Source organism: Pituophis catenifer, unplaced genomic scaffold (genome assembly GCF_029215685.1).
Source record: "Pituophis catenifer annectens isolate HBS135680 unplaced genomic scaffold, rPitCat1.0.hap2 SCAF_6, whole genome shotgun sequence".
NCBI lineage: Eukaryota > Metazoa > Chordata > Lepidosauria > Squamata > Colubridae > Pituophis > Pituophis catenifer.
In genome coordinates, this window is record NW_027256886.1 from 68,897,522 (window position 1) to 68,949,345 (window position 51,824).

Here is a 51,824-nt window from a genome sequence, read left to right on the forward strand (position 1 = left end):
TACAACAACTTGTCTATGGAGATTCTCAGTCATCCATGGTTGTCCCAAAGGTGCTTTTTTTAAGAGGCAACTGGACTTTCTGAGCTGAAGAAGCTTCTTGGATGAGAAGCAAAATGTCTTCAAAGAAAAACTAGAAAATCCAATTGCTACTTGAAAAAAATACCTTTGGGTCAATAACAACTTCTTACCTACTATATATCACCACTGTCATTATCTCTGATCCACCTAGGATTAAATATCTTCATTTGATTCTTAATAATAAAATTTTGTCTTATGATTTTGGCTAGGAACTTTCCCAATATGTGTATCATATTCCCCAGAGTCATAAACCTCTTTTGTTGATCTATCTTCCCAAGAAAGTCCAGTCCAAAATGTTTTCCAGTTAGATATAGTAGGTCCATTCCCAATCACCTTCAATCTTCTTTTTAAAAGTTCAGTTCATCCCTCATCAATTCTATTCACTCCAAATCTGTAGAAACCATGTTTCTTTCAGCCTTCTCCAATGAACCTGTAGTTTCCAAATGAAGGCCCTTCTCCTTTAAATCTGTTAGCAGCAATTTAGATTCCAATCCATCTAACTGAGAGTCTGGTTTGGCTGCAGTTGTTTGTATCTGGATATCCTCTTTGCGGATATTGAACTTTAATCTACAAATTCAAAGTTTTCAATTTGAACTCGTAGATTAAAAAACATTTAATCTACCTTCCAAACTTGGTTTAACTTCAAGACCCAGAAGCACTCAAGCAGTACCTCCTGAGGTAATGAGATTATGTTTAGCCAAGAATATTTAGCATGAAGCAGAATATTTAAGATAGTCTAAAATACAACCGCCACATAATCTCACTTACACATGGAACTGAAAATGAATCTATCAATTTTTATTTATTTTATTTATTTTGTCAAGCATATATAAGATAACAGATAAAGTATAAACATTATTGTGAATATGTGAGATGGTTATGAATAAAAGGGAACATTAGGAGCCACATGGAATGGTTTAAGAAAATATCGTTACATCACCTTTTTTTTTGATAAAATGTGTATAACTCAGTTTGATAATACCATGTGAATCAAGTTTCAAAACTATGTCAATTCAGTTGGAGCACTGTGCTTAATTTTGTGTCAGCCCCACCGGGTAGACCAAACCAGGAAATCAACTCTATAGGAAGGCTGAAACTAAGTTTATTGAGAATGGCCATAACTGAATCTTGAAAGTCTGATTATGCTGGACGTCCTTGATTTTTTTATAGTTGGGTTAAATAGTGAGATGTCTTTTATCAGGACATTCTGGTCTTTAAAAATGCTTTAGCCCCTTTTTCCTAGACAACAGCTTCTATATATCCATCAATGTCATCTTTCTAGATTTGGAAGACACATGTATTGGATTACATTATGTCACAGCTGCAATGATTATTGATTCTAAGAGATCAACTTACTATATTCATAAATGATTCAGGATTTATTTATTTTATTTATTTTATTTCGAATTTATATACCGCACCTTCTCCCGAGGGACTCAGGGAGAGAACAGCCAGCTAAAAACATACAATACAAACATTAAAAACAATTAAAAGAATATATATTAATTTGGCCCCAATTTAAAATGACAAACTAGTTAAAAATGTTTAAAAAATATGTTATGTCAAGCCAGCCCGGCTTGCTGGAAAAAGAAAGTTTTAAGGGCACGGCGGAAGGCACCGAGGTCTTGAATTCTCCTTATCTCTGGGGGAAGCTGATTCCAGAGGGTAGGTGCCCCCACAGAGAAGGCCCTCCCCCTGGGGGTCACCAGCCTACATTGTTTGGCTGATGGCACCCCGAGGAGGCCCTCTCTGTGGGAGCGCACAGGTCGGTGGGAGGTCATCAGTAGCGGTCATCAGGCGGTCTCGAAGATAACTGTGGTCCTATGCCATGGAGTGCTTTAAAGGTGGTGACCAACACCTTGAAGCGCACCCGGAAGACCACTGGGAGCCAGTGCAGCTCATGCAGGAGCGGTGTTATGTGGGAGCGCCCGGCAGCTCCCATAATTACCCGCGCAGCTGCATTCTGGACCAGTTGGAGCCTCCGGGTGCTCCTCAAGGGGAGCCCCATGTAGAGAGCGTTGCAGTAGTCCAGGCGCGAGGTGACGAGGGCATGAGTGACTGTGCACAGGGAATCCCGATCGAGAAAGGGCCGCAACTGGCAGATCAGGCGAACCTCACAAAAGGTCCCCCTGGCTACCACCGTCAGATGTTCCTCTAAAGACAGCTGCGTATCCAGGAGGACACCCAGGATTCATCAATGTTTAACTGTTCAGCTCTTCTGAACTCACAATTTCTTGTGTAGCTGTCAACATCCACATGGTGGAAGAGGTATAAAATAATGGAATAATTAGCTCTGGAGAAAAACTTAGATTATGGTGCCTGACCTAATACCAGGCATACTCAAGCAAAAGGACTAATATTCCAGAAAACTCCATTATTATATATCTTCTTAACTTCATTTTTTTCATCGCATGCAGATTTTCGTACAGCTGATCATTCTACTAAAGATATAAAATGTTTGTTTTTAATTATCCCAGCATTAGTTATTTCTGCTCCCTCAGTGATGGGATTCAGGTTGAGATTTATGTCAGCTTTTAATTCCCAATAATACATACACTAATAATCTTCCTAACTTCATTTTTTTCCACTTTTCTTCCGGTAGAAACTCAAGGTCAAACAATATTATACAATTATTTTTTTAAAAAAAGTAAAATTGAATCAATCCAATAATTATAAAAGAATAAAGCTACTGCCTCTAGTGAAGGAACAAAACAAAGCTTCAGGTAATTTAAGACTGGAGATGCCTGTTCTTTAAACATCAGTATACTTCTGCTTTCAATATGGCAAATGTACTGATGTGAATAGAGCATCAAGGAAAAGGCTTGGAATTACGTAATTAAATCTTCTCTTCCTTAGTTATGCCAGAGAATTGTGGATTCTTTTGAAAGTACTTCACATTGTATAAGCGATTACTTTGCAATGCTTATTTTGATGATACATGGTGGGATCCTTGGTGCTCTCTCCCTACATCAGGGGTATCAAACCCGTTTTCACTGAGGGCCACATCAGGGTTGTGCTTGACCTTGGGGGACCAGGGTGGGCGTGGCGAGGGTGGGTGTGGCCAGCTTGTCATCACTTGTGTCAAGGGTGCCTGTGGTGGCCTGAGCACTCTGCCAGCAAAAATGGGCTCCAAGCTCCATTTTCAGTTGTGAAGGCATCCTGCAAACCTCTGCCAATGAAAATGGAGCTCAGGAGGGTCACCCGTGGCTCACCCAAGCTCCGTTTTCACAGGCAGAGGCACTGCAGACCGCTCCTTCACTGTTTCTAGGGTGGCCACATCGGCCAGTTTTAAGCACCCCGTGGTCCGGATCTGGCCCGTGGGCCTTGAGTTTAACACCCCTGCTCTACATCCTCTTGACGAATATCTTCTGACTTAATCCAATAGCGAGACCTCCCTATCAAATGAATCCCTTTTATTATAGTAGTAACGAAATTTGAACATTAATCAGTTGAATAATGACAGTCAAGGTAATCTGATTCAATATAAAATATCAGCTCCCATTGTATCAGCTTTTAATTTTAGTCTAGTTTTCTGGGGAGCTTTTCATATGGATGCTTTCTTTATCCTTTGACAGTCTCCCAGTTTCCCATGGAAAGTTAGGAGATGCCTAACTCCTGTAAAGAAAATCTGCAGCATTATGGAGAGGCAAAAAATGAGGAATACAAAGAGAAGTTCCACTGGATAAGTAAATATGCCTTTACATCATTTGGGAGAGAGACCTAGCACGTATGGTATGGAATTACTATTGGAATCATCCTATATTATGGGAATCTTTCTATTAACTACTGACTAAGCCGATGAATGTAGCACACATTATGCCAGTGTTCAGATCAGATTTATTTATTTAAGAAAACTTGCAAACCCGCCTACAAGTTAAAAGCCTAGGAAGTTACATTGTTTATAACTTTAGGATCTACATTAAGTTAGCAGTAGGATCTAGACTTAATTCTTCAGTAGGAAAGAAACACACTATGGTTCATAAATAAAACGGAAAGATAAGCAAATTTGAACACAAATCAAATGAACAATAAAGACAGTCAACATAAACTCAGGAAACAAAAAACACTTGAGTGGGGTACAATGAGAACAGTGGAATTTTAATTCCAGGTGGCTTCATCGATATTTCTCCATCAGGCCAAGGATTACCTTGTATGCACGTTGGTGAGCATCAATGCCCCAAATAAAATTCCAGTGAGACCAATCAGGGAACTCCTTATAATAGACAACATTAGTTGTTCGAAAGCGTAATTGTGCAATTTCCATTGGCCTGCAAACCCAATCTTGTCCTCCAGTCCACATAGCAACTGGCACAGTGACGGCCTCTATCCTGTAGAATGGTGGAGTTGTCTGAGAAAAAGAAAACAGTGGAAGAAATTAGAAATTCTCCTAGAACAAAATTCAATACAAGGTCGGGAATTGAACTAAAGGACTTCTTCCGTACAAGAAGTATCCCAAGGAGCCCAAAGAAATTCTGAATCGGGGTAGTGAAGTGTCATAGATTCTTTCAGTGCATTCCTTGTTTTGCTATAGATTGTGCCAAAATGCAAAAACTCAGACAGGTGCTGAGTTGTAGCAGGTGCTCCTCAAGATATCAGGCATTCAGAGACATCCATTCCTTTTAGTAAGATGTCTTATAGAAAATGACTATGGACAAGCGTAATTAAAAGAAAAAGAAAAAAGAAAAAAAGAGCACAGGTACTATATATTTTCTGCGTCCCCATTTCTATTTAGTTCTCTGTGTTATATCGTCTCTGACTCAACCACTTTTTAAATTTTGTATTCTGTACTGTACTTACTGCAGGCTATATCCATATTGTACTTACATTTTAATAATGCTCAAAGCCCTGCAGAGAATATAGGAACGCTTCTTAATTTCCCTACACCTATCTCCACCCTCTGGGCACCCCATCTGTAGTGATCTCAGAAAAAAATGTGTGAGTTCTATGTCCTAGACAAAAGATCGGAAAAGCAACAGGCCCAGACAGAGTGACTCCTTCTTGACTGAAAGCCTGTGCTGAACAATTAGCCATCTGACATCTATAGTCATGAAGTCCTTTGAGAGGTTAGTGATGGCCCACTTTGAAAGTCATCATGGATCTGCTGTTAGACACACACACACACCCTTGCAGTTTGCCTACTGAGCAAATCGATCAACAGATGAGGCTGTCAATATGATCTTGAATCCCTGGGACCTGTGCATGGGTCCTTTTTGAGGACTTCAGTTCAATGCTAAATTCCATCATTCCAGAAATCATTCATTCTAAAGCAGAAGAAGCAGGTGTAATGTCCTCCCCATATCCTTCCACTTCTATCCCTACTACTTTCCTGAAAACACGTGTCTATTGCTTTCCAATAAACAGAAAATTTTTACTTATGGGGATTTTCCAAAACAATCGGAAGTTTTCAAATCAAAAATACTTTCAATTAATTAGATTTTATTTTTAGTTACCCAGGATAAAAGTATTTCACAGAATAATCTGGTAGCTTGGCAGAAAGCAATCATTATATTATGAGATTTAGGAATCAAATGTTCATTATTTGTCTTCCTTCCCATGAAAAAATGCAACAAACCCTACATTAAAGAAGTGTCAAAATCCAGCACCACCAACCTGGTTATAGATATCTATGTTCTTCAAGCCATAGTCAAAATATCTGAAAAGCCCACTTTTCATTAACTGGAATAAGAAAGAAAACACAACAGAGACATAAGGTACTATATTTTTCTATTATAAAAATAATAATGAAGTGTAAAGACAAAAATAACACAGAACATCCTCCAATCATGTTTCATTTAAGGGGAGTTAACTCCAATGAGAAGACATCGAGACAACTCACAGTTTTTATCATTTCCATGAAGTTGTTTATTGTCATACAGCCAGCAAAAAATAAAAAAACAAAACTAGTCAGAACTGGATGTTAAGATCTTGGACCTAACTACAGGTAGTCCTTGACTTACAACAGTTTGCTTAGTGACTGTTTGAAGTTACAACAGCACTGAAAAAAGTGACTTGTGACAGTTTTTCACACTTATGACCATTGCAGCTTCCCCATGGTCACATGATCTATATTCGGATGCTTGACAATTGATCATATTTATGACAGTTCCTGTGTCCTATGGTCATGGGATCCCCTTTTGCAACCTTCTGACAAAGCAAAGTCAATGGGGAAGCCAGATTTCACTTAACAGCCATGTTACTAACGGAACAACTGCAGTGATTCACTTAACAAATATAGCAAGAAAAGTCGTAAAATGGGACAAACCTCACTTAACAAATTTCTCACTTAGCAACATAAATGTTGGGCTCAACTGTGGTCGTAAATTGAGGACTACCGGTAGAACACCATGTGCCTTACCAAAGCCACTGTCAGCCATTTTGTTTATGTTAAAAATGGTGGATATTTTTTTTCATAAATCTTATATCTTACAACTCAACTCATAGGTTCTACTTTCCCAACTACAAAATGGCCAATGAAAAGTTCAGGTTTTCACTCCAAAGCATTCTGGAATGGTTGACCCATTACTTTATACACAGTTATTTACACCTAATATTTAGCCTTGATGTTTGCTATGTATTGGACATGCAGAGTATTATCTGCCTTAAAAGATGTTTCTAAAATTTTATTTAATAAAAAAACAAACATTTCCAAGTACCCTGTTTCCTCTAAAAGAAGACATCCCCAGATAATAGCCCAATCGGACTTTTGAGAGCATGCAATAAAATAAGCCCCACCTCCCCTTGAAATAAGCCCTCCCCAAAAATATTTAAATGCATGCACAGTCAGTCCCTGCCATTTCCTCTGGTTTCCTCCACGCGCCCCAAAATAATAAGACCTCTCCGAAAATAAGGCCAAGCGCTTATTTCGAAGTTCAGGAAAATATAAGACAGGGTCTTATTTTTGGCGAAACACGGTAGTTATCATGAACAAATCATATTTGTACAGGCTTTGGCATGTAAGCCATATGCATCCATGGACATCTCCAGATAGATGGGTGAGTCAAAAAGGTTAAACTCCTTCCCCTTTCCCCCTTTTTTTACATACATTAAGGCTTTGATCATGCATTCACCCCCTCCCCATCTATCTTTGATACTCAAGATAACTTAAAAATCAATGTGGCATCTAGGTATCTAAAGAAAACCCATTCACTTTTGGATTAGACAAAATGTGTTTATTGTTTAGCGTATGGCATATCATACATGCACTAGCAATATATATTAACATTTCACTTAGATTAGTAAAACACAATACAATATAAATGTCAAAAAGGTCTATTTTCAAGTATTTCTTTTCTTAATTAACAGCCTTTTAGAAGGACTGAAATGTGCAATATTTTTGAAAGACGTTTTCCATCATTAAGCAAATGCTGTCTTCAATTAAGAATTTGCTGAACTGATTTAACCAGCAGTTAAAGGTCTTTACTTACCTTGGTTTTGTCTTATTCTTATTGGAGTTCTCAACAGACTACTTTATGATTATTTTTACCTGACCATGGGGATTTTTTTTATTAAAAGATGACGTTTGTTGAATTCAATCATCAAAATGAGCCTTACCTGGCTCAAGTGGATTATGTGTTTTACCGAAGTATAATCTGGGAAATGTGAAATATACACATCAGAACGGCTCTAGAAACAGTAAAGAAAAGACTGCTTAGAAGAATTTTATACTGCAAAAGGCTTCTGTGAACTGTACTGCGTAAAAGATGAGAAGCATCTAGGCCAGTGATGGCTAACCTTTTTGCCGTCATGTGCCAAAAGTGGGGGGAGCGTGGGGGGGTCATGCACGCACGTGCCCACACCCATAATTCAATGCCCACCATGCCCTCCCGCCTATGCACGTGACCCCCCCCACACACTCCCCCCACTTTTGGCACGTGATGGCAAAAATGGACCTGGTAGGCCCATTTTTCGCCCTCCCCAGGCTCCAGAAGCTTTCTTGGAGCCTGGGGAGGGAGAAAATGGCCTCCCCACCCCAGGAGGCCCTCCAGAGGCCAGAAATGCCCTCCCAGAGCCTCCACGCGAGCCCTGTACTTAGCTGGCATCCAAAATGGGCAGCATGGAGACTCCTGGGAGGGGAGGGGCAGTGTTGGAAGCATGCATGCACACTGGAGCTGAGCTAGGGCAATGTTCACATGCCCACAGATATGCGTGCCATAGGTTCGCCATCACGGATCTAGGCTAATCTTGAGCTAATCACTGAATAATTTCATACAACAGGAAGGGAGGGAGGGAGGAATCGATATCCAGATGAAATATGAAGATTATGTTTTTATTTACCTTTCACTATTTAAATGCAATGTGTTTTAAAGTATGACACACCAAAGAACGATCAGCACCATTGGCATTATTTTTTAATTTTGTTTTCATCCAGAGACTCAGATCATAGAAATACTTGCAAATGTATATCTATATTGTTGAGAATCTGAATCAAAAGCTCCACACATTCACATACCCTTGCATACTTTCCCAAAGCAAATTGAGGTTCCAGGCTAGGATTAAATTAATAGAATCATAGAATGATGAAACTGAAAGACATCAAAAGGATGCCCTTTATTAAAGACTGAAGACACATCCCGTGTGGTGCTGGACAACACAGTTCTCAAACCTCCTGCAACATTTTTCCCAACGTCCCTCATTTAAGTCTTGTGGGAACTTTTTTTAGGAAATGTATTTTGTCTTGCAAACTCTTTATCTTGGACTATTTCACTCTTTAACTATATAAGTGTGGGGACATCCTTTAAAAAGCTTCATTTTCTTTAACATTTTGAAAAACTTCATTTAAATACCTTATTTAAATTATTCAGATTAAATCCAGCCATTAGAGAAAGTGCTTGTTTGCAGAGTTCATCAACCGGCTGCCGTCTACACTGTTGGGCCAGAGCTGTTCTCTGGCGTGGATTCAGCAGAACAAATTCCTTCTTCCCAAATATGAGCTGCAAAACCAAGGAATCCTTTTCCCTGTGAATCTTTCCAATGGATTTCTTAAACAAACTGGCAAATTAAGAATCTTAATATTCTAAATTCCTTAAATTAAGAAAACAGCTGCAGGCTATATAAATAAGTTTTGGAGATTCTTCCCATTTCAATTATTTTTCCAATTTTCAGATTTATAAAAGAATTTGGCCTTGTTCTTTAGTTTATTTTTTTAAAAAAAATATGAATTTGCTATAAAGTTCTATATATTAGAAATGATGGAAGAATAAACTCACCACCTGGGTGAAGGAAAAAGGAACAACTTAAAAAAGGCATGTCCAACCTTTTCGATTGCCTGGGCCACATTGAGTCAAAAGGGCCACATATATAATGTATAATATAGTTAATATATATAAATAGCACTTAAACTTATACACCACTTCACAGTCCTCTCTAAGTGGTTTACAGAGTCAGCATATTGCCCCTAACAATTCTCATTTTACCAACCTTGGAAGCATGGAAGGCTGAATCAACCTTCAACCGGTAAGAATCGAACTGCAGTCAGTCAGCAGAATTAGCCTGCAATACTGCATTATAACCGCTGCCCCACCATGGCTCTTTTGCACATAATAATGTTTAAAGTTTACAATTTTATGAGACTGCTTTATTAGCTGTCCAGGATCGTATGCGGCATGTGGGCCACGGCTTGAAACGGCTGCTTTAAAGAACTAAGAAACAGTTCTGATAAGAAAACTCAGTGCTACTAATATAGGAATGGGAACATAAAAATAGAAGATAGAAATAATAGATTAAATAAGAATAGTAATAGCTGTAAACGTATAGGCAGAAGAACAACACAGGGGTTTAATTTTGCATAAATAAAACAATTTTGTGTGGTCTTTATAATAAATAAACCTAACAGAAATAAAAGTTGCTCATGTTAAAAGCAAAATTCAAGAGGAGTATCATGTGCACAAGGTCAAAAATGGAATCAAGTAGATGAGACAATAAAACTGGACATTGAAGACAAACTTGAAATCCCTGATGCCTTCGGACCACTTCACAAGAACTAGTAGTAAAACCGGCGAGAGGCTCGCCCACAGCCCCCAGATGTCGTCATCAGCGATCTGCTCATGCATTGCGAACCGGTGGTAAAAGTAAGTAGAACCCACCCCTGCTTCAAATGATGCCGTACCTTAGAATAAACTAAGGGTATCTTTCTAAACACTGCAGAGAAGAATTTGCACTGCAAGGTTTGCAAATATTGCTGTCAGTGCCAAAATGAAGCAGCTCTGAAAGTTGTTCTTTCTTCTTTCATCCTTCTTATTAGTACAGGTAATAATTCTTCCTATTAGTACAGGTAACTAAAAATTGGTATTGGTCTATATATCAGACATGTCAAACTCAAAGCCCACGGGCCAGATCCAGCCCACAGGGTGTTTAGATGTGGCCCGTGGGGCTGCCCTGGAGACAGCGAGGGGGCGGCCCCTGCCACCTCCGCCCACCCCAGCTGCAACTGCATCTTAGACCAAGAAGAAGGAACAGAAGGCCGGTGGCTGGGCTGCCTTCTGGCCTGCTGGATTTGGGTTTTTCTTTTGGTTGCGGTGTATGGCTTGACTGTCGCCGAAATGCAAGAGAGTTTCTCTATCAGCGGGGATCGGGAGGCTAAGGCCTCTATCTTTGTGGCCATGCAGTTCTAAAATCGATGGGCTGCTTCTAGGGAGGGAAATCAAAATAGGGCAAAACAAGCATAGTCTACCATGGTTTATTGATTGCCAAGTTTTCCTCAGGTTTTCCTATTAAAATCACATTGCTAAGGTCTGTACTGAACATCTGGCTGCAAACTAGTCAGCAGGGGTGTCAAACTCGATTTCATTGAGGGCCACATCAGGGTTGTGTTTGACCTTGGGGGGCTGGCGTGGGCATAGCCTTCCTAACAGCAATAAAGGTGGTTTTTCCAGAAAATGTGTGAAGAGGTGCAATTAGTGATTTAACTATGTTTTCCTTTTGGCTGTCTTTTAATTTATATAATATATGTTTAATTGGCTTGGAGAGGCAGAAGTGACCAACATGGAGGCTGCACCTTGCTCTCCAGATATTTCTCCCCTGGAAATCTCTGGAGAGGAGAAGGAGGGGGTGGCAGAGCTGCGTGAGGGAGGGCTGCCCCAACAAGCCAGCATCCTTACCACACACAGTTGGAAACAGAGATTCCCTTTCTAGAAGGGCCAGCCTCCCTTGTGCAGGATTGGGGAGCGCTGTTCCCCTGCCTCCTCCTCTTGCTCTCTAGAGGTCTGTCAAGGCAGAAGTTGGACTCAGAGTAAACTGTATTAATATTTAAGACAGAATTAAAATACATTTGTAAAATAACCTAACTAGCATCTAAAACTGAGATCCAGGATAAAACATATCGTATTTTTTGGAGTATAAGACGCACCTTTTTACCCCCTAAAAGGAGGTGAAAATTTAGGTGCATCTTATATCTCAAATGTAGCCCTGCCCACCCACTGGCCCCCACCCTTTGGCCTCTGCCTCGCAGCAGTTACCTCTTTGCAAGCAAACAGCAAGAAAAAACAGCTCCTTTCAGCTTCAGCACAGCCTAATTAGCACAAGTCGATTGGATTGGCCTCCCAACTCTCAGCTGATTTGCTCTCAGCTGTTTTGCACAGGGCTCTGCTGCTTGCTGCAAAGATGTAAATTGCTGGGAGCAGATTTTTTTCCCCTTATGCTAATCAAGCTATGTTGAAAATGAAACTGAAATTAAAGCAGGCTGTTTGCTGTTTGCTGTTTGCTGCAATGAGGCAAAATTGCTCAGAGGCAGAGGGAGATTTCTTTTCCTTCTTTTCCTCACCAAAAAAGGTAGGTGCGTCTTATACTCCGGTGCATCTTATACTCCGAAAAAATTGGTATATGAAATTATAATGTAAAGGAGGGACTTCTGCTTGGTGATTCGTGGTGACATGGTGGTAGGAGAGTGATCTCTGCTCCCCAACCCCATTTTTTGACATGTTTTGGGGACCCCAAGGGGCTCAAAGCCCGTAGAGCTTTGTGAACGAGAGAGGGAGTCAGGCGAGCGGGAAAGCATAGAGCAAGCGCTCCCCGCTCGACCGGATGCCTCTGTTGATCCCAACACGAGTGCGTCTGTCATTTAATGGCAGACCTGAGGCCACGATATGCCAGCAAAGAGATGGGAAGCAAAGAAGAAGATCGGAGGAGACAGTGCTAGATGAGAAGATTTTTATCTTCCCTAATCACCGTAGAGACCAAATCGGAGAGGAAGTGAAGTTGATCGCGTCAGGCAAAAGGACTTGCAGAAGGGAACCGAGTGGCAACTGGAGGAAAGGAGAACCGACTGGAAAAGCGGAGAGAACTGACAGGTCGGCACAGAAGAATAAGAAGAGTGTCTTAACAGAGCTGTGGCGCAAGAGAAAGATTGGTGGGATGCTGTAAGTAACAATAAAGCGGGGGGGAGAACACCTAGCTGTCATGGAGAGATTTAATGGAGAGTTAGACTGACGGAGACCCAGGCGGAGATCGAGGAGGAAGGAGGCAGGAAACGTGGCCATTCTAAGGAACTGACGGCAGCAGCAACAGAAGAGTGACTAATAGACTAATAAAACGGAGAAGGGCATATCAAGAGTACAGCTAATTAACTTTGATAAATTGGAGAAACTGATTTTGAAAGAAATGACAAGCCTTGCTCCAACAGTATTAAAAACAGGAAAGAAGATGACCTTTAATCCCACAATCACTATGACCTCGCCTGCAACTCAAAGATCGATGGAAGGACTATCTAAAGCAGAAAAATACATGGTTATTCCAACAATGCAGGCTATGCAATCCACCTGACATTAATCCAAGAAACAATGATGAAAATGCAGGAGAAAATGTCCAGCAATCACGAGGAGTTGAAGATGGATATCCAAGCTCTAGACCAGCGGTTCTCAACCTGTGGGTCGCGACCCCTTTGGGGGTCAAACGACCTTTCACAGGGGTCGCCTAAGACCATCGGAAAACACCGATAGAGTCTAAAGGTTGAGCAACGCTGATGTAACCCAACCCTGCCTTGGACCTTTAACATACGTGTCTTCCATTCAGCTTGAAGCCGGGAAGGCCTTCTTTGCAGGCGTGGGGAGGCTACTGAAAGGCAGTGGGAAGATTCGTCTTCCCGGGAACGGATTCAGATGGAACTGCTGGGTTGGATCTGGGTGCAGGATATATATAAAAAGTAACCTTTCGGGAGAGGGAGGAGTTTGCCCGGGATAAGTTCTTAGTCCTTCCCCCCCACTTTGCTGAGTGGTAGAGTCCATTCTCCACCCCTTCTTTCTGTCTGGGCTTTCGGGGGGAGAGCTGCTGCTCCTGCTGTCGCCGCTGCAATTGGCCATCGTTTCCCTTCCACTTGGGACCGTTGGTGGGCGAATGAGTTTGGGGGCGATAGAGTGCAGGCTGAGGATCTCCAAATGTCGAAGGGAAGAACTGGGGTTGGGATCCTCTCTTGGGTTCCTCTGGTTTGCTTGAAACGGAGGGCAATGTAGAGACCAAATTTCTGGGTTCTTGCTTGCTTTAGAAGAGGAAGGGACCAGTTAGGATTAGGAAGTAGGGAAAAGTTGAGAGTTTTAGATCCTACGATAATGAGAGATTGCAAAAAAAGAAAAAAAAAAAGGCAAAATGGCATTGTATGGCATCCCAGGTTCTGGGCCTAGGAAATACTGAGGTTTCCTATTTGAAAAAGGTTCAGTTGCTGCCTTTCAGCCAGGTGATCGCTTGTCAGCTTTGGATGGATTATTTAAAAAGTTAAAAAAATAAAATAAAATTGTAGAATTTTAAAGAGAAGATGTTAGGTGGCTATAAAATCAGGGCATCCTGTTTCATTGGGAAAGAGTGGATGGGGTCCATGCTGGTTCCCTGGCATGATAGGTTTTTTAAAAAAGAAAAGAAAATGAAATCAATGTCTTTTATCCATAATATTGGCATAAACATCTCTTTTTGAACACTTCCGTTTTTCTTTCTTTCAAAAGTTTTGTGTTTCAGAATGAACTCTGAATGCCAGCCAGGCTGAGACCTTGCATTGCATTATGGGTGCTGGCACATGAGAGTGCATGAGTGCTCGCACACTCGGACTTTTGGCACGCAACGCCAAAAAGGTTCACCATCGCTGACATATACACACATAGCAACGAAAATAATTTTATGGCTGGGGGTCACCACAACATGAAGAACTGTATTAAAGGGTCATGGTATTAGGAAGGTTGAGAACCACTGCTCTAAACTATAAGATGAATGAGATACAAGAAACGATCCACGATAATGAACAAAAAATAAAGAAAGTGGAAACAAGGGTGGAACAAAATGAGAAAAAGCTCGAATCAGTTGACCAGAAATTGATGGTGCAAAATAGAGAATTAGAGGATTCGATTATTCAGTTAGAGATGGACCGGGCGGCTTTTTACTTGCGATTTCAAAATATCGCAGAAGGCAAAGAGGAAGATCTGGGGCAAGTGATGGCAGAACTGATTGCGGAAGCCCTACAACAAGATAAACAGCAAATAATAAATGAGTTGGATGAAGTCTACCAGGTGCAGACCAACTACGCTAGAAGGAATAAATTGCCAAGGGAGGTCCACATCAGGTTCACCAGGAAGAAAGTTAGAGATATACTGTACAATGTAACGAGGGAGGAGACAATGATATACAAGGGGAAGGAAGTGATAACGCTGAAGCAAGTCCCCAGGAGGGTAAGGGAACTAAGAAGGGACTATCGCTTCCTAGCCATACAATTAAATAAGAGAAATATTTTATTCAGATGGATTCTGCCGGAAGGTATGTTAATTACATGGCTAGGGGAAAAAAATCAAGATTGACAGTCTAGTAACTGCGCAAGACTTCCTTGATCAGCTGGTAGGGATGGAGGAAGAGCAGAGCAGCAAGGAAGAAACTGGAGCAGCAGTCCCAGAAGAGGAAATTCCCTCCCAATGACAATCTAAAGAAGGACACCTGGAGAAGAAGGAACCAGAAGAAAAAGAAAGTAAGGACACAAAAGAAAAGAAACCAAGAACTCAAAGAGTCACACGAGCAAACAAAAACTAAGGTCGCTTAGGAATTACAATGGAAGATTGGAAATTAATATTAATTAATGTTAATGGATTGAATGAGAGTAGAAAGAGAAAACAAATATTCACAAAACTAGCCAAACAAAATGCTGATATTATATGCCTTCAGGAAGTCCACATACGTAAACAAGACGATAGGTATTTAGAATATAATAAACTAGGCAAAGTCTTCACTTCATTAGCAGAAAAAAAAAGAGGGGGTGGCAATATACGTCAAGGGAGGGATAGCCGCAGAACAAAAATATACTGATTCTAAAGGAAGGACGTTGATGATTGATATAAAAAGAGGAAATTCATCAGTATTATTGGTAGCTATAATGCCCCAAACAAAAATCAGGGAAAATATTATAAAAAACTCCACGAACGAATAAGTAAAATGGAATATAGCAACATCTGTATAGTGGGAGATTTCAATGGGATATCAGACACTGATAAAGATCACAGGAGCAGCAAAGAAAAAAAAAAGAGACAAGCTACCCAAAATCTTTTTTGATCTAATGGAAGAAATGAACTTAATAGATATCTGGAGGACCCTACATCCAGATGAGAGACAATATACTTTCTATTCGAACCCTCAAATATCATGGTCTAGAATAGATATGATGTGGGCTAGCAAAAAACTGGGATTAGAAATCGATTCTGCAGAAATTACACCAAACATATGGGCAGACCACAACCCCCTAGAAATTAAGTGAAGGGTTTCACAGGGGAAAAAGATGAGGAGATGGAGATTAAATACACAACTTCTAAGGGATAAAGAATACATAGAAAAAACCAGGGGAGAATTAAAACTATTTTTCAAAGAAAATGAGAATCAAGAAACAGCCCGAACAAACATATGGGGCACAATGAAGGCATATTTAAGAGGCTTAACAATATCATACAACGCATATCAAAATAAAAAAAAGCGGAAGGCTCAAAATGCCCTACAGGAAGAACTGGGGAAAGTGGAAAAGAAGCTGCAGCAAAACCCAGGAGACAAGGTGACAAAAGAGAATTGGACAATGTTAAGACATAAATTGAATTTACTAGACCAGGATTTGGCTTATAAAATAAAACAATCAAAACAATATTATTTTGAAAACGCCAACAAACCCGGCAGATAGTTGTCCTACAAATTAAAGAAGGAAAATGAAAAACGGAGTATTCATCAATTGGAAGACAAGAAAGGAAACCTACAAAATAAAGAAGAGGATAAGCTTGAAATTGCTCATGAATCTATACAGAACTCTATAAAGACGATGAAGTTCCTAGAGAAAGGATTGTGCAGTATTTTTCAGAAAATGAACCAGTATTGATAGGAGAAGAGGAGAGGGAGGAGTTGAATAGAGAGGTCACGATAGAGGAATTGAAGATGGCAATTTCCAGATTGAAGAATAATAAGTCATTGATATTCTAGAATATTACGAGGCCCACCCTGAAAAGAAAATGGCATTAGTTTTTCTAAACGCCCAAAAAGTGTTTGACAACTTAAATTGGGAGTTTATGATTGAACAAATTAAAATCATGAAACTTGGAATGAACTTTGAGAGAATGATAAAGACAATGTACAATAAACAAAGGGCGAACATAATATTAAATGGAGATATGACTAAATCATTCCAGATAAAGAAGGGGGTAAGACAAGGATGTCCACTATCACCATTAAGATACGGGACACTTTATTACAAACCTGGAAGGAAATTGGGCAAAAACAATATATGAAGGTCCCAAATTGGCTTTCAACAATGGAAGCTATAATATACCCCAATGCGCTAGGCGTTGATAAAATGTTTAGGTACAAGGATATTTTAGACAGTTGCGGGAATCTTAAAACCAATGAATCATTGAGAGAACAGGGTATCCACATTGACTGGTGGCCATATTTGCAGATTAGATCTAGGCACCAAAAAGACAAAGAGAAATTCGGAATAGAGACGGGTCCAAACAGATTTGATAAATTATTAATAGGCACGGAAAAAAGTACTAGCTAAATTATATAACTACCTATTAGAATATGATAGAGCAGAAGAGGTGGTAAAAGAACAAACAATTGTGTGGGCAAAAAATATAGGACATAGTATAAATTTAGCTGATTGGGAAATAATTTGGAATAGAAATTACAAACTGACAAGAGTGGTAGCATTTAAAGAAAATCAATATAAAATGCTATATAGATGGCATTTAGCCCCCACAAGATTAGCCAAAATCTACCCTAACACAAGCCCAAACTGTTGGAAATGTGACTACCACCAGGGTACCTTCTTTCATATGTGATGGATGTGCCCCAAAGCGATGAAGTATTGGAAAAAGATCCGAAATTGGATCCAAGAAATAATTGAGGAAAATATAGATTTGGCTCCTGAAACCTTTCTCCTGGGAGTACTAAAGAGGACGTATGAAAAAAAAAAGAGATACTTAATTATACATATCATTACGGCAGCTAGATTAACATACACACAGCATTGGAAAGAAAAGGGAACACCACCGGAAGAACATTTAATTCGGAAAATCCTAGAATGTGCTGAGATGAGCAAACTAACATATGAGATTAACGAGAAGGAGGAATCAGAATACTATATGGTGTGGGGACTCTGGTATAAATGGATAGAAGATCGAATAAAGAAGGGACAAGGGATAGTATAAATAGTAAAATAAGTGGGTAAATCATAAGACACTATAACAAAAGGATGTATCCAATTTATATACATATTAGCACTGTTAAACCGATATCTTGTGTATTGTATTACAATGTAATTTAATAAACTTTAAAAAAAATTATAATGTAAAAACTAAAATTATATTAAATCTGAATTATATCTTAAAGTATAGCAGTAGAAATGAATCTAAAACTATTAATATCAGCAAAATGGTAAGCACTCCCTTTCTGCTCTTGAAAATCTTTCCTACCTTTAAGTCCCTAGTGAAGACTTCCAAGGCTTTGCTGATAGGTTCAGCTTTAATGTACATACCTTGATTAATACTTCTGGCAAACGTCCTATTTGAAATATGGGACTTATGGTTTTCTGTAATGTGTATGAAGGACCCAAGGCAAAAAACAGTTTTATTTTCTCAGCCAGGTGTGGGCGGACAGAAAATGCAACATAAGCTGTGAAAACACAAAACATTTTAATTTAGCATCTTTTTAAATGCAGAGGAAAGTAATTCTGTATTTACAGGCAAAAATGGAATGTATGAAGACTTCATAGGACTACCTCATGTAATATGTAAAAGTTAACAATTTAGTTTTTTATAGAGTCCTTTATGGTTGAAACCATCAGCTACCAAGGTTGAAGTCAACAAAGTTTATAATCCCTTGATTTAGATTATCAACTGACCATTGTTTATACGTTCATTTCATATTTTTAATTGCTTTTACAGGGAGTGGAGGGTGATTTTAACTTCACAATGGCCAAGATCATTTGCTGAACTTTATATTTTCCTAAATGAAGGAGAAAATATGGCATTGGTTTTGGCAAGCAAAACATTTCCCTGCCTGGATTTCTTTCCTCGAATTGGGAAACCATAAATTGTGCAGGCTCCCCCATGACTGGGATTCCCCCAGTCCCTCTTGAGACTGAAGGATGCCCATGAAAATACTTAGAAAGCCAAGGAATATTGGTAAACCCAGGAAAAGATATTAGGAGATGAACATAGACTCTGGAAAGCAAGGCCAATAAAATAAATCCATAAAATTAACTTTCTTGAAAATAACTATGTCCATGAAATGCTTTCTTTGTTATTTCACACCATTGTTTTTGTAATTTGTATCACCTCATGGAAAGCTCTCATGTCTGACCTCATATGTGCCAATAGAATATATGTTTTAACTCATTCATATATAATTCCTTCTCATTCATATATTATTCCTTCTACCCTCAATTCAGGAATTCATCTCAGAAGTCAATGAGGGTGGGGAAGGAGACTTCAACTTTTCATTGAGTTTGATGTCATCACAAGTGTGACATGATTTAAAAAGGGATTCCAACTGGCTTTAATAAAAATAGTTTTCTAAATGGTGAGAGAGGCTGTGGGATTAGCAACCTTGAATTAAAAATGGTACTGGCTGGGCAAAGATATATGCATCATGAGCTATCTGGAGAAAAAAATCAGGAAAAAGGAAAGAAGGCAAATAGGAACTAGAGATTGGCTCTTTTGTCAGAGGAAAAATGGGCTTTTAGGTTCTAGGCTCTAGAGTGTAAAACTCTAGACAGCTCAAGATGGGGAAAATGCACATATGTGGTATTGACACTTAAACCATTTGGTCATTGCTAGGATGGCATCTCCATTCTTCAAGCAGCCAAAAGTAATTTCAGCACTGGATCAATCTCTCTGATGCCAATATGGGGGATAGTATATAGCTGGCAACAAGTTTTTCTCTGAAATTGGTTAGTGATTTTATAGGTATCAGGAAAACCTTCCGGTAAAAAGAATGGCAAATCATCAACTTACCTATTGCGGATCCCAAAGAATGACCAGCATAAAAAATCTTCTGCTGTCCCGTTTTTTGTAAAATAAACTCTGTCATGGCAGTAAGGTCATAGATGCCCATTTCATGAAAACTGCAAATGTAAAGATGCCATGTAAAATATAAATTGTGTTGTGTGCTAATCAACCCAAAGTTCTCTCCTGGGGTACAGACTCAAAGTATATTACTTTGGACACATTATGCAAAAAACTGGAAAAGTCTTTAATTCTGGGAATTAAATTACAGCAGCAATTGGGGAGTATTGGGAGACTTGAATGACCAGCCTTGGAAAAAAACTATTTATCAATGCATCCCATCATGTGCTATGGCTTTCCCCTTTGCAAATCATTAACAAGTATATTTAACCAACAGAATATGCAAATAACAAATCGATCTGGATGAAGAGAAGATAGAAATGCTTTTTAGGTCAACTAATAGCTAACTGCAACCAAACAAGTTTGAATAAAATTGTAAGTTAGCAATCACTGTAGTATATAATAGAATGCAAGAAAAGATCCAGGCTTCCTTGACTCTTGTTCCTTCTGGCCAATTAAACCACAATTAACCCATTGTTAAGGAAAAGGATGAAGAACTTTTGGGCTGAATGGTCATGATCTGGTTTTCTATACCACACTGTTCAGCCCAAAAGCTTGTCACTGCTTCATTGGAAACAAACAAGAGTATGTTGAAGATTACAAATATTTGTTTCTTGATGGCTAAAGGAACAGTTAAGATCTCTACATAAAATTTTATTTATTTTATTTACATCGATTCTTTTTTTTTTAAATTTTTTTTTATTATTAAAATATAAACACAGATATAAAGACAATACAATACAAAGACAAACAAAAAACCCACCACCTACAAACCCACCTAACATTTTATATTTACGCTTTTGTCATCAACAGAATATATGTCATTGAGCTTATATAGTTTAATAAAGAGTAAATATTAAATGTCTAATTCCAATGTTATAACTTTTCACTACAAATTTACATTTCTTATGGGTTCATCTCCTTGTGAAAGTCTTTACCCTAATTTCTGTCCTCTACATTTTTGCTGATTTTCCTTTCCAGCCATTGATACCATTGGTGCCATACAAGATAGTATTCGCTTTCTTCCTTTTCCTGGAGTTCCAGCGTCAATCTGTCCATTTCAGCACACTCTGTTATCTTTGCAACGATTTTGTCTTTGGATGGGAGTTGGTCTGATTTCCAGTTTTGCACGAACAGTAGTCTTGCTGCTGTCAAGATATGTATGATGAGATATTTCGTTTCCTTAAGATGTTGTGCCGTTATCATGCCAAATAGAAAAAATTCTGGACTGTTTTCTATTTGAATGTTCGTTATTTCTTCGATAATATTTTTTATATCTTGCCAATAGTGTTGGGCTTTCCTACATTTCCACCAAGTGTGATAATATGTCCCCTTTTTTGATTTACATTTCCAACACAACGCCGAAGTGTTTGGGTGTATTTTGGCAAGTCGGGCTGGTGGTAAGTGCCATCTATAAAACATCTTAATGAGGTTCTCCTTGTAAGATGTGGCTCTTGTCATTTTTATGTTCTGCTTCCATAATTTCTCCCAGTCTGCCAATTGAATATTATGTCCCTGGCCCACATTGTCATATTATGTTTAACTGTTTCTTCTATTAATTTGTCTCTCAAAAGGTAGTTATATGTTTTAGTAATCATTTTCTGGTCTGCTCCTAATAAAATTCTGTCCAGTTCGTTCAGATCTTTTGCAATTCCATATTTGATTTTATCCGCATTGTATCTTGAGTGTATTTGAGTGTAGTGCCACCAATCAATATTTATATCGCCATTTTGGAGTTGATGTCTTGGAGTGAGTTCTCCTTCATGATTCAGTAAATCTTGGTATCTCATTATCTTTCCGATTTCAAGGGTATTTGGAAATATCAATGCCTCCATCGGGGACCACCATTTTGGTATTTTAGTATAATAAGTTTTCTTAATTCCCTGCCAAATCTTGAAGAGTGAGGCCCGAATTATGTGTCTTTGGAAGTACATGTGTTGTTTGTCTGGTCCATCCCATAGGAACGCATGCCATCCTCGTATGAGATCAAAGCCTTCTAGATATAACATTCTTTTGTCATCTAATCTCATCCATTCTTTAATCCAGGTCAATCCGGCTGCTTTATAATATAGCTCCCAGTCTGGTACTGCAAGGCCTCCTCTGTCTCGTGTGTCTTGTAGCGCTTTAATCTTAATTCTGGCCTTCTTTCCCTGCCATATATAGGTCATTGTAATTTTGTTGAGATTTTTGAAGAAGTCCCTTCCTGGATGTAATGGTACTACCTGGTATAGATATAGTACCCTCGGTAATATATTCATTTTAATTGAACTGATTCTGCCCATCAATGACAATTGTAGCCTGTTCCAGATTTCCAGGTCTTTTTTAATTTCTTTTAGTAATTTCATGTAATTGTCTTCTTTGATCGTGGTTGCTTTCGCCGTCAGCCAAATACCTAAATAGTAAATCTTCTTTACTAATTGGATTCCTAATTCTTCTTCTAATTCCGATCTCTGAGTCTGGGTCATATTTTTCGTCATTAATTTTGTTTTTTGTTTGTTTATTTTGAGGCCCGCGACTTCCCCGTATTGTTCTATCATCGACATCAGTCTGGGTCCAGATTGTCTTGGGTTTTCCAAGTTGAAAATTACATTGTCTGCAAAGGCGAGTAATTTGTACTCCTCTCCCCGGATCTTGAGTCCTTTGATTTCTTCCTCATTCCTTATTTCGTTTAATAATACCTCCAATGCTATTATAAATATTAGCGGTGACATGGGACATCCTTGTCGTACTCCTTTCTGAATATCAAAAATTTGTGTCATGTCACCGTTTATTGAGATTTTTGCTGTTTGTTGGGAATAAATTTTTTTAATCAGATTATGAAATTTCTCTCCACAGTTCATTAGTTCAAGTTGTTTTGTGAAAAAAGACCAATTCAAATTGTCAAAAGCCTTCTGGGCATCAAGGGAGATTATGGCCATTTCTCTGTCTATCTTCTGATCATAGTATTCCAGAATATTTATAATCATTCTCAAATTATTCTTTATTTGTCTTTTAGGTATGAAACCATTTTGGTCTGGATGTATATAGTTATGTATTATTGCTTTGAGTCTCTGAGCTAGTATTGACATGAATAGCTTATAGTCCACGTTGAGTAATGAAATTGGTCTGTAATTTTTAATTTGCGTCGGATCTGAGTCTTCTTTGTGTATTAATGTAATAATAGTTTCTGTCCAAGATTTTGGAATTTCTGCTATCAGTAGTGCTTCATTAAAAACTTGTAACAGTATTTGGTCTATCGACTGTTGACAAAGTTTATAGAATTCAGTAGGAATTCCATCCAGTCCTGGAGTCTTATTGTTCTTTTGTTTTTTGCGGGCTTCCATTAGTTCCAGCATTGTTATGGGCCGGTTTAACATCTCTCTGTGATCTTCTGTGAAGTGCATAAGATTGGTTTTTTGGAGGTATTTTTTTATTTGGTCTTCCGGGACCTCTTCCTGGCAATAAAGTTTTTGAAAAAAAATTTTGGCTATGTTTTTCTTCTCCAGATGTGTGTGGTAAAGAGTTCCTGATTCGTCTTGGAGTTGGTGTATAATTCTTTTTTCTGTTTGCTTTTTTAGCTTATATGCTAACCAGCGTCCAGTTTTGTTAGCATGTTCAAAATTATTTTGTTTTACCATTCTTATTTTCTGTGCCAATTCAGTTTTTGTGGTTAGATTCAGTTTATGTTTGGCCAAATTTAGCTTTTGTAGCACACTCGTGTTGTTGGGCTGTTGTTGTAATTTAAGTTCCTCTGTCTTAATTTCTTCCAATAATTCATTTCTGATTCTTTGTTTCTCCTTTTTCTTTCTTGCCATATATGCAATAGTTAGGCCTCTAATATAGGCTTTCGTGGTATCCCATAGGTTTTGTAAAGATGTTGTGTCTTTTGTATTTATTTGTAGAAATATCTTGATTTCCTTTTCTATCATTTGCTGATATTCTTTTTCCTTTATTATACTTGTGTTCATTTTCCATCTCTTCTGTTTTCGGAAACCTTTCCAGACTATTTTGATAGGATTGTGATCAGCCCATATACTAGACATAATTTCTACTTCGTGTGTTTCTTTACTTAGTTGAGGTGTCATCCAAGCCATATCCAGTCTGGACCACGATTGATGTGGGCCCAAGAAATATGTATATTGTTTTGTTTTGGTATTTATTTCTCGCCAGGTGTCGTGTAGGCTCATTTCTTGTACTAAATCTTTGAATGTTTGTGGCAATGTCTTCCTTTTAATTTTATTCTTCCTAGTGCTGTGGTAATCTTCTCGTAAGTTTACTATCGCGTTAAAGTCGCCGACAATGCATACATTTTCGTAGTCCAACTCCTTTAGTTTGTCATGTAATTTTTTGTAAAAATCTAATTGGTTTCCATTTGGAGCGTAAATAGCTACTAACAATATTGTTTTTATTTCCAATTTTAGTTCTACCATTAAGACTCAGCCTTCTTTATCAGTGTAAATCAGTTTAGATCTTATATGATCTCTAATATATGTTACCACTCCCCTTTTTTTGCAATCTCCTAAAGATGTATATATTACTCCTAATTTTTTATTTTCAAGTAGTTTTTTCTGTTGTTTTCTTATGTGTACTTCTTGTAATGTAATTATGTCTGCCTCTAATTTTTGCAACCTTGTAAACATTTGATGTCTTTTGCTTGGTGAGTTTAAACCATTTATATTTATGGAAATGAGCCTTATTTCTTCTTCCATTTCCGCTAGTGTTTATTTGTCTGTTATTTTGAGCTTTGTTGTGTTTCTTGTAACTCTTTGTGAGATCCCCACTGTTTGCTCCTTCTCCAACCTTCCCTTCTTTTGTTCTTTGTCTTCCTTGTTTGTCATTTGTGTCTCTTGGTCACTTGGGTTATGTTCTTCTCTACTATCTCTGCTTTCCTGTTCTCCTTCATTTCCTAGATATTGGTCCATAAAGTCTTGAGCTTTTTCTATTGTATCTATTCTGATTTTCCTTCCTTCCCATGAAATAAGTAGGCCTTCCGGTATGAGCCATCTAAATTTTATCTTGAGTTTATTCAGTTGTCTACTTAAGAAATTGTAGTCTCTTCTCCTGTCTCTGGCTCTTCTCGGTACTTGTTTCAATGTTAGAACTTCCCTCCCTTTGTACATAACTGTCTCCTCTCTCATTCTTCTATATATTTCTTCTCTCATTGTTTTTTTTGTAAACCTAATATGGACTTCTTTGGGGAGTTTGTTTCTCCTTGCATAATTTGTAAAGGCTCTGTAAATTTCATCAATTCCATTTCTAATTTCGTCCTTATCTTTGTGTGTTGCCTTTGCCAGTATTTCGATCATAATCTCGCCCAGGTCTTCATCTCTCTGTTCTTCTATATTTTGGAATCTAAGGAAGAAGGATGCCTTTTCCATTTCAAGAAACGTGAGTGCATCTTCGGTGTCCCGGCTCCTCATCGTTTGTTGGTTCTCCAGCCTCTCCAGCCTCAAGGCTGTAGCTTCTGTTTTTTCCTCCACTTTATGTATTCTCTGTTCATTTTCTATGATATTTTGCTGGATTTTCACTATCTTCTCATCTATATTTCTGATGTCATCTTTAATTTCTCCTACATCCAGTCGCAATTGTTCATGGTTTTTTCTAGTTTCATCGTGATTTAGCGTCATCTTATCTTCCATCCTTTTCATTCCCTCTTGTATCATTGCGAGGGCAGCCTGTATATTCTGCATGCCTATGATAGTATTGGTCTTTTCTTCTCCCGTCTTTTGCTGTACTGGGGAGGCTACTAGTAGTGTTTGAGTTTGGGGTACCTTTTTGGTTGTTTTAATAGTAGTTGATATACTTGAAGTAGCTATGTCTATTGTACGTGTTAGTCTTGTCCACAATTTCATATAATTATGTATTGCCTATTTTATGTTAATGGCTTAAATGAAACGTTATTGTTGGGATTAATATTAGTGGAAATACTTCTAATCAGCAATCAGCAATATAATAATATATATAGAAAGAAGAGAAAAGCAGGGGGAGGGAAGGTAGAAATGGGGAAAACAGCGGGGAAAGGGCACGTTTCTAGCAATTCATAAATTACCTTATTCTTAAATTAATTGCAAGTTAAAAGATCTATTTCACTAGCAGTATTTGTAGTAATTCTAAAATCAATTCTATATCAATTTATATTGCTAGTTATCTTAATTGTTATAACTGTATTAAATTGTTTAAATTAATTAGCTTTCAATCAATATTTATCACACATGTAGTACTCTATGGTTGTTTGAGTGATCAACTTGTTATTATTATAATCAACTTATTCCTATATAGTCACCAACAGAAAAAAGAAGAAAGAAAAACTACTAAATTATTAAATATTCTTTTCAATTCTATTGCGTTCTAATATATTATGATAAGATTAAGCCAGACCATTAATAGCTATATTGTCCATTTGTTCACCAGTTGTTTCAGTGGTTCAATAGTTAAATAGTTCGATATTTAACGGTTAGATCGTTATATATCCCAGTTTTTTAGAAGAGTGCCAGTGGAAATGGTGAAAATATTGGTAGCTTCTAAGAGTCCGCTCAAAGTACGTTGTATCAAAGTTTGTTTCGTCTCTGTCAATGCAATGTCCACACTCTCCTTCAGTCTATTTCACACTCAGTTTTCCAATTCAGTCCAATCTGCCCGGCCGAAACCAATAGAGTCCAATGCAATCAGTTTTTAGGAACTGTCCAGAATCCTCCTTCCGATCTCTGGGACACCGCTCTCCTCACACTCCCTTTATTTCCTTCAATCCTCCTTCCGATCTCCGGCACACCGCTCTCCTCAGTCTGTTTCACACTCGGTTTTCCAATTTAATCCAATCTGCCCGGCCGAAGCCAATAGAGTCCAATGCAATCAGTTTTTAGAAGTCCGTCCAGAATCCTCCTTCCTATCTCCGACACACCGCTCTCCTCACTCTCTCTTTATTTCCTTCCGATCTCCGGCACACCAGTCTCCTCACTCTCTCTTAATTTCCTTCAATCTCGCAAGATCTGTTCTTATTCTTATTCTCAGTTTAGTCCTCTCGATCCAGTCCACCCCTATAAAATCCGGTTATATCGGAGTTAAATCCTCCGCAATTCTTGTCGCTCTCTCTTTTCTCTCGGCTGTTCAAAGTTTTTGCGCTGTCATCTCTGTTCAAAATGGCTCCAATCCGCTCGATCTTTTCTGCCGCTGCTTCTCTAATGTCTTTTCCCGGTATCTCTGCCACCAGCGTCTGCTTCTTCATCAAATGCTTTTTGGGTTTTTTTAGGTTAAAGTCCTCTGTTGATGACTTCTTTTCTTTTTTCAATCTTCGCTTCCCACTCACGGAGTTGTCAGCGCCTCCGGCCAGTCTCGAAAGCCTGGTTTTTCCTCACTCTGGATTAAGGGTTTGTCTTGTACCTTCGAGGGAGTTGCGGTCTCCTCCGAGGTCCTAAGACGTTCCCCTTTAAACTATCAATCCCTCCGAGAACGATAGCGCCTATTTCGGCTCCAGATGTGGGATTGTTAGAGACTCAGGAACGGAGCGCCGTCCCTTTTGTCCCTAACGCGCTGAGGTTGCCGCCGGAAGTCTATTTACATCGATTCTTATCTACCACCTATTTGCTTTTACTGTCAGAGTAATTCAGATTCTCTAAGAGAGCTTTAGCATGCAATAAACCTATAATCACCTGAACTGGCTGAATTCCTGATTATTTCCGCAGGGTATTCTTTAATTGACCTTTGAATCGATTAATTGGTTGAGTAATCAATTGACCAATAACCAACTTCAGTAAGAGCTACATTTTAAAAACTAACCTGAAATTCCAAAATTCTGTTTCATTAACTGAAAGGTGCTTGTGTCTTCTAGACCAGAAGTTTCCTCTGCTATTTCCAATCCATACATCATATCCAGCATCTGCTAGTATGAAGCCCAGGCTCTGGTGGGGTAAATTTGATATCCACACACTACCCTCCATAGTTAGTCCATGCATTAATAATATAGCAGACTTATTGCCTGAAAAAGAATTTCTTATGTCAGATTTTTAATTATAAGGTTCATAGAATCAGAATAGGGGCACGGTGGCTCAGTGGGTAAGATGCTGAGCTTGTCGATCAAAAGGTCAGCAGTTCAGCGGTTCAAATCCCTAGTGCCACGTAACGAGGTGAGCTCCCATTACTTGTCCCAGCTTCTGCCAACCTAGCAGTTTGAAAGCATGTAAAAAATGCAAGTAGAAAAATAGGGACCTCCTTTGTTCGGAAGTTAACAATGTTCCGTGCACCTTTGGTGTTTAGTCATTCTGCCACATGACCACAGAGACGTCTTCGGACAGTGCTGGCTCTTCGGCTTTGAAACGGAGATGAGCACCGCCCCCTAGAGTTGGAAACGACTAGCACATATGTGCAAGGGGAACCTTTACCTTTACCTTTAGAATCAGAATTGCATAAAACTGTGTTGGATGGGAAATGACATTTCGATACTGTTTTTCTTCAAGGAATACATGAAGAGAGGTTGATGTGAATAAACACCCCTGCTCTGTTTCCCAAGAAGTACCCAGACCGTAAATTTTTATTTCTGCTTTTTTTTTTTTTTACCTCCCGGAATTCTGTTCACATTTAGGTAATAGCCATCTTCTGTAAGGATCTCGTATTCTTCACAACAATATCCCCAATATCTGATTCTTTCACTCTGTAAAGATTGAAAGACAAATCTATAATGTAGAATGGATTATGGTACAATGAACATACAGTACATGGAACAGAAATTATCTAGGAAATGATTACATCAGAAAAATACATAAATCATGGCTGAATTGATGAGGAAAATAATTTTTTTTAAAAAAATCAGATATTATTGAGTCAAGATCAACGTCTGGTGATGATATGGATATATTGAGTTTTCTTGTCAACACTTGGGGCCACAACTGTGATCAAACTATTTTTTCATGTATCTTGCATAGCAGAGATTTGAACCACTGTTGTGACTGCCATTTTGACTTTTTTTGACCATATCCTACATAAAATCCTGGCAGCAATTAAGAAGAAATTTGGCATTGCCTCCTTCTGAGATGCTTTATGACTTCTTAGTCTGCCTAGTAATCTGCCCTCCAAACCTGAATTAACTTCAAGGCCCAGAAGCACTCATGTGTTGCTAACTCCTCAGACAACAAGACTGCTTAACCAAGTATATTTAACACGAGGCAGAATATTTAAGATGGTCTGGAATGCAAGCTTCATGTCACCTTACTTATGGGTGGAACTGAATATGAAAATTTCAACCTTTAAAACTGCACCGAATAGGTTAAAAAAGTATCATCACACCTCCTTGTTTCTTTGATAAAATATTTATTTGGCTTGCTAATATGTTGTGAGAAGAACATCTTCAGTTCCTTCACTAAAGCCAGGACAATATGAGAACGGAATGAGTGACTTGGAAACTAGCTGCAGGAAAGCCAGAGGACCACAGTGACAACAAAATTGGGTACCGGGCTGACCAGGAGGTGAGTATGCTGATTTTTATACCCTTCCGAGCTTTTGTGATTGAGATACCTGATGGGGTATTTGATTAATTTAACAGTGTTTCTTTTGGTAATTTCCCCTGGGGAAGGAAAGTGTCAAACTCAACTTGGGGAAGGGAGTGTGACACAATTTTACTCCTCTTTTGTGTTCTGCTTTGCTTTGCTGGCTGGGGAATTCTGGGAGTTGAAGTCCACCAGGCTTAAAGTTGCCAAGATTGGAGACCCCTGCTTTAAAGGTTTAAACCTACATCCACTCACTTGGGACCACTGTGCTTTCCTTTGTGTCAGTCCCACTAATTTGATCAGTAGGGGAAATCAACTCCAAGGGAAAGCTGAAGTTATTGTTGTTGAGAATCACTCTAATAAAAGAATCTTGTAAATCTGATTGTACTGGACTTCCTTCTCTTTCTTAGAATTGAGGGAATTAGGGAGGTATCTGTTATCTGGATTTTCTGAACTTGCAGTCTCCTCACTAGAGGAAAACACCAAGTTTTCAGAAGGTTAGGAGGGTAGAAGGCTGCCAAATTTCAGGGAGAAGAGCATTGCATAGGGCAGAGGCTGCCATAGAAAAGACATACTTCTTAGATCCTATAAGGTGATAGTGTTTAAAAGAAAGGAGGAGTAGAAGCGGCCCATCCTGTCTAACATGCTTGGATGAGTACTGATTACGATTCTAAGAGCTCAACTTACTATGTTCATAAATGATTCAGGATTCATCAACGTTTTGCCATTCACTTCTTCTGAACTCAAATTTCCTTGTATAGCTGTCATAGCAATCAGCATCCACAGGGTGAAACATCTATAAAACAATGGAGTAATTACCAATGGAAAAAGATACATGTTTTTCTGAAATATGTATTCATACTAGATATATCTAACAAAAAGTATTATGTAAAAATTCTAAATGAGAAATTTGGTTAACTGCAGATATTTCTGCTGGGGCAATAAATGGAGTGAGGCTGTACTTTCAAACACAGGACAGTCTTTGAAGCAGCCATATAGGAATTCCAAAGGACAATCGCTACTATAATATTTTGAGACCAGTGCTTCACAGCTGCAAAACTCTGAAAAGTGCTCCTTTTAAATTCTTTAAGTCCTATAATCTTTACAGCCCTGTAAATATATTTATTAAGTAAATTTATGGATAGTCACACAATCGCAAAATATAATGAGAGCCAGTTTGCTAGCGCAGAGGTATCAAACTCAAGGTCCACAGGCCGGATCCAGCCCACGGGGTGCTTATATCCGGCCCGCAGGACTGGCCTGGAAACAGTAAAGGACCGGCCCTCTGCCAGCGAAAACAGAGCCCCTGACATGAGTGATGTCAAGCTGGCCACGCCCCCCTGACCACACACATCCTGGCCCTCTGAGGTCAAACACAACCCTGATGTGGCCCTCATGGAATCAAGTTTGACAGTTCAAGTCCTGCCTTAGCCATGAAAGCCAGCTGGGTAATTTGGGGCAAGTTGCACTCTCTCTCGATATAACTGGGTTGCTATTTTGTGGGGGAAATAGGAAGAGGAAGGGGTGTTGGATGTGTTCTCTGCCTTGAGTTATTTGTAAAAAAGATAGATAGATGATAGATAGATAGATAGATAGATAGATAGATAGATAGATAGATAGATAGATGCAGTGGTGAAATCCAAATTCTTTTACTACCGGTTCTATGGGCGTGGTGTGGCTTGGTGGGCGTGACTTGGTGGGTGTGGCAGGGCAAGGATACTGCAAAATCTCCATTCCCATCCCACTCCAGGGGGAAGAATATTGTAAAATCTCTATTCCCACCCCACTCTGGGGCCAGCCAGAGGTGGTATTTGCCAGTTCTCTGAACTGCTCAGAATTTCTGCTACCGATCCTCCATAACCTGTCAGCACCTGCTGGATTTCATCCCTGGATGGATGGATGGATGGATAGATGAATAAAATGTAAAACAATTATTCATTTTAGTATAGGCATGACTTTAAATATAAACCAGTTAAGATGTTGCAATTGGCCGGAGGATGTGGGGCAGGGACAAAACGAAGAAACCAATGAAGTCACCTGAAAAATAATTGCATAATTAAGTATACATCAGAAAAGCTACATTTGGAAGATGAAGAAAATGAAATCTTAATATAAACATAATAATGACTATAGCATGGTAATAGACTGCAGATATTTTTTTACTACAGAATCTTCTGCAGTCATTTTATATATAGAAAATCATATTGATGTACAGCGTAACACCTAAAATGCATTTGGTAAAAATAATCTGAGAAAGAAAACTTTTCAAATAACACATCACTCCATGGACAAAAGATACTAATTGCATAAACTGGATCCTAAATAGCCCTCTGGGTCATTTCATTGAGAAGAGAAAAGGTTTCTTCTTATCAATGCCAGGAGGAACCCAAGTCACTTTGTTCTGAGAACTGCTCCCAGATTGAATTTACTTCATGTGGAGTCTCTGGGCAAATTCCAAAGACCCAAATGTTATGATATGTCTCTAGTTCATTTAATCAGATGGTTAAGGCACCAGGCTAAAAGCTGGGATTCTGTGAGTTCTAGTCCCATCTTCCGCATGAAAACCAGCTGGGTTACTTTGAGCCAGTCCAGGGTTGTTGTGAATACAATAAGAGGAACAAGTATTATGTTTGCCACCTTGAGTTAGTTAGTTAGTTAGTTAGTTAGTTAGTTAGTTAGTTAGTTATTTAAAAAATAGCAGTAATAAAGTAATAAAGGTAATGTATAAAAAGTAATAAAAGTGGGATTTTAAAAAATAAAATAAAATTTAAAATATATCTTAAATGGTATTATGATTTTAGTTTTTCAAAATAGCTCTAAAACTTAAATACGTAGACCAGAGATTGCTACAGGAAGGAAGGAAGGAAGGAAGGAAGGAAGGAAGGAGGAAGGAAGGAAGGAAGGAAGGAAGGAAGGAAGGAAGGAAGGAAGGAAGGAAGGAAGGAAGGAAGGAATAGTTCTAGTTTTCCTACAGCATCAGTCAAATATATATGGTCAAAAAATGTAGCAATTACTCAAACATTACAGTATCCGCAAAAGTGATCACAGATATTTTATCCTATCTGCCTTTTGCCTAAAGAGCACAATCCTACACTATTAAAATGTATTTTTCTATTTTTGAAAGAGAATAATTTTCTTGAACAAAAAATGCTGGACATAATTATATAGTGTGCTCCATTGAGATGTAATTGTAGAGAAATATCTGTTTCTTTATACATTATTTCTTCAAATGTGAAATAAAACAGAGCAAAATTACTCATGTGAGATTTAAAATAACATTTTTTTTCTTAGAAATTCGTGGCAAACCTACCACATTTCTATGTGTCTCATTTAATTTTTAAATTCATATTTAATGTTACTAAATTCAAAATATTTTGATACAGAAATAATTCTCTTTTATGAATGTGGATTAAAGTTAAACTGGGAAAGATTGGGAGGGGAGGGGAAGAGGAGGAATTCCATGAGATAAATATCAGTAATTAAATAAAATCCCGCCCAAAAAACATTCATCCAGGAGCCATGGATCCAACTTAAATCCATTAGACATGGAAAATGTGTGGGAAGCCTCTCCCCCAGAAGAATGAAATATTTTGGGAGATATTAAAAAGCGGAATATTATATTTCCCCAAAGGCAAAATGGATAAACATGCTCTTAAAAACAGAAGGCAGACTCAGTCTTTCTTAATAGCTCCCATCAGATATTTTGTGCTCATTAAAAAAAATTGAATAAAATAGAATAAAATAGGCAGGTTGGTAGTAATTGTTTTTTCTGCAGTTCTAATTACCCTCTGAAGTCTGTGTCTGTCTTGTTGGGTTGCAGAACCATACCAGACAGTTACAGAGGTGTGGATGACAGACTCATCTGCACATCTTAAGAAAGATTGAGCCAGCCTATTCACAAAACAAAAGAACTTCACCTCCAGGAATGGGATTAAAATTTACATTCTCCTCCACCCAAATTCTCAGAACATTACATTTCCCTTTAGGACATAATAGGATTAACCTATTTAGCAAAAGATACAAGCCCCTTCATTGCACAACCCCTGAGAACAGTTCAAACTTCAAAGTCACAGAAACCTATAAAGATCCATCCGCCTATTCAGCCATTTGGTCAGCTGTCCCAGAACCACATGCTGCTGGTGATTCTGCTTCATCAATGAGTGGACCCGCTTTCCAATCAGCCTTCATGTTATTTGCAGCGTCTTTCTCCCAGCTTGGAACTGAAACTGGTGGATTTTCCCTCCAACATATGAAAATGCCATTTCATCAATAAGCTTTTTGAAAAACATGTCTTGATTGAAGCAATGACAGAACTTACATTAATGTTGCTTGCTTTTCTTTCCCTCTTCTCATTTCAAACCCAGCACACAATAATATTCCTGATGAGATACAGGCCAGCTACCAATGTCCTCTCCTAAACGGTATGTTTTCTTTCCACAAGCAAGTCTGGAAACCTCCTTTTATAAACTGTACACACCTTCCAGCTGTAGCAACCTGCTGAATGTAGCAGCTGTTTGCTCATATTTACACCTTATTGGCTGATGTCTTCTGACTCAACCCAACAGGAGGACTTCCCTATCAAATGGATTCTTTTTATTATAGTAGCATAGGATGGGCAGATCTGCACTTTCTGCTTTGCCCCTCACCACTATGAGCCACTCCATGTTTACTGAGAACAGCAATCAATGTCTCCTTCTTATTCAATACAATTCAATTCAGATACAAACAGTCTTTTGGATTCCCCGCTGCCGCCCATGTCCCCTGCCCTAATGAAGCGCTTTGCCAAGAAAAGCAGAGTCTCATGCTGCTCCTGGAGCAGCCAGGAGAAGGAGAAGCTGTCAGCGGGGAGGCAAGCCACCCCAGGAGGACCAGAGGAGAGTGCAGCTTCTCACTCATGGAGCTCTACCTGTGGGAAAGTGGGCGCGGTAAGAGGTGTGCTGGCCAGGAAGCGGTCATGCTCCCTGGCCGGAGACGGTTGCACAAACCTTTGCTGAGTGAACATACAACCCTCTCCGGCCAGGGAGCATGACCGCTTTCTGGCTTGCACATTTCTTACCGCTTTCCATGACCACTTCCAGTGAGGAGCTGCACTTTTCTCCAGTCCTGCTGGGGCAGCTCGCCTCCCCGCTAGTGGCTTCTCCTTCTCCTGCCTGCTCCAAGAGCAGCCTGTCTGTTACCTGGCAAGAACGGCCGGCCACCACAGCCTGCCCCACCCTCTCTGCCCCGGCAGTTGCTCCTGGTGCTGCCAGAGAAGCGGCAGCACGAGAACCACTCTTAATGGGGGCAAGGGGGTGGTGGCGGCTGGAGCAGCAGGCCAGGGCTTCTCTCCTTCCCTCCCTCCGGAGGCCTGGGGCTATGCCAGAAGTCTGCTTGGGTGGGGAGACAAGGAAGCCCCAGACCGGCCGCTGCCCCCTCGCCCTTGGCGGCAGCAGTTCTCGCACAGTCGCTTCCCTGGCAGTGGCAGGAGCAGCTGGCAGGGGAGAGTGCATGACGGCAGGCTGCAGCAGCAGACAGTTCGAGCCGGCTAAGAGGCAACGTTCCTCCTCCTGCCAGCCTCAAGCTAGCTCCGGGCGGCATCCAGCCACCCATACCTGGCTTCTCCCTGCGGCAGCCCATGTGGATCCCAGGCAGTGCAACTTCGGGGCCTTTCCTCATGGTGGCGGTGACAAGGCAGGCAGGCAGCCGGGTGCACAGAAGTGACTGGCTGCAGCGCTCTGGCTGGCAAAGGGCGGAGTCCTGGGGCTGCATGTGGGCAATGATGGTGGGCGGGGTAAGCGAGCGGCAACCTGGCCGGGAACCAGTTCAGGGGCGTAGCCAGCCAATGTTATTACCAGTTCTCCGAACTACTAAAAATTTTTACTACCAATTCTTGCGAACCGGTGTGAACTGGCAGCAACCCACCACTGACACACACAAAAAAAACTTCTCACACCCTGTTGCTTACCAATGTACAGCTTTTCCAAAAACTGGGTTTTGCTGTGTCTTCTTGTTAATCACGACTAAAAAATGTGTTTGCAACTTTTATTTAACAAATCCTATATGTCATATATTGAAATCAGTCCCGCCTTTTTAATATGTGCCATATTTCATAAGTTGTCTTAATTATAAACTACCATCTGTAATATTGATGTCAGCGTTCCAAATTAGGCTCTCTTCCAGCGCTGACATAACAAGATGAACTTTTACCTAGTTTTGTATGTACAGATAGTGTTTCCTGGGAGACGAGGGTGGGGGCTACATTCCTGTGAAAAGAACATGCCGGGAGGTAGAGATGGATATGCATGATGGCCAATGGGACATTGGGGTTGGAGAGCGGAAGAGGAGGGGGTTGGAAGGAGGGGCCAGTTTGGCTGCAAAAATGAAATCAGGAATGTCGGCTTTTTATGTTCTTAAATAAAAATGATTCATTAGAGAGATTGCGCTTGAAAATGAAACTTATTTAAGATAACACCGAAACCTGACAATTAATATATGCACTTCGTTTTGACAGGATTTAGAAAAGCAATTTATAGTTTGGGTTTCATTGCAATTATCTTTCATGTGGCTCCTTACGTTAAAAGAGAAACGTCTACATATTTAGAGAAGCTTCTCATAGGATTTTAGTTCTACACATTCAGCAGAACCACCTTGGAATTTGGGAAGAAATATCCATCTGGTTCAGTTCCAAGCTAGGACTCCACTGGAAACATGGAGGCCGATTGGAAATATGGTTTATTGTTGAAGCAGAATCACATGGGTTTAGGCAGCTGACAAAATGGAGTTGAGAGTGAGGGGGTTTTTATACCTTCTTTGAGTTTTGTACTTGAGCTTCCTGTTCAAGAACGTGTCTTCTATTGGCTGTTGTCAGATTCCTATGGGGTCATGTAGGGGTTATGTAGAGGTCATAGCTGGCTCTATTGGCAAAAGAGGAGATGAAAATCCTAAGTGTTTGTCTGAGCTCCCAGGTTTGGTTGAAGTTTGGACTGCTTCTAATCCAGAGGTGGGTTTCAGCAGGTTCTGACCAGTTCTGGAGAACTAATAGCGGAAATTTTGAGTAATTTGGAGAACTGGTAGTAAAAATTCTGACTGGCCCCGCCCCATCTATTCTCTGCCTCCCAAGTCCCAGCTGATCAGAAGAAATGGGGATTTTGCAGTAACCTTCCTCTGCCATGCCCACCAAGCCACGCCCACCAAGCCACATCCACAGAACCGGTAGTAAAAACTTTTGAAACCCACCACTATTCTAATCCTATCATTCTGCCTTTTGTTTCAAAATATCCTGTCTTGGATGGATTATCAAATCTGCATTTCTAAAAGGTGGCCTCCTCATTCATGAAATGAATACTATAATATTCTATAGATATTAGAGAGATATTTGAGAGAACTTTCTCAAAAAATTGAAACATAGCATAGCGTTTGTAATGCTAAGGCAAAATATGTTTCTCACGGTGAGGAAGTATGGTACCACTTTTCTCTGGGTTCTGTGTTTCTCTGTATAAAACTCTTAGGCTTTAGACCTATGTAAAGCAAGGCCAGACAGGCTTCAACCACAACAACAGGAGGAAGACAAATGGAAGATATGAGTGTGTAAAGTTGATATCAGAGAAAGATTTTGATTAAAATGAATATAAATAAAAAGCTGGGGTGGGTGTGGCCTGCATGTGATGTATCCGGCCCGTGGACTGCCAGTTTGACAGGCCTGGTATATTATAGATAGGTGTAAATGATGGAACCTCAGCATAGCCTTGATCCTAGATTGGTGCTGTGTAACAGTGAGAATTGGGTGGTTTTCCCACTGTCATTGTTGCGTAATTTTAAGGATCAGACTCAATAATTGATTCTTGAATAAAGTATTCAAACATAACACTGTTTATTTACAGTAGGCATTCTATATTCACTGAGTAATCACAGATAGAAGCAAGGAGGAGGTGCATACAGCTCCTTTTATATTCACAAGGCGGAGTAAAGTATGGGAGTGGTTACATATGAATATATTAAGGGAGGAAGAATAAATTAACCCCTAATACCCCTGAGTATATACAGTTTCCATAATGGAGAATAAGGCATTTACTTGTGACAAATCCCCCTCTTGCAATTTGGAAGTTAAATATTTGTGTTGTTTAGAAGGCAAAGGCTTTGTTAATATGTCAGCTATTTGCTCTGATGTTTCGCAGTGAACTGCTTTGATAAATCCATCTTGAGATAATTGCCTCACGTACTTGAATTTTATATCTATATGTCTGGATCTCTGACCAATAGCATCAGATCTAGATATCTCAATAGCAGCTTTATTATCTTCGTGTATGATAAATGGTAATGAAGGTTTCTTCCAAGTATTTGACAATAAATCATTAAACCATACAAGATTGTTGGAGGCTTTGGACAAACAAACATATTCTGTCTCAGTTGTTGAAGTGGCTACTAAATCCTGTTTTCCAGTGTACCAGTAAACTGGACAATCATTAAGAAAAAATATATAACCTGATGTGCTTTTTCTACATATGGTATCACCTGCCCAATCCGCATCAGCGTAACAGGTGAGGATGGGCTCTTTGACGTTATTGGGTTCCAATAATAAACAGAAGTCTAAGCTGTGCTTTAAGTACCTTAATATTCTTTTAACAGCTTCCCAATGATACATTAAGGGTTTGCTGACGTACCTGGACAACAAGTTGAGGGGCAAAGCAATATCAGGTCTAATCCAATTAGAAATATATAAAAGTGAACCAATAACTGATCTGTAGAGAGTATTATCCTTAAATTCAGGGGATGATTCATCTATGTTCCTTAAGAAATCAGTTTGCATAGGAGTATCACAAGGCTTAGCATTATTTAAATTACACTTGTTTAGGAGTTCTATAATCTTAACTTTCTGAGAAAGTTTGAAACCTTTTTTGGTTTTACTGATTTGAACTCCAAGATATTTATTTACCTTCCCTAATGATTTTAAAGAAAAATGTTCATTTAGTTTTGTTACAAATGTGTCTCTTTTTTCTTTATGTTTACCTATATACAAAATATCATCCACATAAATTAACACAAATTCTAATGAGTCACCTTCTTTTTTGACGAAGAAACAGTTATCAGCAGTAGTAGCATTGAAATTCATAGTTCTGAGCACTTCGACTAAACATTCATACCAGCGTTTGCCAGATTGTTTTAATCCGTACAAACTTTTATTTAATAACCACGTTTCATTCTTGTTTGTGTATTGACTATGAGGTGCTCTTACATATATCTCTTTATCAAGTTTTGCGTGTAGATACGCAGTTTGTATGTCATATTGGAATACATCAAGGTTAAGTGCTGATGCTATAACCAAAGCTGTTTTGACACTCTCAGTTCTTACTGTGGGAGAGTATGTGTCTGTGTAATCCTCAGGATATTTTTGAGCATAACCTTGTGCAACTAACCTAGCTTTGTATAATGAGTTGCCTCCTTCTAGATTTTTAATTTTGTATATCCACCTGGTGCCTATAATAGTTTTATCCTTAGGTGCAGGTGTAGGTGTGAATACATTTAACTCTCGTAAACTATCCATCTCCTTGGTCATGGCTAATTCCCATTTTTTTCTTTCTTCAGTGGGAAGCTTTAATACTTCCTCGTATGTGTTTGGTGTTGATATTTCACTATCCATATACATTACGTAATCTTTGTATTTGCTTGGCACTTGATTTCTATTACATCTAATTGTTTTTTCTGGTTTACTATCGTTATCATGTAAGTATCTTGCCTCCTTTTTTGTTAACGAATCTGTCTTTATTCTGTGTTGACTGTTTGTCCATGTTTTGTTTTTGTATCTATGTGTGTTATGATTGCATTCTTCTCTATCTTGATGCTCAGAGTTTGAATTTGTGATTGGGAATATTTCATTAAGATGTATTTTAGACCAGTTGGCCTGTTCATGAAATACAGCTGTCCTAGAAATTATAAATTTGTTATTGTTATCAATAAATCTGTACCCTTTTGTGCCTGTTTCGTATCCCATGAATCTAAGTCTTCTGGACACGTTCTCTCCTTTACGCCTCAATTGTTTTGGTATGTGTACATCCGCTGTGACTCCAAATATGTGCATGTGTGCTATTTTGGGTTTTCTGCTGTACATTAATTCATATGGTGTCTTGTTTATAATGCTGGACCAAGTTCTATTTTGTGTATAATTGGAGTATTGTAATGCTTCTGACCAGAATTGTTTTCCTAAGCCAGCATCCTCTAATGTGCATCTAATCATGGTTTGTAATGTCGAGTTCTTTCTGTCTACTACTCCATTTTGAAATGCAGAGAAAGGGCTAGACGTGAAATGTAGCATCCCTTTGTCTTTTAGCCATTGGGAGAATTCTTTTGACATGAATTCAGATCCCCTATCTGTCATGATTTGTTTTATTTTAATATTATGTTGTGTTTCTACACGTTTGTAAAACTCTTTAAATTTCTGAAAGGTTTCATCTTTGTGTTTTAAAGTGTAAACAAATCTGTAACGACTATAGTCATCTACAATAGTCAGAAAGTATCGTTTCCTATATGTGATTGATGGTGTTAATGGACCAACCAAATCCATATGTACCAAATCAAAAATTTGATTAGTTGATCTAGTTGCCTTTTTTGGTTTGGGGCTAGTTTTGAGTTTTGTGGACTTACATACTGAACATTCCAAATAGTTTTTACAATTTTTTATTTTAACACCTTCAGCATGTTCAATCATTTTTTGTACTACAGGAAAACTAGCATGCCCCAATTTCCTGTGTAAAATATGCGCACATTCATCGTGGATTGGTTTTCCAATTGTAGGATTTTTGTTATTGTATGTGTCATTAATAGATGTGTCTTTGTGACTATGAATTGTTTCATGTTCCTCATTATCACTATTACTATTGTCTCCATTATCTATGTCATTGTTATCATCCAAGTTGGAGTCAATGTTGTGTAACCATCTTTCTTTTATGATTAAATATGGTAGACCTCCTTTGATAATCACACTACCTAAGCTTGTTTTGTTTTTCTCTAGTGTTGCTTTTTCTTTTGAGAATACTATATTTATGTCAGAATCTCTACTTAGTTTTATTGCACTAAGTATGTTATGAGGTATTTCCGGTATTAGTAATACCCCCTCTATTTTTCCTAGACCGGGTAAGTTTACATTTCCTCTACCAATAACTTGGACTTTTCCTTGATTAGCTACTTTGATTACAAATTTATCTTCTATAAATGAAGATAATATACTTTTGTTATGTGTAGTATGATTAGTTGCCCCAGAATCAATGAGCCAATCATTATCCCCTGATTGTTGTATGTTAGATGTATTATGTTTGTCTAATCCATTTAGTGAACCAGATCTTCTATCTTTTGAGTTATCCCTGCCCCCTCTATGTTCTCTATAGATGGGTGATCTTCTATATCTATGTCTATCAATGGATGATTGTCTGTTATGGTATCTACTTCTATAGTCAGTTTTTTGTCTTTCTCTAAGGAATTTAGGACAATCTCTTCTACAATGTTCTTTAGATCCACAGTTGTGGCATTCAATTGATTCACGATATTTTTCTTGAAATGCTACTCTCTTATACTGTCTCTGTTCTATATAGTTATTACAGCGACTCCTTCTTGAATTATCTTCAGCTATTAGCTTATTTGATAAATTCTCTATGGATAAGTATCCTAAATTAATTGTATCCAAATGTGATATATAGTTATCCCATGATGGGTCTAATGAGTTAATGATAACACTCTTCATTGTTTGATCTGAAATTACCTCTCCCCTTAAATGCAGCTCTGCTCTGATTTTGTTTAAAGATATTAAATGCTCACTTATAGTAACCCCTGGCTTTATCCTAGCTGAGAAGAAATCTTTAGACATCCTTGTAGTAGTCGCTACACTTTCACTATGAAATAATTTAAACATGCATTGAATAATTTCTGATACAGTCAAATTGTGCTTAATACTATGGTACATAGCAGGAGATATACTGGATATTAATAAGTAAAATGCTCTGTGGTGTAGGCAGTCCAATTTTAGAGTCCAAGGTCTTTTGGGGGGGTTAGTAATAAAGAATAATAAGTTTTCTTTTAGAAAAACAACCTGAAGTTGTTGACACCATTCTTGCAAATTAATACCATCTATTCTCAGTTTTGGGAAATCATTGGGTAAATTCCCAATATTGTTAGACCCATTACTTACAACTGGAGGTAGTCCGTGATCTTGCAAGTGTCGAAAGTTGCAGAATGGTGTGGGTATGCTTGCAACGAGTCTGAATGGCTCTCTCTGCTCTTCATGTCCTCCGTAGTTGTCTGCGTAGTTCTGCACATGTGCGTTGTTCATTTCGCTTCTGGAGCTGTCGGGAGAGGTTCTCGCTGCTGCAGCTCCCTCGTAGCGTTCCTCTTCCGATGAATCGGTCTCCGGTTCGATCTTGGGCGTCCAGGTGACGACAGGCACTCGTTTCTTTCTGTTGAGATGATTTTTGTTGAGATCGCTGGTTCCTGGGATCGTCTGTGGCGTGGGGTGGTATTTGCAGGGCTCTCTGGGTTCAGGCGTCGGAGCTCTCGTTGTTTGGATAGAAGCGGGTAGATTCTGAGATGTTTGCTTGCTTGCTTGTCTTTCCTTTATTTCTCGATTGCTAGCTTTTGTTGATTCTTTTGTAATTCTTAGTTTTGGACCGAATGTTGCAAAAAGCGTTTTCATTGCTGATTCTATTTGCATTTCTATTGAAGTTTCTTCGATGTCTGTGTCTGATTCTTCTGAAGAGTAAATTTTTTCTTTATTGTTTTTTGCATCATGCAAGGCTTTTCGCGCCAGATATTTTGAATTCTGCTTTCTGGTTGGCTCTGCTTCGCTCATCTTAGTGGTCTGTTGAAACCAAGATGGCTGCCATTCAAAATTTTGTGTGGGACTGTTAGTCTTCTTTTTTGTTATATTCTTATCTACAGGTAATTCGCTCACCATTTTTGATTCTTTAAGTTCATCTGTTGGGATGTGTTTCTCTCTCGCTGCTCCGTTGTTTTTTATTATGTCTTGGAGGTTCGCGATGAGATTTTCATCATCTTTTTTACTTTTCAAGAGTTTTAGTATCTCTGACCTGAGTTCGTTGTTTTCTATTTCGTTCTCTTCTTGGTCATCAGTTTCATCCATTATCTCCTCGTTATCTGTAGTGCAGTCTTCGGATTCTCTCGATATTGCAGTTGTGGATTCATCGATCATTTCTTGATCAGCTTCCATTTCTTTACTGTGTGCCCTGGTGTTGGGTCTTTCTCTTTTGTTTCTGGAGTTTTCTCTCTTAGGCATATCTAAAGTTTTATTGAGTCAATTCAACCATCCTCTGCTACCAAATTGTTGCGTTATTTTAAGGATCAGACTCAATAATTGATTCCTGAATAAAGTATTCAAACATAACACTGTTTATTTATAGTAGGCATTCTATATTCACTGAGTAATCACAGATAGAAGCAAGGAGGAGGTGCATACAGCTCCTTTTATATTCACAAGGGGGAGTAAAGTATGGGAGTGGTTACATATGAATATATTAAGGGAGGAAGAATAAATTAACCCCTAATACCCCTGAGTATATACAGTTTCCATAATGGAGAATAAGGCATTTACTTGTGACAGTCATTCCCGAGAACAAAGACACAGGGTTTCTGATAGTTAAAAGAATGTAGAATTCCATCATATGCTCTGTGTCATTTCTGTTCAACTTGTTCCTTAAGTATAAACTGTAATTTTCCATTTCCGAGTCTTATTTAATTCATTACTTTTGCTTTAATCTCATCTCTAAATGTTAAGTGCCCACAATTTAATGCAGCAAAATAGCCTGTGTATGCTGTTCTCAGCAAACTAGGATCTCCAGAAGCATATGTGGGAAGAGATATTACAGAAAAGGTCTGCCATCTGACCCACATGTATTTCCTCAAGAGGCGTTACACTCAGGAGAAGTTCCCTCTTCACAAGCAGAACTTATTGCACATAGAATACCAAACTGATGATGGCAATAACCTCCAGCTGTTCATAGTTGGTGGTATGAGATCCACAATGGCACCAGCTACATATCTCATTAAAATAGATGACCCAGAAAAGAGCTTTCAGCCTAGACTGATGCAATGCTCTCCCTTAGCCAATGTTGGAAAGTACATTTGATTAGGTACCACATGGCTTTTATGACTATGGGCCTATAACCAGTGGTGAAATCCAATTTTTTTTACTACCGGTTCTCTGGGTGTGGCTTGGTAGCTGTGGTGTGGCTTGGTTGGCATGGCTTGGTAGGTGTAGCAGGGGAAGGATACTGCAAAATCCCCATTCTCTCCCCACTCCTGGGGGAAGGATATTGGAAAAACTCCATTCCCACCTCACTCTGGGGCCAGCCACAGGTGGTATTTGCCGGTTCTCTGAACTACTTAAAATTTCCACTACCGGTTCTCCAGAACCTATCAGAACCTGCTGGATTTCACCCCTGCCTATAACTCAGAGTAAATAAACTCGTTTTTTAAAAATATTTTTTTATTTTATTCAGAATGTTATGGTAAAATACAAACTCCAAGCTCTACAAACTCTGAATATTGGTCAATATATTACAACGGTATTAGCTAGAATACAACCTCCACGTAATCTCACTTACACATGGAACTGAAAATGAATCTATCAATTTTTATTTTCTTTATTTCTTTATTTTGGAAAACATATATAAGATAACAGATAACGTATAAACAGATTGTGAATACATGAGATGGTTACGAATAAAAGGGGACATTAGGAGCCACATGGACTGGTTTAAGAAAGTATTGTCACATCACCTTGTTTTTGATAAAATGTGTATAACTCAGTTTGATAATACCATGTGAATCAAGTTTCAAAACTACATCAATTCAGTTGGAGCATGGTGCTTAATTTTGTGTCAGCCCCACTGGGTAGACCAAACCAGGAAATCAACTCCATAGGAAGGCTGAAACTATGTTTATTGAGATTGGCCATAAAAACTGAAAGTCTGATTATGCTGGACATCCTTGATTTTTTTATAGTTGGGTTAAATAGGGAGCTGTCTTATTAGGACATTCTGTTTTTAAAAAATGCTTTAGTCCCTTTTCACTAGATAACAGCTTCTATATATATCCATCAATGTCATCTTTCTAGATTTGGAAGACACATGTATTGGATTACATTATGTCACAGCTGCAATGATTATTGATTCTAAGAGCTCAACTTCCTATATTCATAAATGATTCAGGATTCATCAATGTTTAACTGTTCAGCTCTTCTGAACTCACAATTTCTTGTGTAGCTGTCAACATCTACATGTTGGAACAGGTATAAAACAATGGAATAATTAGCTCTGGAGAAAAACATAAATTATGGTGACTGACCTCATACCAGGCCTACTCAATCAAAAGGACTAATATTCCAGAAAACTTGTCATCACTTGTGTCAAGGGTGCCTGTGGTGGCCTGAGCACTCTGCCAGCAAAAACGGGCTCCGAGCTCCATTTTCAGCTGTGAAGGCATCCTGCAAACCTCTGCCAATGAAAATGGAGCTTGGGAGGGCCACCCGTGGCTTACCCAAGCTCCATTTTTGCTGGCAGAGGCACTGCAGACTGCTCCTTCACTGTTTCCAGGGTGGCCCCATGGGCCAGTTTTAAGCACCCCGTGGTCCAGATCTGGCCAATGGGCCTTGAGTTTAACACCCCTGCTCTACATCCTCTTGACGAATATCTTCTGACTTAATCCAATAGCGAGACCTCCCTATCAAATGAATCCCTTTTATTATAGTAGTAACCAAATTTGAACATTAATCAGTTGAATAATGACAGTCAAGGTAATCCGATTCAATATAAAATATCAGCTCCCATTGTATCAGCTTTTAATTTTAGTCTAGTTTTCTGGGGAGCTTTTCATATGGATGCTTTCTTTATCCTTTGACAATCTCCCAGTTTCCCATGGAAAGTTAGGAGATGCCTAACTCCTGTAAAGAAAATCTGCAGCATTATGGAGAGGCAAAAAATGAGGAATACAAAGAGAAGTTCCACTGGATAAGTAAATATGCCTTTACATCATTTGGGAGAGAGACCTTGGCATGTATGGTATGGAATTACTATTGGAATCATCCTATATTATGGGAATCTTTCTATTAACTACTGACTAAGCCGATGAATGTAGCACACATTATGCCAGTGTTCAGATCAGATTTATTTATTTAAGAAAACTTGCAAACCCGCCTACAAGTTAAAAGTTTAGGAAGTTACATTGTTTATAACTTTAGGATCTACATTAAGTTAGTAGTAGGATCTAGACTTAATTCTTCAGTAGGAAAGAAACACACTATGGTTCATAAATAAAATGGAAGGATAAGCAAATTTGAACACAAATCAAATGAACAATAAAGACAGTCAACGTAAACTCAGGAAACAAAAAACACTTGAGTATCTGGCACTTCCACAGGTACAATGAGAACAGTGGAATTTTAATTCCAGGTGGCTTCATCGATATTTCTCCATCAGGCCCAGGATTACCTTGTATGCACGTTGGTGAGCATCAATGCCCCAAATAAAATCCCAGTGAGTCCAATCAGGGAACTCTTTATAATAGACAACATTAGTTGTTCGAAAGCGTAACTGTGCAATTTCCATTGGCTGGCAAACCCAATCTTGTCCTCCAGCCCACATAGCAACTGGCACAGTGATGGCCTCTATCCTGTAGAACGGTGGAGTTGTCTGAGGAAAAGAAAACAGCGTGAGAAAATTAGAAATTCTCCTAGAACAAAATTCAATACGAGGGGGGGAATTGAACAAAAGGACTTCTTCCATACAAGTATCCAGAGAAGCCCAAAGAAATTGTGAATCAGGGTAGTGAATTGTCATAGATTCTTTCACTGCATTCCTTGTTTTGCTATAGATTGTGCCAAAATGCAAAAACTCAGACAGGTGCTGAGTTGTAGCAGGTGCTCCTCAAGATATCAGGCATTCAGAGACATCCATTCCTTTTAGTAAGATGTTTTATAGAAAATGACTATGGACAAGAATTAAATTAATTAAATTAAAATTAATTAAAAGAAATTAATTAATTAAAAGAAAAAGAAAAAAGAAAAAAAGAGTACAGGTACTGTATATTTTCTGCATCCCCATTTCTATTTAGTCCTCTTTGTTATATAGTCTCTGACTGAACCACTTTTAAAATTTTGTATTCTGCACTGTACTTACTGCAGGCTATATCCATATTGTACTTATATTTTAAAGATGCTCAAAGCCCTGCAGAGAATATAGGAACGCTTCTTAATTTCCCTACACCTATCTCCACCCTTGTGGAGTGATCTCATCTGTAGTGATCTCAGAAAAAAAATGTGTGAGTTCTATGTCCTAGACAAAAGATCGGGAAAGCAACAGGCCCAGACAGAGTGACTCCTTCTTGCTTGAAAGACTGTGCTGAACAATTAGCCCCCATCTTAAAACAGCTGTTTAATAAATTACTGAAGATGTGTTTTGTCCCTTCTATCATCATCCCAGTTCCTAACAAACCCTGCATCAGGGAGCTGAATGACTATAAGCCATCTGACATCTATAGTCATGAAGTCCTTTGAGAGGTTAGTGGTGGCCCATTTTGAAAGTCATCATGGATCTGCTGTTAGACACACACACACACCCTTGCAGTTTGCCTACTGAGCAAATTGATCAACAGATGAGGCTGTCAATATGATCTTGAATCCCTGGGACCTGTGCATGGGTCCTTTTTGAGGACTTCAGTTCAATGCTAAATGCCGTCATTCCAGAAATTCTTCACTCTAAAGCAGAAGAAGCAGGTGTAATGTCCTCCCCATATCCTTCCACTTCTATCCCAACTACTTTCCTGAAAACACGTGTCTATTGCTTTCCAATAAACAGAAAATTTTTACTTATTGGGATTTTCCAAAACAATAGGAAGTTTTCAAATCAAAAATACTTTCAATTATTTATACCTTATTTTTAGTTACCCAGGATAAAAGTATTTCACAGAATAATCTGGTAGCTTGGCAGAAAACAATCATTATAGTATGAGATTTAGGAATCAAATGTTCATTATTTGTCTTCTTTCCCATGGAAAAATGCAACAAACCCTACATTAAAGAAATGTCAAAATCCAGCACCACCAACCTGGTTATAGATATCTATGTTCTTCAAGCCATAGTCAAAATATCTGAAAAGCCCACTTTTAATTAACTGGAATAAGAAAGAAAACACAACAGAGACATAAGGAACTATATTTTTCTATTATAAAAATAATAATGAAGTGTAAAGACAAAAATGATGCAGAAATCCTCCAATCATGTTTCGTTACCATTTAAGGGGAGTTAACTCCAATGAGAAGATATCGAGACAACTCACAGTTTTTATCATTTCCATGAAGTTGTTTATTGTCATACAGCCAGCAAAAAATAAAAAAACAAAACTAGTCAGAACTGGATGTTAAGATCTTGGACCTAACTACAGGTAGTCCTTGACTTACAACAGTTTGCTTAGTGACTGTTCGAAGTTACAATGGCACTGAAAAAAGTGACTTGTGACAGTTTTTCACACTTATGACCGTTGCAGCTTCCCCATGGTCACATGATCTATATTCGGATGCTTGACAATTGACTCATATTTATGACGGTTGCTGTGTCCTATGGTCATGGGATCCCCTTTTGCAACCTTCTGACAAAGCAAAGTCAATGGGGAAGCCAGATTTCACTTAACAGCCATGTTACTAACTGAACAACTGCAGTGATTCACTTAACAAATATGGCAAGAAAAGTCGTAAAATGGGACAAAACTCACTTAACAAATTTCTCACTTAGCAACATAAATGTTGGGCTCAACTGTGGTCGTAAATTGAGGACTACCGGTAGAACACCATGTGCCTTACCAAAGCCACTGTCAGCCATTTTGTTTATGTTAAAAATGGAGGACATTTTTTTCATAAATCTTATATCTTACAACTCAACTCATAGGTTCTACTTTCCCAACTACAAAATGGCCAATGAAAAGCTCAGGTTTTCACTCCAAAGCATTCTGGAATGGTTATCTTAAAAGATCTTTCTAAAGTTTTATTTTTTTAAAGAAAAACATTTCCAAGTAGTTATCCTGAACAAATCATATTTGTACAGGCTTTGGCATGTAAGCCATATGCATCCATGGACATCTCCAGATAGATGGGTGAGTCAAAAAGGTTAAACTCCTTCCCCTTTCCCCCTTTTTTTACATACATTAAGGCTTTGATCATGCATTCACCCTCTCCCCATCTTTCTTTGATACTCGAGATAACTTAAAAATCAATGTGGCATCCAGGTATCTAAAGAAAACCCATTCACTTTTGGATTAGACAAAATGTGTTCATTGTTTAGCGTATGGCATATCATACATGCACTAGCAATATATATTAACATTTCACTCAGATTAGTAAAACGCAATACAATATAAATGTCAAAAAGGACTATGTTCAAGTATTTCTTTTCTTAATTAACAGCCTTTCAGAAGGACTGAGATGTGCAATATTTTTGAAAGACGTTTTCCATCATTAAGCAAATGCTGTCTTCAATTAAGAATTTGCTGAACTAATTTAACCAGCAGTTAAAGGTATTTACTTACCTTGGTTTTGTCTTATTCTTATTGGAATTCTCAAAAGACTACTTTATGATTATTTTTACCTGACCATGGGGATTTTTTAATTAAAAGATGACAACGTTTGTTGAATTCAATCATCAAAATGAGCCTTACCTGGCTCAAGTGGATTATGTGTTTTACTGAAGTATAATCTGGGAAATGTGAAATATACACATCAGAACGGCTCTAGAAACAGTAAAGAAAAGACTGTTTAGAAGAATTTTATACTGCAAAAGGCTTCTGTGAACTGTACTGCGTAAAAGATGAGAAGCATCTAGGCCTTTTTGCCGTCATGTGCCAAAAGTGGGGGGAGCGTGGGGGGGTCATGCACGCACGTGCCCATACCCATAATTCAATGCCGCCCATGCCCGCCCGCCCATGCACATGTGACCCCGCCACACTCCCCCCACTTTTGGCACATGATGGCAAAAATGGACCTGGTAGGCCCATTTTTTGCCCTCCCCAGGCTCCAGAAGCTTTCTTGGAGCCTGGGGAGGGAGAAAATGGCCTCCCCACCTCCGGAGACCCTCCAGAGGCCAGAAATGCCCTCCGAGAGCCTCCACACAAGCCCTATACTTACCTGGCATCCAAAATGGGCCGCATGGAGACTCCTGGGAGGGGAGGGGCAGTGTTGGAAGCATGCATGCACGCTGGAGCTGAGCTAGGGCAATGTTCACATGCCCACAGATATGCATGCCATAGGTTCTGTGAGATGTAAATGCCTTATTCCCTAATGTGTAAATAATGTATATATGGGACATCGGGGGTTAACTTATTCTTTGGTTCCTAATGTATTCATAATTCACCACTCCCATTCTTGGCTCCACCCCTTGTATATATAAGGAGCCACCTTCACCATTTTCCTTGCTTCTATCTGTGAATATTCAGTGAATATAGAATGCCTGTTATAATTAAAGAGAAATATATTTAAACCTCTAACTCTTATTATCATTATTGAGTCTGATCCTGAAAATATTGCAACAAGCTGGTAGCAGAGGATGGTTAATTGACTCAATAAATACTTAAAGATGTCTAAGAAAGATAGGCTCAACAACAGGGCCTACAGCAAAGAAATAGAAACTGAACAAGAAATAATCAACGAATCCACAAACGCGATTTCGAGAGAATCCGAAGAATATACCACTGAAGAAGAAGAACTAATAAATGAAAATAATGACCAGGAGGAAATCGAAATAGAAAATAACGAACTCAGGTCAGAGATATTAAAACTATTAAAAAGCCAGAAGAATGATGAAAGCCTCATCGCGAATCTCCAAGAAATGCTGAAAAACAGCGGAGCAGCGAGAGAGAAAAACATTGCTAAAGAGAAACCCAAAGACCAAAAAACTGTGAGTGATATGACTACAGAGAAAGTCATTATGAAAAAGAAAAGATGTGATCCCGCGCGAAATTTTGAATGGCAGCCATCTTGGTTCCAACAAGCCTCCAAAGTGAGCGAAGCAGAGCCAATCAAAATGCTCAGTTCAAAATTTCTGGCGCGAAAAACGTTATCAGACAACGAAAGTGAAAAGGAAGATTCAAACTCTTCAGAAGAACCAGAATCAGAAAGCGAAGACGACTTAACGAAATCCCAAGTAAAGTCAGCAATGAAGACGCTTTTTGCTGCATTTGGGCCAAAATTAAAAATTTCCAAAGCGACAACGAAGAAGCTAGAGAACAAGCCGATACCTCAAGACCTGCACGCTCCCATCCTGACTTCGAGAGCGACGACGCCCGAGCCCAGAGAGCCATGTCGATTCCGCCCTACACCGCAGACCGGATCAAGTACCAACGCACACAAAAGAAAGAAAAGAACAGTCGCCGCCATCAAAACTCCTAAAACCGAGCCAGAAACCGACTCGTCTGAAGAGGAGCGGAGCGAGCGAGCTGCAATGAAGAGAACCTTCCACGACGACGCCAAAGAAAAAATGAGCAACGCGCATGTGCGAAACTACGTAGACGGTCCGGAAAGACTTGAACTGGCCAGAGAACCGCGCAGACTCGTTGCGAGCATCCCCATGCCGTTTTGCAATTTCCTGCACTTGCGAGACCACGGACTACCTCAGGTTGTAAGTAATGGACAAAATAATGTGGGAAACTTACCCAGTGACTTCCCAAAACTTAGAGTTGATGGCATTAATTTGCAAGAATGGTATCAACAGCTCCAGGTTGTCTTTATGAAAGAAAATTTACTATTCTTTATCACTAGTCCTCCAAGAAGACCTTGGACTTTAAAAATAGATTGTTTACATCATAGAGCATTTTTCTTAATAATATCTAGCGTGTCTCCTGCAATGTATCATAGCATCAAACCAAACCTAACTGTTTCAGAAATAATTCAATGCATGTTTAATCTGTTTCACAGCGATAGTGTAGCTACCACTACAAGAATGTCTAAGGATTTCTTTTCTTCCAGAGTAAAACCAGGGGTTTCCATAAGTGAGCATTTGATATCTCTAAACAAAATAAGAGCTGAGCTGCATTTGAGGGGGGAAGTGATTTCAGATCAAACAATGAAAAGTGTTATTATCAATTCACTTGATTCATCATGGGATAGTTTTATGTCACACTTAGACACCATCAATCTAGGATATTTATCCATAGAAAGTCTATCTAACAAATTGATAGCAGAAGACAATTCAAGAAAAAATCGTTCCAGCAATCACACAGAACACAAATCTTTTAGGAAGGTAGCTTTCCAGGAAAAATACAATGAAGCTTTTAAATGCCATAATTGTGGGTCCAGGGAACACAATAGAAGAGACTGTCCCAAAATCTCAAAGGAGAGACATAGGTCAGAGTATAGGAGCAAATACAATTATAGACAGTCTTCCACAGATAGACATAAATATAGAAGCCCACCAAATTACAGAGATAGTAGAGGGGGTAGAGAAAATTCAAAAGAGAGAAAATCTGGTTCACTGAATGGACTAAATAAACAAGACAGCACTAAAACACAACAAAATGAGAACAATAATTGGCTTATTGATTCTGGGGCAACCAACCACACCACTAATAACAAAAATATATTGTCTTCATTTACAGAAGATAAATTTGTAATAAAGGTAGCTAATCAAGAAAAGGTTCAAGTATTAGGCAGAGGAAATGTGACCTTGCCTGGCCTAGGAAAAATAGAGGGGGTATTGTTAATTCCAGAAATACCT

The 51,824-nt window shown here is 38.8% G+C and overlaps 2 protein-coding genes across 2 annotated transcripts in view; both read right to left on the bottom strand.

Annotated features, from left to right (window-relative positions):
* Positions 1-4,192: 4,192 nt before the first annotated feature.
* On the bottom strand, positions 4,193-33,445 carry LOC139317779 (lipase member M-like). The gene is made up of 10 exons (XM_070944833.1): positions 33,411-33,445; positions 29,780-29,888; positions 28,167-28,260; positions 27,390-27,588; positions 19,527-19,636; positions 18,047-18,183; positions 8,862-9,008; positions 7,630-7,701; positions 5,689-5,754; positions 4,193-4,426 (listed from the first exon to the last, which is right to left on the bottom strand). The coding sequence occupies exons 1-10, from the start codon at positions 33,443-33,445 to the stop codon at positions 4,193-4,195; spliced, it is 1,203 nt and encodes a 400-aa protein (XP_070800934.1).
* A 12,080-nt stretch (positions 33,446-45,525) lies between these two features.
* LOC139317820 (lipase member M-like) overlaps positions 45,526-51,824 on the bottom strand; it is a 19,006-nt gene continuing 12,707 nt past the window's right edge. Inside the window, exons 7-9 of the mRNA XM_070944911.1 lie at positions 48,775-48,846; positions 47,173-47,238; positions 45,526-45,759 (exon numbers count right to left, since the gene is read on the bottom strand). Coding sequence (XP_070801012.1) covers positions 45,526-45,759; positions 47,173-47,238; positions 48,775-48,846 — 372 coding nt within the window. The remainder of the gene's footprint in view (positions 45,760-47,172; positions 47,239-48,774; positions 48,847-51,824) is intronic.

Excerpts from the sequence above, each read along its gene's own strand:
- LOC139317779 (XM_070944833.1), bottom strand. The coding sequence starts at position 33,445 with ATGAGAAGAGGGAAAGAAAAGCAAGCAACATTAAT. Across the intron at positions 29,889-33,410 it reads GAAAAGCAAGCAACATTAAT|ATGTTTCACCCTGTGGATGC; the intron begins GTAAGTTCTGTC and ends ATTGTTTTATAG. Across the intron at positions 9,009-18,046 it reads TGCCAGAAGTATTAATCAAG|CTCATATTTGGGAAGAAGGA; the intron begins GTATGTACATTA and ends TTGGTTTTGCAG.